Source organism: Rhipicephalus microplus, chromosome 7, assembly GCF_043290135.1.
Source record: "Rhipicephalus microplus isolate Deutch F79 chromosome 7, USDA_Rmic, whole genome shotgun sequence".
Classification (NCBI taxonomy): domain Eukaryota; kingdom Metazoa; phylum Arthropoda; class Arachnida; order Ixodida; family Ixodidae; genus Rhipicephalus; species Rhipicephalus microplus.
Window position 1 is genome coordinate 127,326,106 of NC_134706.1, and position 72,089 is coordinate 127,398,194.

The 72,089-nt window shown below is 45.7% G+C and overlaps 1 protein-coding gene across 3 annotated transcripts; it reads right to left on the reverse strand.

Moving 5' to 3' along the window:
* Window positions 1–8,397: 8,397 nt before the first annotated feature.
* Window positions 8,398–59,919, reverse strand: LOC119179450 (17-beta-hydroxysteroid dehydrogenase type 6-like). Of its 3 annotated transcripts, none has more exons than XM_075869685.1 (5): window positions 59,282–59,919; window positions 16,808–17,044; window positions 16,007–16,270; window positions 11,567–11,699; window positions 8,398–10,474 (listed from the first exon to the last, which is right to left on the reverse strand). In XM_075869685.1, the coding sequence occupies exons 1-5, from the start codon at window positions 59,481–59,483 to the stop codon at window positions 10,120–10,122; spliced, it is 1,191 nt and encodes a 396-aa protein (XP_075725800.1). In that variant the 5' UTR covers window positions 59,484–59,919; the 3' UTR covers window positions 8,398–10,119. The 3 variants fall into 3 exon arrangements, with proteins under 3 accessions (XP_075725800.1, XP_075725802.1, XP_075725801.1); XM_075869687.1 differs by lacking the exon at window positions 59,282–59,919 and adding an exon at window positions 17,282–17,402; XM_075869686.1 differs by lacking the exon at window positions 59,282–59,919 and adding an exon at window positions 17,236–17,286.
* Between the last annotated feature and the right edge of the window lie 12,170 nt (window positions 59,920–72,089).

Sequence of the window (72,089 nt, forward strand, 5' to 3'; positions counted from 1 at the left end):
GGGCAACCATCATTTTCTCCATTTTTTCCTCAACCTCACATTGCCTACACTTCGCATCAGCCTCTTCGCCTTCCGCTTCTACATTTAGGTCCACTTTCAAACCAACCCCACATCCTGAACGAACCCTTTACAGTCTTTTTAACCATGTCTTTCCGACACCACTTGTCCCTATGACTTGTCTCACACAATAATCACAAAACTCGACTCTGCCCAACGAGAAAGAGAAAGTCTAAGCTCGACTACAAAAAATTACGTGTTCAATGTACGTGCACCTCCCCCACGGGGTGGCAAAAGAAAAAAAAGCAACAAAAAACAAAAAACTGAACACACACACACACGCACAAACTAATAAATACCTGGTGACTGACCCCCGATAAAGCTGTACAATAAAATAAGTGCTACAGGGATTTTAACTGCTGCCTTATAGGTATAAAGACAAGCTCAAAACATGCAAAACAACTTATCTGCGCAGTCGATCGGGAGCGCTCAAAAACACGTCCATCCACCGTGACAGTCAGAACTGAGCTCAGAAGCGCGTCAGCCTTGCAGCGCCACGCTGGCAGTGTGCACATGGTGAACTACTGGCCGGCTTTTTAGCGACCGGATCGAATAAGCCTGCTTTGTAGCTGTTCTCGCCCTAATTTTGTACCCCAATGCAACACCCTGGTTCCGCGAGCACCCACGAGCAGCGGCACATGCACCAGCGGCCATGCACTACGAGTGTCCTGTTTCAATCCGTGAGTACTGTACACACACGCACACAGAAACACTCACATAGTTCAACGCTCTTACCCGCAGTGTGGTCGGTGGCTTTGGCACACACGTCGGCCATCCGGGGGATTTCCTGGTCCTGTCGATTGCGCTGCAACTAAAACGAGAATATAATCACACTAGAAAATAGTCGTTGAAGGCGTCCGTTGGCCCTCGCAAGACTATTAGTTCGTCGAAGTTTCCGTCTGGAAGCAGACGATCTGCGTACAGAAGCTGTGGCGGCTGCAGCGTGGTTGAAAGTGAAATTCTCAAATGGACGTCACACACTAGAGGGCGCCACTCCTGCATCTCGAGGCCAATAGCCATACATCATAGTGAGGTCAGATTCTTAGATAGCACGAAATCTTGACTTTTACGTTGTTGGAGTGTACACATGGGGTGTTTCAGGGATTTCTTTTCTTCGCTGTTCAAGATGTCAGCTGACCTGCCATTTTCTTGCTCCAGTCTGCTCACATGCGTGTGAAGGTTGAAATCTTCCTTTTTCGTTGTTGTTTTTCGATAAAAACTCAGTTGCGCGTCAACGCTGTGGTTTGTCCTTTCTTCTCTTGTGTCCACGCAGTCGCGCGCTGAGTTAAATTATGTTCAAGTTCTCAGTAGCCATGTTCTTTCTAACGCTTTTCCACTACGTGGTAAAACGATTTCCCCTCTTACTAACGACCGGGAACTGGCCACTGATCGGAAGAGAAAGGTGCATCACATCAGCATACTGTCCACTGAAAGATGCGTGGCTAATGTACTTAGACGTACGTGGCTTCGTTAATCTTCGATGTTCGGAAAAATATTGCGGCAGGCGCCGGCTGCTCGTGAAAGAGAGCCGGGGAGGAGGCAGTTCTCGGTACTTGAGTGAAAGAGAAAAAGCTAGGTGATTTGAGACAATCCGGGCAGCTACCACGCCGAGCTTGTCCTGTATGCAGAGAGCCGAGTAAGAGGGACGAAAAGCCCGCGCTTCTGCCATGAGCCGAGATTTGCACGTTAGTTTTGGCGCTAGAGTTGAGAGATTCTTGCATGGTGTGTGACACGCTATGATATTCGACACTTCTTTATCTACGCCAATGAAAGAGGTAGACCCAGCCAAGAAGGCGACGCTAAGAGCTCAAAATCAATCAGCTTCACTGCTGCTTAACCAACGCGGCTAGCGTAAACTTTCTTTTTTCGGGAAAGGACAGCCAGTCGACAAGTTTCGCGTTATACTATCACTGATCGTACTCCTGGTTACCACCGAGTGGCTCGCTAAATGTTGCTCATTTCTTCGTGTTGAGAACAGAAGACTCAAAATTGCTTATAGATTGCACAAATCCAGTTTATAAAATGTACAGCCACGCCTGTGTAGAGCATTAAAACTGCGCATTAAAGCTTGAAGCACTTTCAGGCTCTGAAGTGGTGTATCAGAAGCATGCGCTGACTAGTTGTCAGGATGACCACATCAGAGCCCAATACTGCCTCTAGGTTTAGTGCCGCAGAGCGAAAACCGACAGCTCGCGTGCTCTACGACGGGGCCGCGGCTGTAAACTCGAAAAAACTTTTACGTTGCATGAATGCAAAGTTATAAGACTGGTTTCCTTAAAATTTTTCACATTTTTTTGTAAACGTATTTGATTGATGTATAACCAGTGGAAAAAAATGCCTATTTCTATCAACAGGTTGAGCACCTAACTAAGCCATGTTCTTTGTTATTCGCGGGAAAATATTTTTGTGTCACTCAAATAGCGCTACTTTTGCCACAGACCGAAACGTAATACTACATGCGGCCTTGTCAGGCTCAGATTTTTTTGTTCTTGTCTGCAGGCTTCGCAAAAAATATATATATTTGTTACAAATTTTTTAGTTTATGGCTGCAAATACATTTCTCGTTCAGAACCACCTAAAGTTCTACAAAAAATTGTGTAACTCGCAATGAAGGTGATAATGTGTGTAACAACTGAACAAGCCCTATTGCCCCTTTTTAAGGCAAGGTATGTACTGAATTAATTTTGGCGATGCTTTCCTTTACAACCTGTCCGCTATGTGTGATAAAATTTGTTTCTTCACAGCGCTTCGGGAAGCAGTGAAAATGGGCAAGGACATGTTGTGTACCAACTGTGTACGCTGCACAAACCTAACGGCACTAGCTTTCTTTGTACCCTAAAAATTTGGTCAATCTTCCTGAAGAGATGCAACACTTCTCCCATGTAGCGTTAAAACCACACATCTAAGCATCCACCTTGTGTATCGTTGTACATTGTGAGGGCCGAGCTACAAGATTATGCGGATATCAATTGGCGTTTTGGAAGTCATCATGCACTGCCGTTCAGGTCATAGAGTTTCTCAAAATTAACTAGAGGGCACTCTGGCGCTGCTATCGTTCAGTGGCCATGGGAATGATGGGTAGTACACACATTTGCCTAGTCTTCGTACTTGCGGGTGGCGAATCGTACTTGTGGCTTTGTTTACTACTGTGTTTCGCTTTTGTTTTCAAAGAAAGATTGAACCCTTTTCAACTTTGTGAGCCGATTTGGAAAGTAAGTCTAAAAAATTAAATGGCGAAGTGCAACCGCTGAATATTTGCTAATACTTGTTTTGTAAGGTAACAGCTCCAAGCCACACCAATACACATGGAGCCAAAAGCAGGCCAGAAGTTTGAATATAAGACAAATGTCTGTACTACCCATCATTCCCATGCTTGCTGAAGCGCCGTGCGTTGCAGCTCCCATAGACACTAGCGCCAGAGTTCCCTCTAGTAAATATTGTAAGAAACTCTATGGTTCAGGTAAAACTCGTGGCTTCGGCCGCTTTTTAGTTTCTTTGTGGATTTTTCTTGAGTCTGACCAACCAGGTGCGTAATGCCAATTGCTGAAAGAAGATAAAATATGAAACCTAGGCTTGCATGACTCGCATATTAGGCATGTTTGCTCCTTTGAGCTGGTTCACCGAAGATGTTATGTGAAAAGTGATTCTATCATCACTTTTCACATATTGATTCTATCACTTGGCAGCTGGGTTGGTGGCAACGCAGCCTTCCGCTGACTGCATTCTCTCTTGCGTGCGCAGGTATCTACGGATCCGGCGCGAAATCACCGCGAATCCGCCGCAGCAATGTAAAGCGGTAATAGAAGTGTGTGCTCCTAGCACGAAGGAATAAACGGACTGGCTGTATCATCACAGTGCCACGTGCCACCTCTGACCAACGCCACCTGTCCATCTAGAACACAACCTTCTTCTGGAAGCTATATAAGCTGGGCTCATCGCGGAATCCTTCACTTGGCTGCTGGGTTGGCGGCAACGCAGCATTCCGCTGACTGCATTCTCTCTTGCGTGCGCAGGTTGGTTGAATTTCCATTACTGAAAGCAGTTTCACTTTTCTTTTTTGCCGCATCCATTGCTGCCAAACCAAAATGCCCTCTTGTGCTGAGTTAGCTAGAGACTTGGAATCATTACGCAAAGAAGTTGGAGAGTAGCGTAACAGTGTTGCCATGTTTAATGACATTTTTGAAACAATGAAGTCTAAGCAGGAAAGCCTGATTAAAGAAAATAAAGATCTGTCTCGAACAAACGAGCAGCTAACAAAACAGGTTGCTGAATTGCAGCAATATTCGCGCATAAACAATGTTGAAACTAAAGGTGTTCCGGAGACAAAAGGCGAAAGCTGTGAAGCGATTCTGCAACAGATCGCAAATAAGATTGGTTGTCCTGTGAGCCCTGCTGAGATAGATATGGTGCATAGGGTCCCCGCTAAAAGTGGCTCGAATAATAATGCGCGTTTTTGTTCAGGACAAAAAAAGGTTGAATTTGCTTCAAAGGCCAGAAAAGCGCGTCTGACAACCCGGTCTATTGCCATGATGAATCAGAATAAGCCCATATTTGTCAACGATCCCCTAACACCAGAAAACAAGCAGCTCTTTTCTCAGGCATCGGCACTTAAGAAAGAAAAGCAGTGGCAGTTCCTGTGGGTTGACAACTGTCGCATCAAAGCAAGAAAGTCCACGGACAGCCGAGTGTACCGCATCTCTGGTGTTAGTGGTCTGGCCGTTTTTTCCAAATAGAATTTGAGCATTTAAGCATGATCATTCTGAACCATCATGGCGACACACACTGTCCTCGAACTGAAGCAACTTCTTAGTTCGTTTGTTTCTCATATTTCAATCATGCACTTTAACACCCGAAGCTTACCAAAAAACCTAATGATATGGTTAATATCCTTTCTTTAACCGATCATCACTTTTCGCTCATATGTCTATCAGAAACATAGCTATCTGCAGCTCATGATAACATGTTTTCCATTCCGGGCTATCGTACTGAATTTTTTCATCGCCTCGGTGACTATCAAGGTGGATCAGCCATGTTTATTTCTAACGCATTGTGATATAAATGACGTACTGATATCGCGTTTTCTCTGTCGAAATGTGAATCAGTCTGGCTCAAAATTGACCATGATTTCCTTCCGTCTAACAAAAGAACTATTATTAATTCAATTTATCGGTCCCCATCATCATCTTACGGTGACTTTTGTGTTGAGCTTGATAATATACTAAGCTCGTTTGTTTGCGAAAATTATAACGTGATCATTTTAGGCGACATTAACATTGACATTACAAATATTAACGACGGTTCTTGTGCTCAATACGCTAACTGCTTCATGGGTCATAGGTTGACATCTCTGCTGGATTCTCCGGCACGATGTGCTCCTTCTGGTCGGAACACGCTTATTGATCATATACTCAGTAACGTTATGTTAGTTCAGGAGGCCGGTGTGGTCAATTTTGATCTAACAGATAATTATCCAGTTTTTCTGTTATTAAAAAACAAAGTAATTGTAAAATGAAATGGTCAATGGGTGTCGTTTCGATTCTGCGAAATTCGTTGATTTGGTATCCCGCTTTGACTGGGGGAAACTATCGCAGGAACCTTGTGTTAATAAAGCGTTTAGTACCTTGACCGAGAAACTAACAGGTATCATAAACTCGTGTACATCTGTATCCACCATATCGCGTTGTACTCAGCCCCTAGAAACCCGTGGATTACTAGAGGACTGCTGCGTAGCATAAATAAAAAAGATAACCTTTACAAAAAAGTAAAACTTCAGCCGTTCAACCTATCCCTCAGGACCCGCTTTGAACTCTATTCACAAAATCTTACTGTCCTACTCAAAAAAGCCAAACGAACCTACTATCAAAATAAAGTGCTCGAAAACGGTAATGCCAGTAGGAAAAACTGGAACGTAATTAAAGAATTCTTACATCTTGATCAGCCGGATGCACTTGAGACCGAATTTTCGGATGGCACCAGCGTTCTAACTTGCCCTGTCACCATCGCCAATTCTTTTAATGAATCATTTTTCAGCAACTCAGTATCGACTGTCACTAACTTACCTTCGTTGTCTCGCTTGCCTCACTCTTTTTTCTTAAAACCCACGTCACCTGCTGAGGTTCGTTGCACTATTACAAGTTTGAAGACGACAAGATGTGGCCTGGATTCAATTTATCCAGCTAAAATTAAACTTGTTGCTCTTTAGTTATCTTCTGTTCTCTCTGAGCTTATTAACACCGCATTTCGTTCAGGCATTTTTCCTAGAATCCTCAAACAAGGAAAAGTAATACCTGTATTCCAAAAGGGAGACCGAAAAGTTTTTTTTAATTATCGCCCTATAACAATCCTCCCATTCTTTAGTAAGGTAATTGAGACGCTCATTGTAAATCGCCTAATGGACTACCTCACAAAATTTAACCTTTTGTCACATAAGCAGTTTGGTTTTCGTGCTAAGTTTTCTACCGAATTAGCACTGATTAAACTAGCAGATAGCATAAAACAGTCCATCGATAAGGGGCTCTGGGCAGGGGCGTTATTTATAGATTTAACTAAAGCCTTCGACAATACGAACCACTCTATTTTGTATGCTAAACTTAATTCCTTGGGAATTTGTGGGCCAACTTTAGCCCTTTTACAAAGCTACTTCGCTAACAGAACCCAGGTTGTCAATTATGGCGGTGTTTTATCCTCACCAATAATAACTAACCAGGGAGTCCCACAAGGCTCAATTCTGGGACCTCTCATGTTTCTTATCTACATTAACGACTTACCATCATCACTTAACTCATCTGACTGCATCCTTTATGCTGACGATACCACGATATTTTCTAGTGACAAAGATCTTGACAATCTACTAGCAAAATTAAACACTGATGTCGCGAAACTTGTTTCATGGTGCAAAAATAACTTGTTGAAAATCAACCCTGTTAAAACAACGTTTTTTTGGGACGAGTGAAATAACATAAAAGTTAAGATTCACCTGAAATATACATTGATAACTGAGTCATCACCCCATCAAAGCTCACTACTTTTCCGAGTGTCACATTAGACCCTCAACTCAAATATAACATTTACGTGAATTCTGTCGTCAAGAAGACTGCTTTTGGCATCCGCATACTCATTCGCACAAGGCATTGTTTTCAGCAACACATTCTAAAATCGCTTTACTATGCTTTCATTAACAGTCACCTAATCTACCGCAATTCATCCTGGGCTAATACCTACGCCACACACCTTACATCTCTCATTCACCTTCAGAAAAGAGCAGTCCAAATAATCACACATAGTTCCTACACAGCATCAGCAGCACCCCTCTTTAGCACTCTCGAAATTCTACCAATCATTTCCACCTTTCAACTCAAACTTGGAATTTTATTATTCAGAAGTAGAGTTGGTGACATTCCCACTGACATACTTCCCCTCACACATCTCCACAATACTAATAGCAGACGGTTTTCTGAAATTAGTAACCTTCTGCTTCCAAAAGTAAGTACTAACTACGGCAAAATGACAGCCTTGTTTTCTGCAATTTCTTTCTGGAACTCACTACCATCAATTATTAAATCAAGCCCTCATTACATTGTTTCCGGTGGCATCTAAAACAGTTCTTACTAACAACATGCGACACCTGAATATATGTGTGTATATATATACAAATATTTAGGCCCGTGTGCTCAGATTTGGGTGCACGTTAAAGAACCCCAGGTGGTCAAAATTTCCGGAGTCCTCCACTACGGCGTCTCTCATAATCATATGGTGGTTTCGGGACGTTAAACCCCACATATCTATCTATATAAATATATGTGTGTGTGTGTGTGTTTAAATACAGTTGTATGCATTTATGTGTATGTGTATAGGTTCTGAAGTGACACTGTATTAGTTAGTGATATGTATGTGTTATGTTATAGTCATTTAATCCAATTAGTTATCTCCTGTTTTATTACTTACATGTAAATATTTTGAACTACCATAAGTTTCAATAATGATTTTGATTACGTTCATTTTGTTTTATTCGCTTGCTGTTTTCTCCTTAGTTGCCAATCTTTGTTCTATATTTTTATACATGAATTCACAGGAGGTCCCCCTGACAGTTTTTACTTTGGGACCTCGTTCTGTATTATATCAAAATTTACTTGCACTGTATTGTACTGAATAAAGAGCTTTATCATGGTTCTGAAATTATGTTTACTACAAATACATCAGGACAACTGGAAACTTGAAAATTTGAATGGGACACTACCTACAAACTATTCATTTTGTACACACCATGTTAGCCACGCTTGGTTATCGAAATAAATTTGCTCTCATTGAAACCTTTTGAAAGCACGCCACAAAACCACATAATACAGGAAGATTTACGGAAGTGTTTATTATCGTATTCCCAATTCCTTGGTCTGATCCAGAAAAATATAAGGCACATATTACAGTAATAAAAGGAGACCTAATGCAATGCTGCTCTTCAGCGAAGCTTTGCACGGTACTGGTTGTCGAGTTGTAGAAAAGACACAGCCGATCACTGGAGTAAATCAGCCTACAAAAAAAGAGAAATCAGCTACAAAAGTAGTACCAACCATGTTTAGTGTCCTCGAGCTGTATCTTCTCATAAACATTCTTTATAATATAATCAAATCAGCATGTGTTTTTTATGTATATTTACACTTTGTCGATACAGGTTATTCGAGGTATGGAGAAAAGCAATCAGTCAATAGTGTAGTAATTACTCATCCTCTCCCCAGCTATTGTTCAATGTATAATAAAGAAGCACCAGGTTTGAAGCACTGAAATTCTAGCTAGAAACAGTTATGCCTGCTTCATTCAGATGCTAAATTTTGACTGAAAGAACCAGAGCAATATATATAATAAGCAACAGTGGCACAAAACTGTACAAAGAATGCTGGTGAAGAACAGTAACATTGCCCATTCATTGAATAGAGCATACCGAAAAACATCTTCACAACTAAACTTCACGAGGTAAAATGTAGTTGTGTATGTCAGTGCTACCATGTGGTCCTTTTTACATTAGTTGCAATTCAATGGGATATGCAGTGTTAAGTTGATGAGATATATTCAACAATGTTGGATGAAAGCCTTATGAGGTTGCACTGTAAATCCTATAGTACAAACAACCAACAGCACCCCATGCTTAGTACTATTACTCTCTGCACTATCACATTGTACACACCTAAAACACCATACCCGGCATTAAACCCCAATAGCCTACCCTGTCCGTCTCGACGTAACCCGCCATTCGCAGTGTCGCCTGCATATTCACTGCATGCGTTAGCTGACATTGAGCTAATACTGGATGTGTAGAATACAGAAATTATACACAAGGTTCATTATTAAACGACCCTTATTAATCACTGTTGTGAAAGGCATTACTTTATTCTACGATTCAGATGACTTCAATTCAACATAACACTTACAATGTTGCGTGTGGCGAGGATCGAATCATATTACTCTCATCTTCTTTCACATACCAGGAACTTCTATTGCACAAGATGCATGAACACAATTTGTCAGAGGCTGTTTTAAATGCAAAATATTCAACAGGATAACTTGTTAAACATGAGGCTCTAAATCGTCTTACGACGTTGATGCACTGGCACATTCCATACACAAGACTGGCAATAAGTATTCTCGATTGCATATTGAATGGGTTGCAAGGATACAAATAGTTTGTAACTTATCTACTGAAAAACTACCTAAGGGTTTCTTTTTTTTTTTGCTGACCGCAATTGTTACTAGAAGGTTCGCAATCATTGGCGAAAGGGGTCCAAGAGATTGAAACGCCAGATGCCTCAAAGGCTGATGGCAAGGATTCAGTGGCAGCACATGCTTCCTTAAGATAATAGTTCACTTATGCTGAATCGCAGGAACTTATTGCCACTTGTGGCAATTAAAAAGTAGAGACACCTTTTGCGCTTCTCTGTTGATGAAAAGAACGCTTGTCGAAAGGTGGTTTTCGCGCACCTGCCAACCGTAGGCCCTGGTCTCATTACGTAACAATCTGAGCTTGCACAAAAAAATATTAATGCGACAGTTGCATGCATAATATGGCCCAAATCAGCCTCGAGCGATGCCTCTGTTGCCTGGCAGTGTGGACGCTGGCGGCTGCGTGTCCCGTATGAGGAAGGCGTCCTGTACGACAGGCGGCGCGATCTCCAGCAGGCGGAACTGAAATGCTCTCAGCAGGCCGTCAGGGCGGTACGCGAAACGTGGCCTCTGCGCCAATACAGCAGTCTCCATGGCGTCCACCACTTCGTGGATTTCGGTGCGCGATTTGAGCAGTTCTCGCCGCAGATACTGGCGGCTCAGCTCGTAGTAACGCTGGCCGTAGTCACGCCGGACTTCTTCGCTCGTCTCCTGCCACAGCTTGTCCATGGCCGGCAGAAGTATACCGTCAGCTGTCAGGTTTGTCCTGGGATCAAAGGAAGATAAAAAATAGATTTCTATCACGTGAAAGTGTGCTCTAAAGACAAACCAGGAAGAGGAAAACCATGAGGGTCATAAAAAATATATATATGCCAACAGACCTGCACGGAACGCCCAGCACTGTCGCAGTGAAAGCTAGAACAGCGGCATTTCAGGGCCTTTTTATCAGTAAATGTCAAATTCTTGTCCTGATGGTAACGTACTCACCACGATCATAGTGACCCGAAATTGGCTGTTGTTAACGTTTCAATTCCCTTGCCTTCAGAAAATGCCAGTGCGGTATGTTGGCAAAACTCTAAATGTAAAACCTGATTGCCCTGCGACATTGCTTGAATACGCGATGCACAAGCAGAACAGACACGAGATCGCAATATTAGTGCATATGAGCATGGCTGGAAGTGAGCGGCAACTCGGAAACGCCGTATATATGGTCAACTGGGTTTAAGATGTCAGTGTTCTGCATATTATGAAGAGTTCCAGATAAGTAACTTCTAAATCTTCACAGTTATCACTTTCAGTACGTTCTCATAATGTGCACGACTTGGTTATGTCTAGCATTGGAACTCGTTGTTTTCATTAAGTCTGTGCAAGGAGATCGTCAGAGTGTCAATTAAATTATTATAAATATTCTTCTGTTATTATTGCGCCTTAAGAAAAAGTGCTTTGTATATTGAGAGCCTAAATAATCCTGACGTCAGACATGATTTTGGCGCAGTTCTAATGCAGCATTTCAATGGCGATCCAGTCATGTCTGTGTTTATGCAGTCCGAAACTTTCATAGTGGTTCAAATAGCGGCCAGATTCACGGTGGTTTGTCACAAACATGGCGCGTAACTGACAGTCTTCTCCAGAATGCACTACAGGGAATGTACAAGACAGGAGTGACAATGAAGATGTTGACGTGCGACTTTTTACGTTATTTATTGTCTAGAAGACCCTTTTCAGCAAACGAATGTGCAGTCTGACAGTGTGGTATTTCTTAATCCTCACCCCCTCATAATTTATTATTTTCGTCTCAGTGCTTGATATTTCTACTCATTGTCTATAGAAGGAACATGAAAATTGCATTCATACTTACGCATACATATTGGGCTCGATGGACACAACGCGGACGCCAAACTTCTTCATCTCCCTTCGAAGGCCATCAGCAAAGAACCGTGCCGCGCACTTGGACATGGAGTAGGCCACCGAGAAGGGAATGGAGAAGTATCCTGCGTACGCCAAAGAATAATAAATAATCTATCAAGGTGCCCGACAGTTATGAATACTAGTTAAAACATGTCAGCCTGGCCCCCTTAAGTCGTTTTTAAAATGGAGCATTCGGAAACATTCAATGACCCCAATGAAAGAGGTGAGAGTGGCTCTCGAATCTGTTATTAGTTAAACTTGGGCAATCTTGTGACGTGACTATGCTAATTGTTCATGGCCCACTAGCGTAGCGAGCCCACCTAATTGATTTCATAAGTGTGTTTCTTGTGCAAACTGTTACGAATGCTATGACTCGAATTCTAGCTTGCGGCATATTATTATCCACCGCAACGAAAACCAGCCGGTCACGAAGCCAGGGAAGCAGTCGAGGACGTTAATTGTACTCTCTAACGTGTACTGTATTAATTACAATAAAGTGAGCTATGACGGCGAGTATTGGACACTTATTTTGTCAGATGGCGTCCCGTAGCCAGTGAACTTTTACCGAGTGGTTCAATAAGCGCTCGAACGCCACTTGAAGGCACCAACTCTACCGGAATGAGAACCTCGCTATGAATGAATGAAGGAATACAACTTGTTGCTTTGGTTCCACACAACCATAATGAGAATCAGTGGCTTCTGAAACCAAGGTAGTTGTAGGTAGATGTTCAAATTGTACCGGAACAATTGTTGCATAGATGTGAAGAAAGTAGAGAGAGCGAAGAGACAACGTCCTCAAGACTTTTTTTTTATGGAGAGTACGAGTTCTTTTCTGTGTTGTTGCATGAGAGTACGGAAGCCAACGTCACAGCCTCGGCAGTACATTTCTCGTGGAGTCACGCGCGCTAACAACAGCCAAGAGAGCTATGGCGGCACCCAGAACGCTTTGAGTGAAAAGGTCTATACATTCCTTCCTTCTTCACCAGCTCGTTTTTGTTTTGGTGCTTCTTTTTTTTGGGCGGGGTTGTAAACAAAAAATGACCCCACCTCGCCGGAGGGAATCGCATAGTGATCCATAACGGCGTTCCGCGCGTGAAAACCAGCGTTAAAAGAATAATGTTAAGAATAAATGCGGTATGCGTTTTCAGCTCTAGTAGCTAGCATGCACGGTTAAAAAAATTGCCCGCAGCTTCCCTCGGGGGAACACTGAGGAGGATGCGGAGCATATAATTGGTTAACGGGGTGTTAAAGTGCGACTTACTTGGGTCGATGGCTAAATTGGTTAACGTGGTTGTGAAATGGGGTGTTAAATTGCGACTTACTTGGGTCTCTGGCTAAATTGGTTAACGTGGTTGTAGGAGGGTTGTTAAATGAGTGAACACGTACGACACGTATGCGAAAGGGCGGTGTTTATTTATTGCGACGAACTTTGAGCACGATGGCTTTTTGGTCGGTAAAGTGAAGAGTGAGTGGATCGGGTTGCAGCAATCGTAGGTCGAAATTTGCAAAGACGTGGTCGATGCAGGTTCCGCGAATGGTGTTCGGCTGGTGGTGTTTGCAGTCGTCGTGCGTTGCGCGTTTCAGCGAGTGTCGCGACGCCATGTATTCGACTATCCAATCGTCCTTGATGACGTCGACGTTGATGTCGCCAACTAGCATGAACGGTCGATGTTGCGGTTGTTGTTTTCTGTAATCTTGCACGGCCTCGTCGACGTACTTTTGTACGGCGGCACGAGAGAGGTTTGGCGCGAGGTAGATCGTCATGACGTCGACGCCACAGACGGTAGCAACGCAGTGCTCGCCGTTGGCGCGTTGTTGAACGCCGGGCTGTAGTCGGAGGTCAATGAAGTAGTCGTCGTCGTTGTCGACGTCACGCATGCACTGTCAGCTGTCGAATGTTCGAGAAGGGGGAGAAGCGCAACGGCGCATGCGCGCGCGTCAGCTGCCGATGTTCTCGAAGCGCGACGGCGCATGCGCGCGCGTCAGCTGCCGATGTTCACGAAGCGTGACGGCGCATGCGCGCTACATTATACAGCTAGCGAATGTTCGTGAAGAGGAGAAGCGCACGCGGTGTGTAGAGGAGGAAGGGTGCACAGATGGTGGAGGAGTGAAGCGCGCGCGGTGTGTAGAGGAGGAAGGGATGCACAGATGGTGGAAGAAGGAGGGGGAAGCTTGCGGACGGCGCCGCACTACAAGCCTCGAGTATTAGATGCTCCGCATCTAAAACACTATGAAGTGAACGGAACAAACAGCGTTCTCGGATCGGCGCTTCACAGCGGCGTCCCGAGCACACATTGCCGGATGTTCTTGGGAGACGCCCAGCCAGCGAACCACTTTGCTTCCTCCGTGCAGCGAACGGCCGAGAGTGAGGCGCCAGTGGACGGGAATGTGGTGCGCAGGGAAGAGAGAGAGCGGAAAGCGAGATAACAGTGAAGCACTTCACCTACACTCTCTACCACCACATGCATCGGTTACTAGAGGCGATGAAACTCGCGCGCGCGCCCGCAGCTGCGGCTATCAAAGAGAGAATGAGAGGGCAGAGATACCGCATGCCGGCGCGCGGACACCGCCGTGGACTCCGCGAACACCCGATGCCTGACATAGCCCGACTGGGAAATGCATTCGCATTAAAGAAAAACAGACGTAAAAATTTTTTCCTGTAAAGCAGCGCTATCTCTTACGGCCCTTAGCCTAACCCACTACACTCGTTTTGTATACATTTTCCAGGCTCTTGTGCCTTGATGTGTAACTTTGGTTAACTTTGCGTTCCGCGCGTTGCCAAAGTCACGTAGAGCCCGACGTGGGGGGAGATTTCCTCCATCAGATGCTGCAACAAACCCGACATATTGGATCTCAAAGAGGCAATTGCTATTCACACCAATTTTACGAAGTGTGTAACTTCAATTTTAACTTCTAACATACCGCTTTGACCGTTTTCTTATATATAACGCCTAGCTGAACCCAATCGACCCATTTTCTGCACGTTTTATTTTTCATCGGAGTTTTCGAACAACTCGCACTAACGCAGGACAACGTGGTTTCGAAGACAGCTAAGAATTGCACTCGATGATCGTGTCACAAAAAAAGTTTGGGACAAATATAAACTAATAATTCTCCAGAAACACCCGTTTTTGTTTTTTTTAGATGAGATGCAGCTCTTTGACCAGCCTGTGTAACACTGTCCGCCCGTGTATCCGTGCCAACGCGCCCCACCACATTTCCCATGTCGCAGTTGTTGGAACGATGCCAGGCAGGTCAAGTCGCAGCAGCTCGTTGACAACAGTCTCTCCTTCACCCGCAGCAGCTGCCGGCTCCTCCCAACAAGCCTAGGTGGTGTTGCTCCTCCGCGCGCTCGCAACGCACTTCTTTTTCACTTCACCCTCTCCACAGCCCACAATGCTCAACCGCACGCAGAGTGTAAACACCCTTGAGGCTAGATTATCTGCTATGAAACTTACATGAAACCTATTTCACCTCCAGTGTCTTTGCGTTTTAAAGAAACGTTTACTCGAGCAAAGGCTACACGAAGTTTCACTTCAAACCATCGTTCCAGCAACCGCGTCAACGCCCGTTTCAGCCGGGTCAAAGCCGTGCGCACCGCCGCAGCTTCTCATTCCATCATGGTTCCGTTGGGGTAGATGGCGCATAATTTTTTCAGCTGCTTTACGCAAACAGAGTCTTTTCAGATCCCAAGAAGTGCCTTTGCCAAAACGTCGGCTTTAATAAACTCATATTGTTAGATCATTTGTTGCTTTGTAATGCAAGTGATTTCTGAATGTGAACCACCATGAAAGAGCGACATTGGCGTGATATTGCGCCATAAAACGTACGTGACAACGAGACAGGCAACATGAATACTGTATTCAGCCACTGTATACATGAAATACGATTAGATTTGCTTTACTTCACTTATCAATTACTTTCTCAACGATCACATGTTGGGGAGTATTGCAAAAGAGGGCATATTTTATACATTCGAACTGTTCCCAATACAGGCCCCGTGCATTGCAGCTACGCGAACTGAACAGTGCAGCTACGTGAACTGCTTGCTCGCAAGTGATGCCTTACACACTAAGAAAAGCATGTGAGTGTCGCCAAGACATCATGTCTTGGCCCGACCTCCGCGCCTTCATCATGCACTGAGGTCGAGCATGAGGAAGCAGCAATCTGCCAGAAATACTTCCCAAGATATATTCAATCAATGCGACGTTGCGATACCCCTTATTATGTTGACACGTATGATGTCGAAATTAAGCTACAATAACTGTGGCAATGATCTGACGAACTCAATAAAGTTATCAGTGAAGTCCTAAACGATGTGAAATCCCGTCGTGTGTTTGTAGGGATTTCCCAAACAGCAGCTACAAGCGCGTACGCTGGCCATACTCACCCCATAGACTGGTTGTGATGACAACGCGTCCTCCCTTGGCCCTGCGCACCATGGGAAGGAAGGCGCGCACAGTTCGTGCCACGCCCACCGCGTTCACCTCGAGCATGCGACGCATCGGCTCTAGCGAGCCCCACTCCAGCTCAGTGGCCCAGATGACGCCCGCGTTAGCCACCAAGGCCCACAGCTGGGGGACCTCGGCGACACTGCCGTCCTGGTCACCGTTGGGAACATCTCCATTCTGGTCACCTTCTTTCTGCGTCCGTCCTGCATATATTGCCACGTGGTTGTGATAATGAAGAAAGGTGGACGCAGCTAATGAAGATGAAAAGATATGTACCCTGTAAATGAGGGAACACTCAAAGTGCAGAGAAAGCGGCAAGCACAGACGTCGGTCATCGGTAATCTGATAAGTGGTAAGGAGGCTGGGCATTAACACGTGTGCCGCCGATCAAAGACTCCAGCCTTATCAGTGTGGCCGGGTTAGTTACAGAGCTCTACTATTCGCGTTGGCTGCTGCTCATTCTAAAAAAAGACCCACATCAAGAATAACAGACAGAAATAATCGCATCATGGCGCACGCAACAGCAAAGATGTGGTCATATTTGGGCCACCTCGTGTTTTTTAGCTTTTTTTTCTTGTGCGATACAGAAGTGTTTTACTTCTGGACCCCATGGAAGTATTGTGCCATATGTTGCTTGTGTGCAAATATTGTGTGCATATGTGGCCACCGCTTGTATCGTTCAGCCAATATACATAATGATCGATCCCGCAATGGCTTAGCTGGGATCGTGCGTAGCTCACCTTCACTGGCCAGAATCTTCTTGACCTGCTGCACGGCGTCTTGCACCTGCCTGTCACTGGTGACGTCCATGGGGGCTATCACGTGCATGCTTCCTTTCCCTTCTTCCGCTGGTGTGGCGGACAGCGCTTGGAGCTTGGTGGCGCCGAGACTGTCCGGCAGGAGGCAGCCGGCGAACACACGCATTCCGCGGGCGTGCAACCGCATAGCCAACTCCAAGCCAAAGCCGCTGTCGCAGCCTGCGTGCAGAAAGCAAGACAAAGGTATTACGTCGCTCAATGGAACGTCATGAAAGCTAAAGCGGTGCGAAATCGTGGGACAGGGAATGTCACTGGAGTCACGGTAACAAAAGTTAATCTATCGTCGTCAAGATAACAAAGTTGGCACAGAAACAATACGGTGATTCGGCCCATAGTTGGAACATACTCACATTAACTGGTTCGCACTAGCACAGGGATGCGACGAAGAATACGTACAGTGGCGGTCAAAGTTTTGCGGACCACAGGAGCAAGTGTGAAACAGCACCACTGCGCCTTCTGACGGCCGCCTGCGAAACTCAAAAGCCACCTAACGCGGCGCAAACCGAGGACTGCGAGTACAAATTACGTGTTTTCGTCACGATATCGTCACTCGATGCATCCGCGACGATAGCATGAATGACACCTTGAGCTTATTCTTGCGTTCCGGCGAATGCGCAGTTGAACGGAGCGAACGAGCATGCCGGTAGGTAAAAAAGGGCGCGCAGGCGCAGTGCGCGTTTTCGAGCTTCGCAGGCAGCCGTGAGAAAGCGCGTCGATGCTGTTTGATAGAGGGACTTTAGTTTGACAACAGCTCCCGTGGTCCACAATATTTTGATCGCCACTGTACACATGGAAGAGCGCAAGCACCAAACGGTGGCCTTACGCAACTTTGTTAAGATGAAATAGGCAAAAACATGTTGCCTCGAGGTAGGCAAGTCTACCTGTCGAAACAATGGCGTACACTAAGTTTCCGCAGATTGCGGTTGCCCGCTATTTCCGTCATTTAACGGGAGCCGGCCATAGGTAAGCGTATGAGGCATGCGCCGTGGCCTATACGCAAAACTTTGCGCACGCTATTTTAAAACTCGTTCTTATCTCGACAACAGTGCCTCACGGTTGGTGGCGTGTGTGAAGCTTGCTGGAAACTGTACATGAGGCAGTAATACAACACGTGCGCAGGCTAATACGTGCTTTTTCGGAACTCTTGTAAGTGGACATGTTTTTGTTGCGCACGTGTTTTCTTTTTTATCATATGATAGAGATTCTTAGCACTTTTTTAAGTATCACGTCGGTACAGCCCATCCACTTTATTTCGCATCATTTACTTTCGGCTAACACTTTCTAGCAAAGGAAAAAAACTGGTGGAGGTGAAATGCGAAAAGCACCCCTCTATTTAAAATTATGTGCTCATTGAACACCAGTGAGTAGATATTAATCCTGATCTCACTATTGTGGCCTCACTCAAAATCACATTTTGGTTTTTTCGCGAAACATTACTTAACTGTTTAGAATTAATGAAAAAAACACTGTTTCCTAACTGATGCACTATACCGTGTAAACAATTTTCTGCGCTTTGGAACCATATTAAGGTATCCGCTATATTACATATCCACAATATCAAGGTTCCCGCTCACAAAAAAAAGTTTTCAGGCATTGTATAAAAATTTCTCTTTGTATACTGCAACTACGTTTATATCGAGGAAAGCGGAAAGTTTGAAAGATATCTGAAAGACCACGTGAATGATGCCAGGAAGATCAAAAAGACATCCAACGCACTCACGAAACTCGTGCCTCATACAATCACAACATTAACTGGCTAAAGCAACCCTATTCGCAAATGAAAAAAACTGGTGTTTGTTGCTTCAATATCTGTAATCTCTTTTTATGCAGATTTCGAAAAAAAAAACGCTGAACAGAAGAGGAGGCATTCTACCACCAGCTACGTCAGGCGTCTCAACAGCGTTCTAAAACGGACACAAGCCCGCGTCTCTGGGCCGCTTTATTGTAATCGAAGTTACCATACAATAGCTGAAACGTCATTTTTTATTGTTTAGATCTTTATAGTTTTGGTTAGTGCTCATTTATTTCGTCTTTTCTTTATTAAGGTATCCTACCTATTTGAATGAAACCAGCTGTTTGCGAGTCAACATTTTGCACTACCTACAGTTCTACAGCGGCTTCTGAGGTGGCGAACTATTTTCTTCCTAAGCAGCACAGAGTGTATGGCACAGCAGTTGTTGACAGTCACTTGTTGCAAGAGCTGTAGAAGTCTTTGTTTTGACTGACGCTGCTATTTTTCTTTCACAAATGGGCCTATCTTATGTGCTACTTAACCCTTCGTAAGTATTGGTAGTCCTTCATAGAGTTCCAATGAGGTGGTGTTTATGCCACAATATCTTCAAAGCAGCTGACGCACGCTGTCAGTTGCTTTGCGTGTTACGTTTGTCCAAGTGAATTCTCGCTGCCTCTTTGCTAGAAATGTTAAGATCATCGACTTATTGCTGTTTTATTACGCCCAATTAGAAAACTGACGCAGCAATTACATAAACGAAAAATGTGGAAATCAGAATGGCAAGCAACTAATCGTTATGTCATCGTATTTGTTTCTTACGACACGTTGAGTTGTTCGTGCCCTAACGCATTTACATAACAACTGCATTCACAAATGAGCGAGTTAGTTCTGATTATTATCTCACTTATGTATCATTTGCAAAGCAGTCTAACCTTATTAATCACTCCGTGGTAACAAGTGAAACATGATGCTGCTAAGTTTGAGGAAGCGGGTTCTATTCCCTGTCAGTGCGTCCCCTAATGGCAAGGCAAAAATACAAAGAAAAAGACTCCGTTAACATCGAGCTGTGTGCACTTCAAACAAGAAGTGTTCAACCTTAATCCTGAGGCTCCGACTAAAATATACCACGTTGTCATATTCAAAAGTGGACTCGCAACACCGCGTGAAATAATTATTTGAATGTTCGTTCATTCACTATTGTGATCAAACATGTGTGGACACTTCCGTTGCACACCTGCTACCAACGTCAACGTCGTTATACATCGACATTTGTTGCTGCCACGTTCAATGCTTCGCTCTTTGCGTATTTGGTCAGATTTTCCAATTTTTAATAATTTATCTATTACCCTCACAATGCCGATTCATGACCCAAACAGGGTGGGCCATCGAATGAAAATAAAACACAGACACGAGAAACAATAATCAAACAACATCGCCTAATTCCCTGTATTCCAATTGGCTAACCACCTTGCGCATTACATTAGTAGTGTCAAAACAAGCGCGGACGAAATATCCTTTCGCAATGTCTGCAAGGCGCCAACAAAAAAAAAAAGCAGTAACAACCAGATGTCCTTGACATTCATCGCGTCTTCCTCGAATTATCGACGTCAAGCGGGCAAGCAGTAAAGCCTCGACGTCGACATTCAAGTGAAAACCGAGGCCACCGACAGTGTGGCGCTTGCCAAGAGTGAAAGGAGGCAGCGAGCGACCCTGGACTGTCGATTTCCCTTCCTATTCGCGACGTGCTTGCAAGGCAGGCGGTGGCTCCTAAGAATTTCTGAAGTGCTGCGCTACAAATACATGGCGTCGATAAAATGCCTGAATCATATGTAAGTTACGCTAACAGCATCACCGTAATGACGCTAGTACTATCACAGACCACCAAAATTTTCCACGCGGAAAGCATGACCGCCATATTTGCAGAGTATAAACTGAAAAAAAAAATTTAATGTGCCGGTCCTTGAAACGAGTAACACCATAAATACACCTTGGACGTACTGGACAAGTTCAAAACTAAGAAAAACAAAATCAAGTGATTTAACTGGTGATAACTGCGATATGATAACAATTCATGTTGCAATAACACAACACCATATTAAGCAAATTGGTTCGATATGAAGATTGTGCGTCATGCACATAACCAGAGAAAAAATGGAAGCCATCGAGAAACTGGAGTGTACAGAAACTTGTTTTCCCGCCGCGGTTGTCTAGTGGCTAAGGTACTCGGCTGCTAACCCGCAGGTCGCGGGATCAAATCCCGGCTTCGACGGCTGTATTTCCGATGGAGGCGGAAATGCTGTAGGCCCGTGTGCTCAGATTTGGGTGCACGTTGAAGAACCCCAGGTGGTCGAAATTTCCGGAGCCCTACACTAAGGCGTCTCTCATAATCATATGGAGGTTTTGGGACGTTAAACCCCACATATCAATCAATCATATACTGTCCTTCATGTGTTTCGGCGTTTTTCTTACAGACGTAGGGGTGTTTCGGTCGATCAACGTGTAAAACGAAGTGCGTAGGCAAACTAGCACCATGCAACATTTTTGCTTGTTAATTCACTCATACGAAATACGGCTACAGGAAGCCACAAGCACGCAATATGCAATGTTGGAACAGTGCCCCCTGTTTATATAGAGATAAACATAATTATAAGGCCACGGCAGTAGTCATAAAAAGCAGCTGTGATCAAAGTAGCAAGTTTCTGCGTGCCAAGTCAGCGCTGCCAGCTGTATAGTGAGCGCTTGTCTGTGACGTAGGTATTTTTTTTTTTGAAACGAGACACACCGAAAGAGAAGTTCAAGTTCATTAAGTGACAATGAATCGTTCGGTCGGGAAGAAGCATGATGAACAAGCGAAAAGATTGAACGCCGACCAAAAGTTTAAGCTTTAGAACCCCAAATATGCGAATTTCGGCTTCACAGCCGGAACGTACTATTTTAGTGTGTTAAGCATCCTCATTATGCTTGGGGTTTATTTTTCACGCAAACAGAAGGTTAGGTCACGTGTTCCTGAAAAAGAAGCTCCACGAGACTTCAATGACGACCAATAGCAGAATCTCTCATGTATAATGCTTGGTTTCTATACACATGTTCTCAGGGCCAGTTGTGCGTGATTGGAAGCGTGGGAACAGAAATTACGCCACCCCCCCCCCCCTCAAAATAAAAAAAGCGGAGGACCAGGTACAGTGTTCATGGATCTAAGCACGACACGTAAACTTTTAGTCTAGTGACTGGTGTGCACTTGGGCAGAACAGAACCACGTCATATCGTCATGAACACGGCCTCTCAAGGAAATTTAGGCTATCCACGCAACATGTAGAACCGACAGCGTCAGTGTAGTGCCTCCATTCAGCCCTTTAAAGACCAGAGATGATTTGAGAGTGTCGATTCACTTTTTGTTCAAGTGGCTGAACGTGATAGACTTGTTTTGAAGCTGATTTTTCACCGATAAAGTTAGAACAAGTATTGAGAACTGCTCAGCTATAGACAACCCAGTGAATAATTCCACGCCAGCCGCCAGAAATGAGCAAGAAATATATCTTACCTCAATCATCTACAAAAAAGCAAACATGTCTTGAAACCCACATGAGAGGACGTGATAAAAACGAAGATAGCACTTTTTAGGCAAGACCCTCTACGCCGAAGTCAGTTATCTGTAATCCGTTCGTGTGCACTGAGAATCAGTAAGGAAGGCAGTGATGTCCTGACGTCACCGCATATTTTTGCGCTATCGCGGAATCGCTAGTCCCGGTGAAGTAAGTCTCTCGCGAAAACGCTCGGCTTGAACTTTCACTTGAACTGTCTTTATAGCATCGTGGGGACTACACTGACGTTCGCTCATGCCTCCAAGGACTTGCACAAAAACATGAAGGTAAACGAACCTCGGTGCTAGCAGGCAGATCTAACATAAGTTGTGTGTGTATGTGCCAAGCCATAATTTGATTTAAATATGATGAATCTAGTGCAGCTGCCTGCATGCGTTGATATTCGATGATAATTACGCTTTATTGACATCATATGGGCAGTATCCCCTTCATCTTCTAAAGTTGATGCCAAGTCTACACTTTTACTCAGCCGGACCAGACCAATCACTGCTTGGATGCGGGTTACGGCCATACGTGCTATATTCTGATGTTGCAAACGAAGGACTGTTCACTTCAACAATATTGCCCCCTGAGAACTAGAGACAAAAGTCAAGCAACTATGGGTAGCACGTCATCACCTCATTTTCATTTCTGCGTCCGTTGTTATGCTCTCCTGCAGACTAAACCAATCGGGGTCAGGAGAGAGGGGTGCTACGTAGAAGCTTCGATTCCCTCCAAAGAGGAATCCTGCACACGATTACGGGTTCGACGATGGCAGCCATTTACCAATTGATAACGTTAGCAATCAGAAAGACACATATACTAAGCGTGAGCCAGCATATTAGCCGTAATTGAGCCAACGGGAAGAAGCGTTAGCCAATGACAGTGCCGCCAGTATGCATTAACACTCTACAATGTCAAGACATCGTCGTCTGTGGTTTTTAAATCGCAGGGGTGCATCCTACTGGTCAACGTTCTAGCATGACAAATTTGCTTAACTTTGTAAATGCGAGAAGGAAGTTAAGGAAGATAGACAGAGCCAATACCGAGGAGGTTGCAACAGTGCAGTTTCATCAAGTATGGAGCTAAATAATTGTGCCTGCACCATTTGTTGCACGTAAGAACTTCCAAGACAATTCACCTTTGTGATGTACCTTAGTCAGACCGTTTGTCTTGCTTTTGTGCAATGCTCACACTTACTTTACACTATTAGGCTGCGGCAAACCGATTATTTTTTAACTGAGCTGAAATATCAGGACGCGAATGTATGCAAAAGTTAGAAGTATACTACAGATGTAAAGTCCATCCTGTCGCTTCAATCTAGGGCGCTGTATACGTTTGTCGGAAATGTTTGTCACCCAATTCCTCTTTGCTATACCCCTCAATCAGGTAAAGAACTTTGTTTTTGGTATACCTCTGCGAGAGACTCCTGTACGCAGAGACATGCTCTGCGTCAAACTATTGAAGTCATGGCTGCAGAGAACCTGCAGAGAAAGCCAATTTTCTGCGGACGATCAGTTGCCCTACGGACCCCGGTGGGATGTACTTGGCACCTTCATTACTATAGCTGGTTGTTCCTATAAAATTTCAATGTTAGTTGATTCAATGCTGCTGTATTGCGTTTGAGCCACAGGCACGTCTGCCAGACCAGAGGCCAGTACCTCGGCAACGCAAGGAGAAGACCACGTACCCCAATTCTCAATTATTATTCTGACCATATTTAGATTCGAAGTAGCTCTTTGACACACGTGTGTAACACCGTACATACGTGTGTCAGTACGAACGCACCGCAACGAGTTACCTTCACCGCAGGTCTGTGAGCGGTGCCAAGTAGGTCACGCCACAGCTGCGCATTGACGTCACGCTACCCACGCAGTGTGCGCTAAGGTATCTCTCTCCTCTCCGGCCACGCACTGGCCACAGTGCCCGCAGCTTTCGCCACGTTAATTCGCCCACAACACCTACCGCTACCACCGCTAAACAACCCACCACGATAAGGGGAACGTGCATCCATCTATTCTTTGACAACTTCGCCGTCGAATGTCTGCAGGAGCCTCTCAGTGTGCACTTCACCGATCACAAGGTCATGGTAGTCAAGGCGAAACACGCGCCATCTCCTGTCTAGCATCCGTGTCTACTTTAAAGTAACGACGAGTACGACGGTTTGCCAAACACTTTAATGATACTTACACCAAATCCAAGCCGCCTCTCGTGTCTTTGCGTTTCAACCAAACCTTCACTTGAGTAAAGGTTACAGTGAGTTTCGCTTCAAACCATTCTTCCAGCACCAGCGTCGACGCCCGTTTCAAACTGTTCATCACCATGCGCCGCATCACTGCTGCGTCGCATCCCATCAGTGCTCCCTTCGAGGAGATGGTCCAATTTTTTTATTCATAATTGGCTGAAGAAATGCAGCAGAACCACGTTTACCAGGCTGAAAGCGTGTATATATATATATATATATATATATATATATATATATATATATATATATATATATATTGTGGGTGCGTTTCGAAAAATTGCTGCGTTGTGGAAGCTCTAAACAAGCGTCACGTATTTTACTGCGACACGTGAAGAGCCAGAAATACAGATGCTAGCAAACGTGCAACGCTGGCTATTCTAAGGTCCCTAAACTTGTTTCATCTAGGCACCTTAGGTTGTCCACCTGCGCAGAGCCTCCTGGCTGCGCATATACTTTACGCCATTTTTTAAATTCTTGGCCGAGTGTGCAGAGTCACAATACGTTTATATCCACACTGCAGCGAGGCCCTTTTGCGCAGCGCTCTCTGCTAATGTTTTCTTTCTCCTTATTATTGCATTTATAATAGTGCGCGCTTATGTACCCTCTTCCGCTGAAGGCAAAACATTCCGCAGTAACTTCAGATGAAAACGGAAGCTGTCTCACAATGTTCATGCGCCTAAGAACAGGAAAATGTGACAGCGCGTGAGTCTGTCTGCCAAACGCTAAATTTGTTGACTATTGTGTGTCTGTGTGTGTATAGGAAGGAAAGTGGGGGGGGGGGGGGCGAATTCCAAATGTTATCTTGCGCCGCGGGACATTGGTCAACCAAGCCGCAGCTATCAAACACAAAAACGGGGGGAAAAAAAGCCGAGCCCGGCAGAAAGTGGGCCAGCGAAGATATTTGGGGCATTTTCTCCGGCGTATACCACCGTGTGCGCAGCGTTTCAAGTATTTGTTTCTGGCTTTTGCAAACGTTTTCCTACATTCCAGCACGCTATCTCTGACTAGGACTTCTCTCGGCCCGAAAGAACAACAACAGCACAGTTTGATACGTTCGTTACGATCTGAAAACAAACCTTCACGCAAAAGGCAACAGCGCGGAGCGCGTACGGGACACACAAGCGATGAAATGACTCTGTGCTGCTTAGATTGTAAAAGAAGAAAAAAATGCAAGTTCCATCACAAGGAAACACACTCCCTTTCCCACCAGCCGCTTCAACGTTACCGCTTTTTTTTTAACGTTTACTTTAGCTTATACGTACACCACGGCTCGTTTGTGGCAATCAAGCGTGACCTTGAATCGAAGAGACGGATGTCAAAGCGCCTGCACGGCAGATAAAAAGCCGTGCGTTCGCAGAATTTATATTTCTGACTGTTTGGGTGCTTGCGCAAGGCGCCAGTTTCAAGTCCCAGCCGTAAATAAACGGACACGGATGTCGTAGAGAAAGCAGCTGTCGCTTCGCTGGAGCGAATAACCGCCGTCGCAGCGGCGCCTGATTTACACTGTGGGCTGTCAAGCGTGCAGTGTCTGCGAAGGGGTCTTGTCAGCTGGTTATTCGCGTAATATACCGAGTATGTTTAGAGTATTATGCACGTTTCTTCTAGCGCGCGTCACACCGCCTGGTCGCCACTGGCGACAAAGGAATTTCTATTTGCTGGTCAATAACGACTGAGCGAAAAAAAAAAACAGACTAAAATAACGTTTTGGTCGGGCGCTTTAACGCATGCCAACAGGCGTCACCACTAAAAACGTATTATTAGACCTTGCGCAATAACGATTATTCTATGCCATAGATCGCTTTTAATTAAACAACGTGCTATATTTTGCAAATAGCAAACAGCCACGTTCCGCTCAGTCATCTAAAATTTCTAGTTGTAAACTTTCCATGACCCTCGAAGGTTTCAATTAAAATGTCGTATTTTTATAACACGTTCGCACGTACTTATCCCGTATATAAATAGCAGATGCGAGACCGTAAGGGTTATGAAATCTTTAGCAAAGTTTAAGAAAAAAATTCTGCCATGTTTTAAAGAATCAAGAACTCAAAGTATTGCGTAAAGGAATCCGGGGGACATGCCAAGACCAGGATGTGTAATTGTGACACTTCGTAGTGGTGGACTCCGGCTGAGGTTTTGACCTCCTCGGGATTCTTATCTAGCAACTAAATTTCACTCACCTTTTTTTTACATCTCACTGAGATCGAAATTCCCTAAAGAAAATACACTTGCATTGTGATGCAGTGGCAGTAACACAGATGGCAATGAGAACCCACCACGCTCTAGCCAGTACCATGCATGCAGGCACGTAGACAACGGGGGGGGGGGGGGGGGGAGGCAGCTCTACCTTCCTCGAAATTCGTCCAGTAGGCCAATAATGCCAGAGTATACAGACACAAGTGCAAGTAGCGGCATGCGCATTGAAACAAATGAAGGGCAAACAATATTCTAAGAACTAACCAAGAACATATACTCAAGAGCGTTTATTGAGAAAGCATGGCAACGCTCGCCGAGAACTTCAGCGTCCCGTCCGTAAATCAACACTTCAACAGAAACACCACTCGCTCATATTTCTCAGGCATCAGCGAAAACATAACCCGTACAGAAAAGAAGACATCCGAGTGACTCAAAAGCCTATACAATCACATGCTCTCTGCAACTTGCCAAAGACCGTCCACTGTGGGAGACAGCAAAAGACACTTATACACGGAGAGATTGGAAAAAGGAACTTTACTACGGTGTGCAATGGCTTCGATGACCCATTAACTTTTTTGTGCTCACTCGCGGCTATGCGAAGCCAACGACCGCTGCATTTGTTCAAGCCTGGCGCCCGCGTTGTAGAAAGAGCACCCAGCGCGAACTATATGTGTACGGTTGGCACACCCGCCTGTCGAATGGGTGTTTATGTGGCTCTCCAGTTATTAGACTACAGCGCGCCGACGGAAGTGCCATAGTTGGTGAACTCGCTCATCACTCTCGGGAGAGTACGTAGACGATTACCATTGTTATTTACGTCGTTGTATGTGTCGTACCGCGTTGTTCTCGTTTACGTTTCCGCTAAAAAATAGCAACGTTCTTCGTATATGTGGTGCTAGAAACTTATAGGGGTGTCTAATTGCTGTTATGGGGTGGGGTGCTCAACAACTACAGAAACCTCGCTCACAACACAGTTTTACTCCTTTACTACGGAGCCTTATCTGAGAAAGAGTGACGGAAGCAATTGATCACCGACGTGCGTTGGCACAAATGAGCCGCTCCAGCATTGTGCGAGTCAATGCGTCGCTTCTTGTACTGAAGCTTTCGTTCTGTCGTATCGGCGCTCGTTGAATGCACAAAATCATGTTGACACTGGTTAACGACGAATGTTATCGTAGCCTATGCATGTTTCTCTTCGGCTCGACAGCCGAGCAAGGGCACTTCGCCCGCACGTACGGTATTAATTACTTACAGAAGCAGCAATGTGGCAATCGTTGACTTCAGAAGGAATAAGCAGTGATTTTAGAGGTCATTTATAACCAAAAGTGAAAAAAATAGGATGTTCACCACGAGCTCCACGTCACATTTGAGCCTGGTTACGCTGGTCTTCGCGAAGCTCCTATCATAATCATTGACTTGGCGATTCACTACACCTAGACAGCAGCACCAACGGTTCGTTCTCCTTCGCCGTAGGAGGGGATCATTCTTGTCACTGTTCCCACGACGTCATCTACTGATACTTTTCAACAGTCCGACTGACCGTACTACATCACCAAACATGTCTCCTATGGTCGGGCGAACCACGCTATCCCAAGAGCTACAGACTTCCCTAATTCACGCGTCACTTACTGGTCCTCCGTGCCTCCATCGCCACATGCTTGTGCCCATGGCCGGGAAGCCATGGAAGCTTCTGCATGATACGTGTTAGCGTAGCACAGCGAAATCTGTAGGATAAAGGGCCGCATCCTTTTCGTAGGTTCGTCTGCGGAACCAGAAAGTGCTACTTCGATTTCTTGGATTCTCTCGATCTTGCGTGGGGTTCGAGCTCGAGAAATAGGAGGATACACCCGCTGCCTAGAGTTTGTTGGGACCAGGTCCGGCTGGTCTCGACTGGTAGCTGGCCTTTGTCACTTGACGCATTATTTGTATAGTGAGGAAATGCACTCTTGCAAAAGGACTGGCGGAGGTGTATTTACATCTCATGAGAATAGAAAAGAAGAGCGTAGTGTACAACAGTCTTCTGGTTATATAATCAGCCGTCGGACAACCCTGAGGCACCCGGTGTCTCCAGCTCCCGTCAATCGGATGGCTCGACGACCCAATGGCGAGAATGAGAGTCTGACAAGGCGATAGGTGAGGAAAGAGTGTGGTTGGCCTCCAGGGGTGCAGGTGCTCACCCGGAACGACTTCTCCGTGGCTTTGAACACACATTACTCGTCACACTAACTGAACATTTGAGCGACGTCTCAGCTGTCCGAAACACTCGACGGGCCTTTGAAACAATTAGTTGAACGTGCACTCTCTTTCGAGTGTCACCCAAAAGCACAGCCCTCCTGAAAAAAAAACATCTATAAGCACCTGCAATGTCATTCGGCCGGCTACGCCGAAATTACGAAACAAGGTGGGTAGAACGTCATGATTCAGTAGCATTGTTTGTACAAGTGATTTCGAGCCCTCCCTAGAAATGCTCATAGACACCTTGCATGACAAAGCAACAACGTCCACCAGTTATTGGCTAAACCAGATAATCTGTTCGCCTAAGCTGCTTATATACCTCGCTGTTTGTCAAACATTCCTGGACCTCACACATCACCTGTCTGTATATCTGCATATCCCATATAATCACACGAGTGTCATCTTGGAGCAGGTTGACTTGGTGCTCACTAAGCTGGAATAGACGGGAACTAACGCGGTGTCGAAATTCCACAAAATATTTCTCTGTGTCAAGACAGAGCGGTGGAGTTCACAGTGAAGTGCGAAACTACCATATGATTATGAGAGGCGCCGCCGTGGAGGGCTCCAGAAATTTCGATCACCTGAGGTTCTTTAACGTGCACCCAAATCTCAGCACATGGGCCTACAGCATTTTCGCCTCCATCGAAAATGCAGCCATCACAGCTGGGATTCGATCCCGCAACCTGCGGTTCAGTAGCAGAGTACCTTAGTCACGAGACCACCATGGTTGGGCAGGAAACAAGATAAATTTAAAGGCTCCTTTTCTTTATTAGACACAACATTAACGAGAACAAACAAATAATGAGGCCAAGGAGAGTATAGGACACGTTTTTAGCAGTAATTGTTACACTTAAGTAAGGCCTTCGTGCCGTGAAGGTATTGCAATGAACAAATAAAAAAACACTGCGGGAGATTTGTCGAAGGCGCGCAGGAGCACAAACAGCAAATTAAGTTCCAGTGTGGAAGTAAACATAACAATAGCCGAGCCTCTTCATTCCACGCAGTAACTGCGTGCCGAGAGAAAATTGAAAAAAAAAGCAGGAAACCTACCTCCATCGGGAGAGTGAATACCAGCGACATATATGGCACGTGCGTGTCTGATGTACTTCATTCATTCATTCATTTATTGATTGATTCATTTATTCATTCGTTTTTTTGTTTCCCTTCTTTCTTTTTGTTTTTTTCTTGATTTCTTTTTCCTCTATTTTTTTTACAGCGAAAGCTGTTATGAGATCACAACACGGGTCACACGCGGTGCCGTGATTGTCCGTCGCCACCACTACCGCCAGTGTCCGTAACAAATATCGCACGACATAAGAAAAAACTCAAATAAAAATGGCATAGACATGTGGTGACATAGTGAGCCTTGAACTCTGGTCCCCTGCACGCCAGCCCAGTATTCTACCACTCAGCCACGCCGATGCTTGGTACTCGTTCGGAAACTTGCCTAAGGCAGGCTTGATGTCGGGAAAGGAATCGCGTTAAAATGAGTCATAAAACCTCGTAGAACACCAAAGGAACAACCAAGCGTCACGCATCGAATCGCGTAACGAGTGGGTCGTGCAATGCTCCAACACATTAAAAAAGGTTGTTCTTCAGTCGCTGTCCATCGCACCTATTCTACGCAACATGCATCCTACTTTCCACAAAAGTCGACGCAAGGCAAGAGCCAACGCTATTCAACAAAAGTACAAGCAAGTCCCGGACGCCCGCTAGACTGACGCGGCCAAGTATCCGCATAGAAACGCGTACGCTGTCAGCGTCGTGGATTCTCAAGGCCGAGAATTAGCGTCGGCCACTGCCAACGCACTCAATTCAGATGCAGCAGACGAATCGGCAATCGCTCTCGCAACCACCACATGTACCGATGCCGTGGTCATCTTCACCAACTCGCAAGCTGCCTGCAGGAATTTTGCTAAGGGCCGTATCTCAGCCAATGCCATCAATATTTTGAAACGGCGAAGAACTCCACTCCCAAACACTTGTATATTATGGGTGCCAGAACACGAGGGTCTGTAGGGAAATGAAGCGACCCACGCCGCTGCCTGCGAGCACGTCAGCCGGGCTGCCCCCTGCCCACAGGGCATTCGACCCGTCGTTGAAGAGACGGAGGTTGTTCAAAACACCTACTCGTCGTTACTCCAGCATTACAGGCTGGAGCGACGAGTGTACCCTCCACCACACCCAAAACTGACGAAAGAGGAAAGCGTGATACTGAGACGCCTGCAAAGCAACACATACACACATGGGGCCCTAATGCACCGTCTCTACTCAACGAGATATAACTCTATGTGCCCGCTCTGCAGCATACCGGACACCCTGGCACACTCGATTTTTTCATGCCAGTGTATTACCAGACGTAATCTGCAACAACACACGACTGATAATGAAGCAGGACAGACGAACGAAAACTTGACCTAACGTGAGAGGCGAAGCTCACCCTCGAGGACCTGGAAGAGCAACAACTCGTCGCCAGGGCCAAGAGGGCAGTAGAAGCCAGAGGGTTCCTGGACTAAGGAGTCCTCCCTCCTCGGGGTGACACCGGGCATTGCTCGGGGCACTGATTCGTAAATAGGCGTTCATTTCTCTCTCTCTCTCTCTCTCTCTCTCTCTCATCGCCTATTACTTGTGGCACATACCCACTTCAGGTGACATTCTTTTTTTGTCGTCAGCTACTGAATGCAACACAAAATTCGCATAAAATTTGTTGCCAGTGTTTAGCGGACACCACACTTGTCCAAAGAATGACGAAGGATAGCAGAGTGAATGCCAGCCTACCACACAGTAATTATGATTCTTTACGGCCTATTGAGTACCCAGCAAGTGTGCTTCTAGCATTTACCCAAAGACTGAAAAGGCTCTGAAAGGCTTTTCATGCTTTCGCTGTGACTCTGCTGCACGTTCCATGCAGACCTGGCAATTTTTTTTTACTTTTCTATCTTTCTTTCTTCATTTCTTTCTTTCTACCGTATCGCGCAGTGTTCCTTCCCAAATGGTTTCCTCGAAGCCAGGAACGATGTTCAATGACGTGCTAAGCAGTGCGACACTACTGACGCTACGGGCAATGGCAAAGGTGTCGACTTCATATCGCAACAACAATGTGGCATTACGAATAACTTCGATAAAAAGTCTCGATAATAACCTCGACAAAGGGTCAGATTTTTGTGCATGTAAAATAGGTCTCTCCGAAGTGTCCGATAATTTCTACTGCAAATACAGTTGCGAAGTACCAATTACACCATAATTCATCTTTTTGCGAGATAGCGACGTGCCCATTAGGCAATCATACGTACACCTATACGCAGCTGCACTATTTGTTAGTGGTGTGGCTAACGATGGTGATTAATTATGGCTGAGCGCTCTGCTGTACGTGGTTGTTTGAACTACCAACTCTGCGCAATTCACATGGTGTGACGCCTGCTGCGATTCTACGCTTTTGTTACACAACATTATTTCTTATATAGCGACTACTTCCCCTACATGACTCTTAGATAAATTATTTAGCGGAAGCGCTCTCAAGCAATATTGTGGCCTTGTGTTACAACGCCTGAATGCGACACAGAATGCCTCAGCTTGATTGCGACTCGTACGGCCGATTTTTTTCATTATTTTCATTCATCACAATTTTCGTTCAGGGGACACGGAATTCATATAGTAGAAAGGCTGCTTAACACTATCGCCTTTAAATTAAGGAATACTCTCTCTGGACATTTTAGGAGAAATCAAAGTTGATGATAATAATGAACAAACTTTATTTTATTTGCAGAAATATCCCCCTCCATTTTAGGACGAGGAGAGGGGTAGCAAGCCTAAACGAGAGCCATAATCCTGTGGGCCTTGGCGGCGTATTCGGCCTGTCGTATTAAGCGGGCTTGTAATTCCTCGAAGCTGCAGAGCGCGGTCTTCCATCTACACCCGTCTGAGAAATCGCCTTTCATCTGGGCTTCCGGGCTGGCCCATAAAATGCGGCTCAAGTGCGCCCTGTTATTACAAAATTGACACTTCTCCGATTGACATTCCGGCGCGCAGTGGTTAATCGTTACCGGAATATAGGGAACGCATGGGTCTGATGTAGGCGCCACGCCACCACCCGTCCTCTGTTCAATGACGAGCGTGCGGGAGCATAAACATTCCTGTATAGCCTTTCATACTATGTGATATCTCTCAAGGTGGTCATCCGCTCAAACAGGCTGACTCTTACAAATACCTTGGAGTAATTTTTGACAAACACCGTCAATGGGAAGAACACATCAATAGCGTACGCTCTGGATTAACGTCTGGTTGTTACGGTTTAACATTAGCCCGTGAGTACTTTGACATACCAATGTTGCGACTTATGTATTTCACTTTTACTGAAAGCCACTTGAGATATTGTATCGATTTGTGGGAATGGGTGTATAAAACCTTATTCGTTCCGGTTATTAAGCTCTAAAAACGCGCAATCCCAATTATGTCTTATTCCAGGTATTACAATCATACAGCTCCAATGTTTAGCCAATATGGCATATTACTATTTGAAATCTTGTGACAGCTGAGTTTATTAATGTGCATTTATAAATCGTGAGATACAATCATCCATTCAGCTCATCCATACTTGTTTTCGTGCTCACGCTATACTAGAAGTGTAACTGCAGGTAATTTTAATCTCGCGCTATGTAACATTGTATACGCAGAACGTACGCTACAGTTCACGAGAATAAAGACCTGGAGCACACTCCCCACGGTAGTCATTATTTCTGTGAATTTCCGTAAAGCACAGAAACATTATTTTCTTTCTTTGTTACAAACCGAGTTAATTATAGAAGCTTTGTTAGTATTTTACAAGGTTCTGAATTATATACATATATGATTACTGCTCTTTTTGTGCAATTACTTATATGCAATACTGTTGTGTAATTAGGTAACATATGATCATATTTCTCTCGTTGTTCTCATAAAGTGCGTATTTTTCAGGTGATCGACAGTCATTTTTTTGCCTACTAACTCAAATATAATATGTTTTTGTATTTCACAGCTTCTTTATGTATGGCATCGCATCTTTTCATAGTATCTGTATGTAGCCCGTATACTCTGCTGTTAAAGGTACTCTATTGTACGATGTTGGTTGGTTGATATGATTACTTACTATTGATATGATGAAATATTCTTGATTTTTTGTGTATTCAAAATATTACCATATTATTTTTTTTATTTTTCTCTGCTATTCTAGATATCCCTATAGGTATTCTTTTATCAGACCTTCAACTAGCCTTTTCCTATAGGTCTGACAAGTGTTTTTAAACCTGTAAATAGATTATGACAAATTCATTCAATGAACATTCATTATTTCATTCATTCATTCCCTAAAATCGCCCATCTCCCTCTCAGCTCGACCAGGGTCATCCAGATGCTCGTTCCGTGAGTCATCGAGCTGTGTGGTGTGCAGGGTGTTGCCACTGGGGTTTGCGGCACCGGAGATCCGGGATCAAGATGTCGAGGCAGGAGGAGGTTGAAGTTCGTAGAGAGGGTTCATTTACATTATTTACATGGCACGGGCTCTCTGGCCCGAAGCTCTACATTGAGAGCTCTACATTTAAAAAGGCTGTCTCTTGAACAAGCTCCGTGAACCATACTAGGCAGCCCATGAGAGCTGATTAAATACAGTCTCATCTCCCCAAATCCCTAGATCGGGAAACAGGTTCATACGACACACTCTACTAACATGTCCCGCAGCACACACGAGTGTCATTATGCTGGCCCCGCCCCCAACAAACACACATACACAAACCAAACACGTGAATGGTGCCGGCGATGATGCGTCCTCTGGCGAATCTTGCTTCCAGCGAGCGCGGTGAAACGTGCTTGTCATCTCGCCGCTCGCGCCGACCACCCAAGCTTTGTCGAACGGCGATCGTGGTTTAAGCGCCTCCGAGGGGCCATGCCTGGACATCTGGTACTGATTTGAGCGACGGTGGCTCATCAGTCACAGACGCACAACGTGGTGGTCCGATGTCCGCAATCGGCGGAAGCTCGGCATTGTGGCATTCACCGGGGCACGAAGACGCCACGTGTCGCATCTCTGCGTGAACCCGAAGGACAGCGGTGCTCCGTAGAGTAATTTCAGCCATGCAGCGCCCAGCACATGGAAACAGCAGGGCGTCTTGGCGCCGCTCCTCATCTGCACAAAATAAGGCGGCTGCCTTTCTTCCGTTTTGGAGGTCGCGGCAAAAGGGTGGCCTGCCAAACGCAACACGGGTCATTGCCGACTAAGGAGGTGTAAGCGCGTGTTCTCACATTTTGAAATGCGAAGCACTTCTTAGCGAACTTCGGCGACTTTGAGCATATCTATTTATTTATCTATCTAGCCGCTTACGTTTGGGTGCTCTCATGGTCACCCCCTTAACGTGGCGCGAACCAAAATTGGCATGAGAGGGTAAGATGGTTTGACGAATATGACGCGCTGGTCAAGACATGAATACTGTCACAACACCGTCACGTACGTCGTCAAACACTTCGCGCCAGACACTGGCACATATCCACGGGCGGGTATGTGCCGCTGGTATGCGGGTATGTGCCACAGGTGATTCACACTTAGTATCTACCCAGGACCGACGAGAACACGCGGTTTTAACGCGCATGCGTCAAGAACTACCTGACATCTGTAGCGTCGACCCGACGAATGCAAAGAATAAATGTCAGGGTCTCAGCTGGAATTGAACCCAAGCATTCTGTCTGGCAATGAAGCATTTTGCCACAGAGCTGCGCCAGGTCTCGGAACTACTTTTCAAATAGATTTTGACCTTTATGAAACATAAATAGTGGCTGAAGTGCTGCCTACGCAATTTTATAAACATTACATATCCACTCCTTCAGTACAGCCGTCACGTCGGGTTAACGTCGTTTGTGGTTAGTTGCCATGCGCTGAAGTATTTATGTAGTAGTGTCCAGGGCCAGCATCCTCGCCAGCATCAGCGCTTTATATCAGCTTCTGGTGTTGCTAATTTGCATGTTCCTGTTGGCATCGTTGCGCAATTGCAAGCTGGTTTATAAACATCTGCAGCTCTTCAAAATATGTCTGTGCGTGCAACGTTTGTATATATATTTAGTGTCAATTCATGACGTGTCACTCAATAACAAAATTGCTACACAGTCACCTTACCTCCGCATGTTTCGCATAACATCGATTCCCAGGTACACGGGATATGCCGAATTTTTTTTTTGATGTCGCAACCTCATACAGTTTTAGAATGTTAAAATTACAAGCGTACGTACCCTTAATCACAATTCTCTCAACTGGATGCAACGATGAATTCTTTAAGACGATTCTTCTGTCCCCCGGGGTAGGTTATGCGCGTTAGTCAGTAAACTTCGAGGCCAAACCCCCTAGCGTTATGCTCTACATATAAACCCGAGCATAATGCTCTCTCTCTCTCTCTCTCTCTCTCTCTCTCTCTCTCTCTCTCTCTCTCTCTCTCTCTCTCTCCCTCCCTCTCTCTCTCTCTCTCGATATATATATATATGCTTCAGAAACAACGGACGAACGTGCCAAAATGTTTATTACTTCCTACGTTTCGGCAGGACGGCCTGCCTTCGTCAGGGAATACTGATGTCCCGGAATACTGACTAAGGCAAGCCTTCCTGCCGAAACGTAGGAAGTAATAAACACTTTCGCAAGTTATTCCGTCGTTTTTCAAAGCATACAAAGCACTGGACCCGCGAAAAAAATTCTTATTATATATATATATATATATATATATATATATATATATATATATATATATATATATATATATATATATATATATATATATATATATATATATATATATAAGGATATTTCTCTCTTCCCTTTGTGCGTTTGCCTTTCCTGTCTGCATGCTACGTTCCCACCTCATGTCCATTTCTTCTTTTTGATTTCAACTATGATACCCTTAACTCCGATTTGTGCCCTGACGCACTTTGGTCTCTTCTTGTCTCTTAAAGTTACACCAATCATTTCACTTTCTATCGCTCGTTGCGTCATCCTCCATTTAGGTTGATCCCTTTTTGAAAGCCTCCAATTTTCATTTTCGTAGGTAAGTACTGGCAAAATGCAGCTGGTATATACCTTTATCTTGAGGGTTAGTGGCATATTACCATTCAATATTTGAGAATTTAATGCTTGCCGAACGTGATCCACCCCATCCCTATTCTTCGAGTTATTTGACTTTCAATGTTCAGCTCCGCAGCTCTATGTCCTAAATAAACTTATTCCTGAACAACTTTCAGCGTCTCTCCACCTATTGCGAAGTCCTGTCTTTTGCTGGCAGTGTTGTACATTACTTTAATTTTGTGCTTAATAATTTTCTGACCTACTTTTCTGCCTTCCGTGTCCAGTTCAGTATTCATGAGCTGTAATTTGTCTCCTGAGTTACTCATCAAGGCAATGTGATCAGTGAATCGCGGGTTACTAAGATACTTTCCATTAACTTCATTTCCCAACTCCTCCGAATCTGTGGTCCTAAAATTCTCCTCTAAACAGGCTGTGAATAGCATTGGAGAGGTCGTGTCTCCCTGTCTTACACCCGTCTTTGTTGAGATTCTTTCGGTTTCTTTATGGAGAACTATGGTGGCTGTGGGTCCTCTGTAGATTTCTTCCAGTATGTTTATGTAGCGTTCGTCGATGCCCTAATTCCTAATTTCGTAGTGACAACATCACTGCAGATGTCTCGACTGAGTCACACGCCTTCTTGTAATCTATGAAAGCCATGTATCGGGGTTGGTTGTATTCCGGGCATTTCTCTATTACATGATTGAGAGTATGGGTATGGTTTATTATGTAGCAGGCTGTACGAAATGCTGCTTGGATTTATGGTTGACTGAACTCTAATGTCAACTTGATTCTAATGGCTAATATTTTTTTGTAAATAGTTTCTAGAGAACGACAGTAAGCTGATCGGCCTGCATTTCTTCAAGTCCTTGACGTCTTCCTTTTCACGGACTAAAATGATGTTGGTGTTTTTTGAAGATTCTGGTACACTTCCCTTCAAGAACCACTTCATATATAACGTGGCCAGTTCTTCAAACACAATTTCTCTAATCTTTCAGTAGGTCTGTTGCTACCTTATCTTCGCCAGCGGCAGCTTCTTTTTATTCCTTCTAGGTCTTTCCTTACTCCCCCTGTTATTACTGGTAGGATTTGGAATTCTTCTGGACTATTATTGTTTCTTACAATATCATTCTGGTTGTTTTGGCTTCTGCACAGGTCTCTGTAGAACACCTCTGCCACCTCGACTATCCTATGCCTACTGATTATGACATTGCCTTCCTTGTTCCTTAGTGCACACATTAGATTTTTCCCTATGCACAAGTTTTCCTTCGCAGCTTTTAGTCTTCTGCCGCTTTTTGCGGCCTTCTCAATTCTCTCCATGTTATACCTTCTGGCGTCGGCTACCGTACGTATTTTGAGTAACTTCGAAAGCTCCACTAGCTTTATTTTGTCAGTTATATTTCAGGCTGTCATGTTTTGTCACCTCTTAATAAAGGTTTTCATCTCCTGAGCCAGTTTGCCAGTGTTCTGTCGAGTGACTGTACCTCCAACCTCCATTACACACTTCCAAATGCAACATAATATTTAAATGTTATTGCTGACACTTGCTTTTCACCAATACAGTGTTTGTTTATTGTTGCTGAAACTTGTCGCCTTCAATCAATAATTCTATACAAATTACTAGATCAGAACCACTTCCCAATATCTGAATATTTTAGTGCTCGCTTCTTGAAAAAAAATAGCACAACGATAATCGTGCCAACACTATATCACAGGCGATTTTCGGAGAGAAAATCAGTAGGAGTGTAAAGTATATTTTCATGCACAGTAACATGCACAACGGTTTTTACAAAAAAAACAAATTCGTTATGTTTGACTCGTCGAGTTCCGCTTGACTCGTCGAGGCCAATGTATACTGCCTTTGAATTTTGAATAAAAACGATCAGACTGGACGCTAAAATCGGCACGTCTATTTCTTGCTGAAACAACGTGACTGAGTAATTTTCGGGCCACAGTGGATAAGTATGCATGCCTCTTTAGTGACTAAATACAAACTGTAAGTGCAGTACTAACCCATTTAATAATTTCTCCTATTGTATGGAGCGTTTCATCTAACCTTCGTCAAATATAGTTTGTTGACTGCCCGCACTTTCATAAAAAGTGGAATTACTATATAATGAACCAGTTATCATAGCCCAGATAAAATAATGAATAAAGAAATGCTGAAAAAAATGTTACAACTTTTCTATTGAATATTTTCGATGGGGTTAGCCACTCTAAATAAATCAAATGTTCTAATCAAACAATCCTTGGTAATCACCCAGTCTATCTGATTCATTCTTATCTTAGCCTAAATAAGATATACCAATAATTCAAAGGAAGTGCTACTATTTTCGTATAGAGATTTTTGCTTGAGTCTCTAATGAAGGGGTTAATAGACTAAGTTTTATTAGCCAGCTTGGACAATTCGAAGATATCTTTACGCGGTTCATGCAGCTCCGAACAATACTGGTTCTATATAAAAGTCATAGTGCATGGGCTTGGTTTTGTAACAATAGGAGTAAGTTAGCTCAACCCCGGTAGTACACTATAGCCCACAAACTTGTCCATAATCTTGCTTAAGTAATACACAAGTCGTAAACTTGACCATGGTAAAATCACAATTCAATCACGAGGCAAGTAGTAGTAGGGATTTCCGCATTATTTGAAACAATCTGCATGCGATTGCTTAACGTGCAACTATGGCCAAGTACATGGGCGTCTAAGCATTTCACGTCCATGCAGAACTGGAGAAAGTGGCAGAAAAATTTGATCCCGAACTGCTTACTTATCGGTCGAGGGCATACTTGCCAATTTAGCGTATAATGAGTGAATTTCGGTTCTTTTTTTTTGCCGACTCACTTGGAGAGTTCTCCAGGTACTTATCGCTTTTTGGGGGCTCATTTGATTTTTTTTACAAAGGAATTAAATCTGTGATCATCCCGTTCCCCAAAAGAACGCTTCTCCATCGCTAAGTGTGTTTGGCGGTGACTGCAGTTGAGCGTTGAAGTCAGACATAAGTGATCGTTTAAAAAAGTATCCAACCCTTTTTTTTCGAGCACCTGAAGGACTTCAAACAAGCGCGCTTGCATCAACCGACCTTGAACCTTCGTGCGCATGCGCGAATAGACCTCTCCTTGTTTGCAAACAGTGTGACGTCACTGCGAGCACCGCACCCACCATTCCCTCCCTCGGCGCAGGGGCTGGTTGGCAAGAGAGTTGCGGCGACGGGATATTTCTGCATAGCAGGGCTGCGTCTGTCTGCATTCCTCCGAAAGATTTTTGGGCGAATTGTTTTTCTAAAGCCACTAAAAGGAACGGTCACTGCCTTTAATACACGATTCTCTTAGGTTAACATGCGGTGATTTGCTCTACTTACATGGCAGCCATTACAAAAAAAAAGACCTTTCCTCTCCTAAAGTCAACATTCTGCGTGTTGACGGTGACGAATGTTTTGAGAATTATTAGCATGGTGTGCACGTAAACATACTGAATTTCCGTGCACTGGAGCTTTAAACTAGGCACAGCTTTGGCATCAGCATGGTACAGGTCTGCCGTGCAAGAGGTCACGGACAAGATTCTCAATCACGTCGCAATATTATGATCGAAAATGAACGTAAAAAAGAAAGAAAATGATAGCACTTTTTCTTCCCCTGCGTTAGGCTCAGGTTAACAAATCCTCGTGAAAATAAAAGAGAAAGCGTCAACGACGTTCCTGATAGCCCACTGAAAATTTGTGCGCGATCAAACTCGATAACTTAATTATATACTTAATCTTTTGCGCAGTGACATTGCTGCAGCTGTCACCTACAAAGTATTTGCATACCTACATTGCTCCTTTACGACCTGACACGCAAACAAGTTGTGCGCATAGTCACCCCATAAATATCGAGCCGCATGGATATGAAGTATATGTGAAACAAGAATTTCAAATGTTTCCATTAATGCATATCAGGTCTCTGATAATACGAGTTGGGTTTTATTGGGCTTGCGTACTTGCCGGGACGAAGCGTATATCCAGCTTTGGCAATTGCAAAAATGCTTATAGTGACACCACCGCGGTGGTCTGATGGCTAAAGTAATCGGCTGCTGACCCGGAGGTCACGGGATTAAATCCCGGCTGCGGCGGCTGCATTCCCGATGGAGGCGGAAATGTTGTAGGCCCGTGTGCTCAGATTTGGATGCACGTTGAAGAACCCTAGGTAGTCAAAATTTCCGGAGCCCTCCACTACGGCGTCTCTCACAATCATATCGTAGTTTTGGGACGTTAAACCACACATATCAATCAAATCAACATGCTTATAGTTCACGCGTAGTCGTATCTTTCAGTCCGGATACCATGCAATTTTTTTTCAGGACGCAACGCAAATGCTAAACTGTACCCACTCACAAAAAATCGCGTCACATGCCTTTTAAACTTGACTGAATGTTGAATCATGAAGTTCCATCGACAAGTGGTGGCTGCCACCAGCTTACAACGAGTGCGAATGTTTTCGCAAACAATGCGCATCGTTATTCAAACTACACACATCACCCACAATATTCCAAGTTTCACCTTCCGTAAAGATGAACCAATATTGTCGACGGCTTTAAACGCACACTACACGCCACAATCAACACTGCACATTTTCGGAGACGATGCCACTGTTCCTCGCACAGCAGGCCCCCACATGTGTTCACTTCTTCAAGACAAACAGCCAGCCAGTGACACATACTTCTGCTAATGCCGCCACTGTAACATGAACTTCGGGCTATGAAAAGAAAAAACTTGCCCGAAACACCGCATGAGTGTACCGGGCTGAGCCACCCGCGGGGCTGTTTTGCCAACCACACCTTGCATGTGCGCCAGTGACGTCACGCTGTGACGTTTCCTGTTAGAGGTCTATTTTTTCCCACTTGCCAATAGCCTCGGTTGCTAGGAAGCAGCGTTGGAGTGACGTAGTGCGCAGTGCTCTCGTCGGTTTTTCATTGCAAGAAAAATGACAGAGCGACTGGAACAGCGCCACTGCAATAAATGTTTCCAGAAACTGGGCGACAGCCAAGTGTAAACCATTAAGAAGATCAAGACGGCTTTTGGTGACGACGCGATGAGCCGCACACAGATTAGGGAGTGGTACAACCGGTTTAAAGACGGCCGCACATCGGTGGAAAGCGAGCCGCGCTCCGGTCAGCCATCAACATGCTGAAATGGCCAGGACATTGCCGAAGTGAACGCCGTGGAGATGCGGGTCGACCGCGTGACCATCCAGGAAATTGCGGAAGAGGCCGGCATCAGTACCTTATTTGCACCTTCCATTATGGCCAAAGATCTGGCCATAAAGAGGGTTGCCGCGAAATTCGCACCTGGACTGCTCACGGCGGAGCAAAAGCAACATCGTGTTGAAATCTCACAGTACATGCTGAATTTTACAAGCAGTAACCCTGATTTCATGAACCCCATTATCACTGGTGACGAGTCTTGGGTGTACGGGTACGGCCCAGAAACCAAATCCCAGCTGTCACAGTTGAAGCATTCCATGTCACCAAGACCCAAAAATACCCCCCGAGTGCGTAGCAACGTCAAAGTGATGCTGATTGCTTCGTTTGGCTCCCGCGGTGTGGTAAACCACGAGTATGCACCACAGAGTCAATCACTAAAACGAACTACAAGGATGTCCTCCGCCGCCTATGTGATGCTGCTCGTTCAATAAACCTGAGTTGTCAACATGAAACTGGCGCATTCATCACAAAATTGTTCCTGCACATTCCTCACACTTGGTTCAGACTTTTTTGGCGGAAAGTAAGACTCCTGTAGTTCCACAGGCTCTTTGCTCTCCTGATGTGGTCCTTGACTTCTGGCTGTTTCCCAAACTCAAGAGGACTTTGAAAGGAGAGTGATTTCAGGCAAGAGAGATGATTGTGGCTGCGACGACAGCTGAGCTAAACTTCATTCCGAAAGAGGCCTTCTCAGAATGCTTCCGAAAAGAGCAGCACTGTTGGGAGAAGTGTGCGAGTCCCAAGGGGACTACTTTGAGGGGAATTATGTTTCCAGCGTTCCACTTATTATGTCATTTTTTTTTTAGATGCGGAGCATCTAATACTCGAGGCTTGTAGTGCGGCGCCGTCCGCAAGCTTCCTCCTCCTTCTTCCACCATCTGTGCATCCCTTCCTCCTCTACACACCGCGCGCACTTCACTCCTCCACCATCTGTGCACCCTTCCTCCTCTACACACCGCGTGCGCTTCTCCTCTTCACGAACATTCGCTAGCTGTATAATGTAGCGCGCATGCGCCGTCATGCTTCGAGAACATCGGCAGCTGACGCGCGTGCATGCGCCGTCGCGCTTCGAGAACATCGGCAGCTGACGCGCGCGCATGCGCCGTTGCGCTTCTCCCCCTTCTCGAACATTCGACAGCTGACAGTGCATGCGCCGTCGCGCTGTATATATACTCAAGGTCGGCGCTCGCTCGCTCAGTTGCCGCTCGTCGGTTGGTTTGTACGGCGCGTCGACGTCCAAGGTCGCGGTGAAATGAATTCCAACGAATCCACAAACACAATGATCGACGTCCCTTCGACCAGCGCCGCCCTTTCGCATACGTGTGTACGTGTTCACTCATTTAACACCCCCTCCTACAACCACGTTAACCAATTTAGCCATCGACCCAAGTAAGTCGCAATTTAACACCCCATTTCACAACCACGTTAACCAATTTAGCCATCAACCCAAGTAAGTCGCACTTTAACACCCCGTTAACCAATTATATGCTCCGCATCCTCCTCAGTGTTCCCCCGAGGGAAGCTGCGGGCAATTTTTCTTCCACCAAAGGTCGGATACTTTTCTAACAGATCTCATGCGTTTTATGGTTAACCTCCTTGTCTTTCTTCATACCATCGCTCTCTTTCTCTTCCTCGTACGTTGGAAAAAAACAACAAGTAGCAGTGGTCTTGTTAGGACAAACCTGTATTCAACCGATGGGCCCTGGAGATAACGTTGAATAGTAAATATGTGTTTTTGTTCGTTGTTGCACATACTTTCGCTGTACAAAATATTTACAGGAATTTTTTCAGTTTCCGTCCTATTTGAGTCGCTATATTTATTATAATCAAAAAATGTTTACACTGTTGTCGCTGGAGCAAAACAGTGGATCTTACACGCAGCTCAACTTGGGCAGCAGGGCTTTAATAATAACCACCGAGCTACCGCATCAGCTGCGCGGCTCGACGACGACGACACACGCCGCTTGAAGAAACACCTTCGGGGTAAAACTTTTCCGGCTAGCACGAGACATCGCAGCGGCGTTGCCGCTTGCAGTTGCATCGTCACCACCGTCTTATTCTCATCAGCGATTCCCAGCCAGCCGTAGCTTTCCTCCGCAGCAGCAGCCGTCACGCAGATGTGGAGAAAGTGCGCCGCAAGCGCGCATTACTTACTTCCCAGGCGTCTCTTTCTTCCTCGTGCGCTCGGTGGAAGCATTCAGGGACGACCGATGCGCCGCGGAGAGTATCAAAATGCACGACGAGCGACGAGCAAGGTCGCGAAAGCGTGCGAGCGAGCCGCGCTATCATACGCACTCGAGCACGAAGTTTTGTCCGCCGCGTGTCAGGTACGGTGTTCTGTATGGGGAAAGTAACACGTGCATACATACGGTGATACGAGCCAACCCTTCCGTGCATAAAGGAGCGAACTTTTCCGAGGTCTCGCTTGTTTGTTTGACGCAATCGTAGCGCAAACCGGTAGATAATGAAGCCGAGGATGGTATGGCGAATGTTAACTGTACTGTTCTTTGGTGTATTGTATACTAATTGTGGTATAGACATGAAGAAACTAAAGCGGGCGAAAACACAGCTTGCCGCCGGCCGGCACCAAAGCTGCGACCTTCAGAATACGCGCTCGATCCTCTTAAAACTGACTACAACGGTGGTCGTCCTCTTTTACGCTTATCGGGTATTTTGCGTGCACGCAAACTCTGGGAGTGTTAGGCAGTGCCGCTTGCAGCCCTGACGGTTAGTGTGGAATGGTGGTTTGTTTCGCCAGGGTGTGTCACGTAAAACGGGAACACTTAAGCAGCGGACAGCTGACGAACAAGCATTTGCGTACCTGTAACCATTCACTGTGCCGGAACGACACCCCTTCTGTGAATGAAGGATTGAAGGAAGGATGGCGATTTTTCCAGAGAGTTATAGGGAATGTTAATTGTACGCTATGTACGCTTTCAAATGTGTTGTCACAATTAGGATATATATAGATATGAAAAATGTGCCTTCATTACCTGCTGCTTTTCTTTAAGATTCCACCATTTTCTGCGTCCTGTACACGTGTTTTGCACGAACGCAGAGGATTAAAAGAAACGCGATATAGAAATACCACAATTGGGGTGAGCACGACAACAATGGGCTTTGTGTAGCAGTGACCTCCGAGGGTCGGCATTGTTACACATAAGCAAGGTAAACGACTAATTAACATGTGCTGAATGGTGGGAAGGGAACACAAGCACAAACGCTGGGAAATAAATACGAGTGTGCGCTAGAATAACGGTATACGAAACACACTACCTGGATATCTATTTGTCGCCGTAACCTTTTGTCTTCACTGCCCACTTTTTGTAGTGCTATATATATATATATATATATATATATATATATATATATATATATATATATATATATATACATTAAGTATGCAGCACGTTCCCCTCCTTACAGAGCGACGTGAATATTTACCCAGAAGTGAAAAGTGTGTCGAGATTTTCGTCACACATTTATGACCATCCATTCAAGTCGGCGGCATACGTAATGATTGCCCTCTGCGTACACCTATTGAGGTTCGCAAGTCGTGCAAACACCCGGCGACATATTTCACAGCGTTGTGACCCGAAAGTCGCTGATTTGATTTCAGCCGCGGTGGTCGCATTTCAATGGAGGCGATAGGCCCGGGTAGGGTGCGATCTCTGTGCAATCACCGAAACTTCTGAGCCCTTCACTGTGGCGTTCTTCATGGCCACATTATGATTTCATTACTTTGCTGCACCGCCCAGATACAAACTTGATTGATGTGTGGGGTTCAACGTCCCAAAACCACCATATGATTATGAGAGACGCCGTAGTGGAGGGCTCCGGAAATTTCGACGACCTGAACACACGGGCCTACCCAGTACACGAGCACACCCAAATCTGAGCACACGGGCCTACAACATTTCCGCCTCCATCGGAAATGCAGTGCCACAGCCGGCATTCGATCCCGCAACTTGTAGGTCAGTAGCCGAGTACCTTAGCCACAAGACCACCACGGCGGGGCAAGATACAAACTTGAAGAGCGTGCGTTAAAGTCCAATCGGTAAGACATGTTATGAAAACAACACCAGAGCAAAGAGAATTTTAAAAAAATGGTGATGTGGAAACCATTGCCTTGGAGTGAAGCCATACGCACCAAAATGTAGCGGCTGCCATCGTACTAGGCGCAGTAAAAGCTCTCGGCGTTCGGTGATTCAAAAAGGCTAGTCCTATTGTACATGTAAGGCGCACATAAACAAGCTAAACAAAGAAAAGAAGTAAAAACAGTGTATACATTTCACAAATGAGCATTGGACATCAATTTATCGCTGTGTATTCGACTATGACTATAGTTAAAGGAACGATACCATATGACGATTGAAATAGGGTAATTCATCGCATACTATATCAACATCACTTCAGGTGAGTACAACTTTCGGTGTAACAAAGCTATTTCAGTGGCCCGTACAAACAAATGAACTTAGACACGATGTAACTTACAGCACTGCTATACTCTCACAGATCGTGGATCCTTGAAGAAAACAAAGAGAAAGGGACACACAAAAAGCACAAAGTTCGAAAAAATCGCGTATTATCTGGTAAAAAAAGAAACAAAAAAAACTTTTCTCGCATTCCTAACAAGTGTAATATAATACCCTTTTCTGGTTAGATAGTGATCAAAGGACGTCATTCTGTTAGTAATTTTCCTTAATAAAAAGACTTGAATTCTAGGCAAATGTTATCTGAGATTAAGCCATGGATACTCGTCTCTATGTGTCATTTAGACAGAAACAACTCTCGTTCACTTTATAATTAACATAGCGTTAACACAACAGATCAAGGTCATTTGATCTTTAAGTGAACTACCCCAGAAAAGAGCACGTTTCCGAGGTCATGGGCGGGCAAAATATTGTTTCGCCTTTGCTGGCAAGGTATAGACGGTTTCAATATTGCAAGCGTTGCAACCCAAAAACATCCGGTCCCCTTATTTAACAGCTTCTAACGTCGAAACCGAAAGCACGTTTTCAAGTTCTTTTCAAGCGTAAAAAAAGTCTCTTTTTCATTCGAGGAGCGGAGCTCCTTAAAGGCTCTTTCACAAGCTGCGATTGCAGCGAAAAAAAATCGTTACGTTCGCTCCAATCGCTCTGTTCGCAACCGTCGCTAAAGGCGGTTTCGTTTCACATGGACCGCGAATGGTCCGCGATTTTCGCTCTGCGACTGGAGCGGCGAGTTCTTGCCACCACTCATTGTGACAGACACAAATGTAATGTAATAATATGTGCATTACGACATCATGAAGTTACCGTGAACGGTAACGAAGGGCCCGCTTCTTTCGTCATTTAAGAACACCTCCCAGTCTGAATTCATTTTAAAATGCACAGCATCGGCCATTACCAAAACAAACACGTCGACTCTTTTGGAGGCTTGGCCGGATCAGCCCTATTTCGACGGGTACCGACCAAAAATCGCTCCCGCCGTTGCGATCAAAGCGAAAATTGCCAACATGTTGGAAGTTCGCCGAAGACTGCTGCGGCGGGAGCAAACTGTCCTTTTTTTTTTTCGCTGCGAGCGAATTCGCAGCCTGAAAATTACTACATTTTGTGTCATTTGGAACGGTCTTAAGCCGTGTGTCATGTGTCCGTTATGTATGCATGTAGTAGTAGTAGTAGTAGTAGTAGTAGTAGTAGTAGTAGTAGTAGTAGTAGTAGTAGTAGTAGTAGTAGTAGTGGTAGTAGTACGTAGCCACCTCCACGGCCGGACTAGAGGAGCGGCACACGCGCACATCAATCATAAATAAAAGATAGTTGTTTCTGATGAAGTAACCTCCAGAGACGAGTATCGGTGACTTATTTTCCAATAAAATTTGCCTTGACTTTGATGCTTAATAAAAACAATTGACCCCGTACCTGCATGTATCACTGCAATTGTCGGTAGCCGATAGTCTTGCGTCTGGAGAAGGTGAACAAAACGGGTATTTGATGTTCTGCGCGAGAAAATTGGTAATGGTACTCTCGAGGTGCTACGTTAGAGTGCCTCGATGCGTGCAGTGGAAGCGAACGAGCACATCGAGGCACGTAAGACATGAGCGCTATCTGGCAGGATGGCCTCTGATATAGCAAGCACGCGGCGTGCGCGCCTGTCTCGGAGGCGACAAGGTGTAAGAAGAACAGAAGAAGAAGGTGTTTATAGAAAAGAAGGAGGCGAGGTCGGCCTGGAAAGTGGGTTTCTAGCCTGCTACTCTTCACGGGGGTAAGAGAAAAGAAAAAGAAAGAGGAGGGTATGATGTGGGGTGATTGTGATATAGCACATTGAGTCACTGCACACAATGTCTCGTTGATTGATTGATTGATATGTGGTTTAACGTCCCAAATCCACCATACGATTATGAGAGTCGCCGTAGTGGAGCGCTCCGGAAATTTCGACCACCTGGGGTTCTTTAACGTGCACCCTAATCTGACCACACGGGCCTACAACATTTCCACTTTCATTGGAAATGCAGCCGCCGCAGCCGGGAGTCGAACCCGCGACCTGCGGGTTAGCAGCAGAGTATCTTAGCCACTAGACCAGCGCGGCGGGGCACACAATGTCTCGTTCGATGCAGGACACGCACAAAAGTCTCTACAGTAGCAGATGCTCTAAAGACGGGAATCTAACCTGTCTTGCTTATAAATGTGAGCAGGCGCTTTAGGCTGCATTGGGCGTGATCCACACTTTCCCAAGCACCCTAAAGTTTCTCTTCCGGAAAGGGTCAGCAGCCTTGGTCATCTGTGAGGCGCTTAAGAGATTGTCTTTCAACTGCGTATAAACGGCACACACACAAGATGTGATTAATAGTCTGGCGTGTTACACAAGTTGCCGTTAGAATTTTTCTATTGTACAATCTTGCATAAGTATCGTCGCATGTATATTCAACACCCAGCCGCAGTCTATGTAGAAGCGTTTCCTGGTGTCTCTTTAGTCGTAACGCAAGGCGAAAAGCACATCAAGAGTATAGCCTACCAATAAGCTCGTGGTGATAATTCGGATCATTCCGTAGTTCTTGCATAGATGCCATCATACCTTTAGCCAGCAAGGCATTGATATTATATCGAGAAAAGTGAATTCATATCGCCTCGCCACTAGTGTGCACCATTTTCGCGTCACCATCAGCTTGTTCATTCCCAGCTATGCCACAATGACTAGGAATTTACTGCAACGCAACCGTATGTCCAGATTGAAAAGCCTCATTCAACATATTCATTACACCAAACACCAGAGGACTGTATGCAGTGTCTTGTTTCATGCAGTTTCTAATTAGCTGAAGTGCCGGCTTGGAGTCGCAAAATAATGTTCATTTCGCTGGGCTCTGCTGTAAAATGTAGCACACAGCTTGTCGGACGCCGGTAAGCTCAGCGGCCGCAGATGATGTCCGGTGTGCTATATTGAAGCGTTGAGTGATTCCCATTTGAGGCACAGTGAAAGCTGCTGCTGAGGAGGTCTGCGTGACAGGGCCATGCACAAAAATGTGCACTGTATATCCTTACATATAGGCAATATACGACAAAGTGAAATGGTTAAGACCAGCAATTGGTATTTTTCTACTAGTTTGTTTTCCTGGCATCGAAAGTCGCACAATCGGCTTAGGCATCGTTCAGGGTGGTATCGCTTGTGCAGATAACATGTGGTGCATAATTTGAAGGCATCATATCTCGGTGCGACATAACAGCTTCTGAGTATGCAGCATTGGGTCGTGTGTTAGAAGTATCTGCCAGTGTATGGTCTCGATGCCTTGTCAGTTGCCTCAGATGTAGCGTAGTAGTTCGTGTTGAAGATAAACACGAGCTGGACAAGCACGTGCTTCTGCAATGGTGCCCCTCGTAGAAGTACATCGAGGTACTCCTAGGCAAATTCTTAGGGCACGCACCTGAGCTCTCTCGAGTGTACGTACAACCGATGTGCAAGCATAAGAGAAAAAAAAGGAGGATTAAAAAAAATCGCTGGAGTAGAAATCATAGCCTAGGAGTAAAGCCGTGCTTGTGGCAAGATGGCGGCTGCGGCGGCCATCTTATTAGGGGCATGATAAAGTATCACCTTTCAACGATTAATAATGGAGCGTTTCCCTCGCACGCCCAACGAGTGTAATGTGGAAACTTTTTCGGTAGACATAGTGGTCCAAGCGCGTCTTAGTGTTAATAGTTTTCCTTAGTAACCGTCCGATTGGAGGAGTAGTGATTGGGAAATTCAGTCACCCATACTCGTTTTTGTGTGTTATCTCGTCGGGAACAACTGTCTTTTAATATAGAACTAACGTAGAATTAACACTTACATATCGAAGCCACTTCATCTCTAAGTGGGCACTATCAGAAAAAAGCATGTTTCCGCCATCTTGGCAGTGGCAAAAGATTACTTCACTTCTGCTGGCAAGGCATAGCGGGAGCTTCCACTGCAGCAATTTTTTTAACCTGCTTGGAGAGAACAGGAGCGCTGTAGCGAAGGTATCCAACAAAACGTGCCTGGTGTAGCTGCAGTAAAGCTGATTTCAATGGTCCCCATGACTTTCCAGACATATGGCGAATGACCTGGACAAAGCTGTCTAGTTTTTCTTTAGCGATGAGATATGCTTCGACAAAGACAAATCACGATCGATGATAACTTCGAGGAACTTTTGATGAATTACCGAAGGTATTATGTTCCCAATCAATATGGGGTAGCAAGCCAAGGACTTTCTCGTGAGTGGTAGGGTTTCACTTCTCGTCGATGACAGTTGCAGTCCTCAGGTATTGAGGTATGCAGACGTTGTCGATATCACACGTAGTTTATTTCGTACTTTCAAACGTGTTAGACGCGTAGTCCGAATGCAAATGTCATTTGCGTACACAGATATGGAGATTTTGCCTCCTAACTTAACGAGCTTCTTAACGAGGCCAACAAGTATGATATTAAATAATGTTGGGCTCAGGACTGCAACTTGAGGCACGCCACGATGGACAGGATGCTTATTTGTGTCAGCGTAGGCAGTGTCCTTGAATATAGTTCGTTCTCGAAGATAGCTGGCTATCCATTGATGCATGCGGCCACCAATGCCATAGTCTTCAAGATCATTTAGAATGACGTCATGCAGAGCATTTTAAAATGCACCTTTGATATCAAGAAATACTGCAGCCGTTAATCGGCGGCGCCGTTTCTGATGTCCAACGGTTGTTACCAAATCATTCACACTGACAATTGATGACCTTCCCTTCCGGAAGGCAGTCATGGCATCCGGATATACTCTTCAATTCTCTATAAACCATTCCGAGCGCATCAGAGCCATTCGTTCCACGAGTTTTCCTACAGAACGAGCTAGCGCTACAGGTCTGTAGGATAGAATATCACAGGGAGACTTGCCTGGTTTCAGCTATGCCGCAATTTTGCTAGTTTTCCAGTGTGCTGGGACAGTTCCAGATGCTCAAGAAAGGTTGTAAAAAGACAATAGCAGGTCGGTTGCCCGAGGACCAAGGTAGCGCAGGGTAGCATAAGTGATTTCATCAGGAACAGGTGCACTGGAACGTTGCGAAGTGGACATATCCGCACGAAGCTCTTGAAGCGTGAAAGGATGGTCGAGACGGACGTCTTGTTGTTGCAGAGCCAGAAAGGTGCATGCAGAATTCTTTCGCGATCTGTTTCTCGCTGCATGTCCTTACGATGGCCGATGCACGGAAAGGATGAAGTTGCTGAGGAGAAGATGGTAGAGCTCGTACGACGTGCTATATCTTAGACAGTGGTTTTCATGGGTCCGGTGTGGTGCAAAATGACTTCCAGTTTTGTCGGCCAAGCTTTTCTAAGCACGTCTGAATTTTCTTTTGCACATTACGAGAGGTCATCAGGTTTATGATCGATTTCGTTCGCCTGACTTTGCGTTCAGCTCGACGACGAACTGCCCGCAGCTCTTCGTATACCACATCAACCAGCTTCCTGGAATTAGATGATGTGACAACACATGTACTGCTGTGGCAATTCTTTCTTCAATTTCTGTCGGAGAAACTATGGAGCTACAAGACTTTTCTAGCTCTTCTTGAAAAGTCTCCCAATCTCTGCGTCACCTTCGAATGCTTGCAACGATGGTATACAATTGTAGTTCTACGTAAGTAGGAAGATTACTACCGTATGTTTCAACGTCTGCGCACGAGGCGGCGGATGTTGAAAGGCACCAAAAAGTGATAGCTAAGTCGAGACAGCTGCTTTACGTTAAGCCACAGAGATATGTCTGTGATCCGTCGTTAAGAATATAAACACCGTTTTTCTTGTGAAGTCCAGAAGTTGTCTTCCCCGAGTACTTATGACGCTGCTGCCCCGAAGATGGTGGTGTGCATTGAAGTCACCTACAATGACGAGAGGTCCTTGACTGGAGTCGATGACAAGTTTTAGGTGTCCAGCGTCCAATCTCACGCTCGGTAAAATGTAACCACCAACGATCGATACCGTACGTCTTTTTAGCTTCAACGTGATCGAAACGTACTGATTGCTGCTATGCATAGGTATTTGGTAATGGGAATACGTGAGGTCACAGCGCACGAATAGTAAATCTTTGCTAGGGTTTCCATTTGTCTGGGAAGTGAATTGTTCATATTCAGACAGTCTAAATGGTGAAGCCATATTCGGCTCGCACGTCACAGCAACAGGGAATGGATATTTCAGCATTCTCTGTTTAAAATCCGTGAAGTGACCTCGCAGCCCTTGAGCATTCCCTTAAAATATAGCAGAATAACTAATCCTTTCACTCAGTCATGACGATGAGGCTGGCGCATGATTTTTATTAGTTTTAGATAGCACCAAGCACCGATTCTAGTCCCCCTAAAATTCGCACTGCAGCCTTGGCAACAAGCGTCTTGACAGCAAAAAGCAGCATTCACAAGGCACGATTCAAATGCGGAGAGCATTGTTTTATTTGCACATCCGATGACGAAGTCTGATGTTCATGCCAGTTTTCTGGTCCTTGCACTTCAGTGCACTTCACCACTTCGAGGTGGCAGAGAAGGCCATGAGGTATTGTCCGTTACGTTCTTCAAAGAAAATGTGACTCGAGGTTGAGATACCGCTTCAGATATTAGAGGATCTATTACTGAATCATCAGGCAATACAGCCTTTCGTACAGTTGCCGATGCTGATCTCCTCTTGTGGTTACGAGAGCGCCTCTGGCGTTGGTGCACCTTAGAATACGCTTCTCTGTGCGTAGAATAATCTGGTACCATCTTCCTAAGTACGGTCATTTCAGTCTGAATTTTAGGGCAACCTTTTAACCTCGACTAATGCGGACCATCGCAGTTGGGGCACTTCAGGTCAGATACCCCACATGATGACTCTTCATTATCTCCTCTGCAATGGGGACAAGTCAACCTGTTCACGCACACAGTGCAAACGTGTCCAAGTTTTCGCCATTTGCGACACTGTAATCGCCTATAGGTACGTACGGGTGGATGGAATGCCACACACAGCCCACTTTCACATGCGATGGTAATGTGTCCCCCTCAAAAAGTATCTTCACACATTTTTACCGTCCAAAACAGTGTATGTCTGTGAAATTAACAGTCGAGTTTATCGGCGTTAACAGATCTCTGTTATGAATATCCTTATCCACATCAGGAATCGCACAAGCATTGGTGCAGCCTCCATTTATAATGAAGGAGCGCACAGGTATGTACCATCTGAGTCATACTCTACAATGCGTTGAGGTTCGCTCGTTTAGAAATGTCAACAGTGAGTATATTCTTTCTGGGATTATTGCGGACGTCTTTTATTTGTCCTGTAGCTCTAGATCCTTGCAAGATACACCGTGAGAGCTTGTCTAATCAGGGAATTCAGGTTGCCAGTAACAGTGATAGAGACGTAGGCATTCGTGCACATCTGCAGAGAGGACGATGCATTGTGGTTGAGGTCACTCAGCTTGAAGTCTTGCGAAGCTTCCTCTTCAATCGGCGGCCTCAACATATCCATCGTCAGATTCCATGTCATCCCCGTCAGAGCAGCTCGATGACCTTGGCAACGCCATGTTTAGAAGCTCAAGCGCACCAGTCCTATTTGACACCTGCAGATCAACCCCCGATCTTGGAGGGAGAGGGGGCGGAGCATCCGTCCTTGCTGTCGCCATGTCACCCACCACGGAGGCGACAGTACGAGGAAATTCGCATAAAAAACCACAGACGAACAGTAACAGCAACGCAGCAGCAACCCAACAACACAGCAACAACAGAACAGCAGCAAAGCGGCGGGTAGGTGCACGACGGTGTCGTCTTAGCAAAGCGTTGGAAACAATTTCTTTTTCATAGTCAGTGCAGCGTGATAAATGCTATGGTCCTTAGAAATAATTATCCCTATGTGATCTCTAGTATAAAGAGACACACCGAACAGTATTGGCGTGTTGTGATTGCGGATTAATTGGCGATCGTATGAACGATGAAACTTGAGCAATATTGCTGGGTGCTGCGGATGGGGTTGGGTTTTGGCCGTTTCGGGTATCATTACGGTGAACGAACAGACAAACAACCAGACAGACAGACCAACATTTTTGCGTCAAAGTTGCCCAAGAAAGATTATATCCTCTTTAAAAACTGTAACAGAAGGACGCACTTTGAGCACTATCTGACCGAAAAGGTTGCCGCATTAAACTCGCTGGGTGTAACCTCCATGGTTTTCGCAAGGTTTAGCGAGGGTTGGGTCGCAGTGCCATGAACTAGCGGCGGTGAAAGGTGGGAACTAGACACGAAGCGCAGGCCGTAAGGGAGTGCGTGCGTGCCGCTCCTCTAGTCCGGCTTTGCCACCACTCGTTTAGTCTTTGGAATGCCCGGTGATTGACGGTACTTCTATATGATGAATATATTCTGAAAAGATGCGAGATTGCGGTAGTTGAAGTTTTCACTAGATGAACGGACGAATGAACAGAGGCACAGACGGACACACAGACATATGCTTGCACGGTCGCAAGGACGGATAAACGGGCGCACAGACGGGCGCATGAATAAACGGACGCATGGACGGATGCACGGATGGATGGACGGATGAATGGACGCACAGATAGACGCACGGACGGATGCACAGATGGATGAACGGTCACACAGACTGACGTAAGAACGGATGGAAGCAAAGACGGACTGACGGATGCTTCGCCCCACTCATCATAATGTACTCCATGAATATGGTGTGATTTTTCACACAAAAGGAACGTGCGTAAAGTAACAGAAAATGTCTTATAATTTTTACGTAGCTCGAAAGAACAATCATTTCAATATATTTCCAAATAAGAGAAGGAAACTGTAGAATATCGGCGAGCTAATTTTTAAAGCTCTTTGTTGTCCACCGATGCTATCACGGCACATCGGTAGACGAAACTAAATGTCATGAAGGGCCTGCGTTTGTTAATAGCAAAAGGGTCTATTGTGGCCATAGAGTTTCCTAATATACACTAGTGGGAACTCTGGCGCTAGTGTCTATGAGAGCTGCAACGCACGGCACTTCAGCGAGCATGTAAATGATGGGTAGTACACACATTTGTCTAATATTCGTGCTTCTGGCCTGCTTTTGGCTCCGTGTGTGTTCGTGTGGCTTGGAACTGTTTTTTTACGAAACAGATATTAGCAAATGTTCAGCAGTTGCGCTATTCTTTTAAATTTACCTTTCCAAATCAGGTAAAAGTGAAAGAACGCCCGCAAAAAAGAATGAATAAATAGACAAATCCATAAATAAATGAATATATAAACAAACAAATAAATATATAAACGTGGAGACGCTGCTCTGAACTTTCCGAGCTAGCTCGCCACGACTTCGTTGATCGTGCCAGCGTCTGCCAGAGCCAGCTTAATCTTTCGGGACAAAATGGAGTGGCCAATGAATGGTTGTGCAGCGCGAGCAGTCGCTATGTATTAGCAGACGTTTCCTGCGTCGGGCTGGTGAGGAAAAAGGGGGGGGGGGGAGACAGTTGGCACGAGACGCGAGCCTGAGCAGTGGGAGTGTTGACGGCGCACGCCAGAGTTTGCTACCACGTGCGACTATGAAATGCTCCGGACTTAAAAACACCGAAAATGATGGCGGAATCAATTGCAGTAGACTTCATTCGCCCGTGAAAACTGATTCAATGAGCACTGGTGAGAAAAAGTCCCACGGCACCGCGATCGCTGTCTACACCGTCTATCCAGTCACGAGCCGCCTGCTGTCGAGAGTATTACCTTGACGGAATTCATGACGACAGCATTACTCTCACGGAATCCGCTGGGGGAATGCTCTCGACAGCAGACGGCTCACCACTGTGTGCTGCAGAAGGCAAAGGTAGACGGACACCATAATCATATCTGTAGTTTTACGTCCCAAAACCACGGTACGATTATGAGAATGACCGTAAAGGCCCCGGAAACTTGGAGCATGTGGTGTTCTTAAGCGTGCATGACATCGGACAGTACAAAGGTCTCTACCGTGTCGCGTCCCTCGAGATCGACTCACGTCCTTTCGGTGAGCAGCCGAGCACCTTATAGCCACTGTTTCAGTGTGACGGACTATTCAGCGTCAAGCCTTTGCGATAATGTTGTGCGCGCCGTCCGGTTATCACCATTGACAGACGCACGCATTCTGTTCGGCAGCTTTGCGCATATATGCCTGCCTGTTCGTAGTGATAAGTGGACGGCATGCACTATACTATCGCGAAGGCTTGCCGCTGTTCGCGTTTCATTTGACACTGATAGTACCTGTGCGGGCTGCAGTTGCGTATACGTTTTCTCACGCGTGTACCACTTCATTGGATTTTCAATCTACACGCAAACAACTATTCGAGTGGTAGCGGCTCACAAGAGGCACTAAATGTACTGGCCGGATAGCTATCATGGGTTATAACAAAAAGCGCCCTGTTTTCGAAGTTTACTTTTCGTGAACTTCTGAGAGTTTTTTTCGCAGTGTGTATATTTACGGAGGAAGTTCAGCGTTTATCAGTGTTTGTTTCCTGTAAATACTCAATTCTCTGAAATTCACTGTTTAATAGTGCATTATAAGCTTTATTTCCAATAAATGTGCCTTGCATTGTTACCGATAATGCTGTTTCTCTCTCTTTTCTTTTATTCTCTCTTTCTGTTCTAATTCACTCTGGTACACATGTGTTGATTTGCCAAGCTGTAAAGTCACTTAATTGCACTTTTTTTTTGCAAGGACGCGGGAATGCAGTAACCAGTAAAGCTGATTCCCAGCATTTTGCACCAGCTTGCTTCGTCTTACGGACGATAAATAAAGCATTTATAATTATATTATTATTTTCAACATTCCGAAATCTCAAATTTACATGAAATGAAATCTGAACACGATAACATGCCACCGCACTGAGTGCATTTAGGATGTCTAGAAGGTTTGATCACATAAGCACTTGAATACAAGACGCCTACGTTTGTTCCTATTACAGCCTTAAAGCTTGTTACGCAAGCAATACTTTGCGAGGTTGCAGCCGCTAATGAACTGCGTTCCTTTGAATCGATGATTCTCAGCTTTGAAAAACCCCTTGAAACGTCGAAAATGCCCTTTTAAAATCGGAGTTCATCATATAAATTCGTTCTGTCAAAAGTGTAACTGGCGAATGTTTCTTTAACTGCCGGATTTTTTTACCGGATTTGTCTGAAAACACAGAGCCCCAGATATGACGGCTCACGCGGGAAATAAGGGCAATACAGAGCGACCGGAAAACACCGGCGCTTAAGTGTGACAAATAGTCGTTTCCGATGTTGGCTACCATATCATATCTTACAAGATTTAGTGAACAGAACCCAGTAGCACATATTCCCGTTATCATCTTGTACTCGAGACACGGCCTGCCATACCGAAACACAAGCTAAGCCAGTGTCGCCGAGAAACAGCGATAACCGAAGGCGTCTTCTTCTAGCGCTTAAGCCTTTGCACGTGACGCTTACTCGCTTCCATCCGAGTTTCGCCGCGCCTTGTTTTCCACTAAGCTGCGTCGATATCTCTTCGTGCCGCTTCGCCAGAACGTGAGCGCGTGTAGGCTTTGTCAACAGCCTGATGTTCATAATTTGAGGGTTTCTTGTCTTATTCCTTAAAGAGGATGTATTATAAATTATTGGTGATTGCCACTTATCATATTCCGACGTACTCAAGACATGTTCAACGGAGCAAAAGTGGGAGATACGAATTATATGCTATGAAAGAGTTTATATCTAATCAAGAGGGAGAAAGAAGGCTGTAGAAAGTAGATGATATATAGAATGTTAAACGTATATTTCTTGTTTCGCAGTTTGAAAATGATAGGATTAAGCAATCTATTCATTTTTGCCATGTAATTGAATAGGTCGTACGCATTGGATCTGGTCATGATACTTATCCGGGGTCGTTTCTGTCAAGTTCACAATGGAAGAAGTTCTGCAATGAATAATTAACACAATTTCCTGACTGCAATTAACGTCATGTTTTTTCTATTGTCTGTAGCAGTACTTACAATGTAACACATTTACATTGTACTGGCATCGTACTTGCTACTGTTTTTTTTTTTTTTTAAACCAGTGGTGTATGCCTGGAGCGATGAGCGGCTTCAACACTGGACGGGAACTAGGTCATCAAAAGAAACAAATACGGAGTGCTCAACCGAATCACGCTCTTGCGGATAGAGTTTTCGCGATTGAAGTTTACTAATGTTCAATTATATACTGATGCGTGCCGCAGCTGGCGATCAGCTTTGACCAACTGGGCTCCCGCATTTCCTCATAATCGAAATCACGTCAACAAGCCTGGCTTTCAATCCACAGATTCGATGCCAGCTCGCAATGCGATCGGAACTAAGCTAACGCCGCAGGCATCGAGACAACCTTAACATAACACAATTCCGCTCGGCAATGATGAAAATCTCGCTCGAAACTAGCTCAAGTTCAAGCGTCGCAACCGTTTACAAAGTGGAATGATCGCCTACTTCAGGCTACGTCGACGCTTACATGACCACAGTTTCATGCATGTCTGTCACTCTGCTTTACCCAAGAAATTATCGACAACACAATGATTTCATTTCATCAGCATTGGCATCGTGCGAGCCATTCAGGAACCGCGGTTGGTCGTCTCCAGGATGTTCAACGAAAATGACGACGGACTGAAGCGAAACTCGGCGCCAATCCCGCGCGCCTACCTGTTATGAGGACGGCCTTTCCTTTGGGATCGACGGGTTTTCCTCCGATGAAGGCGTGGATTTCGGCGGTGATCCAGCGTCCAACCAGGGACACCAACCACAGAGCACCGAGCGTCTGGGCCAGCGTCCAGAGGCCCGGCGCAATCAGCCAGGATCCCAGCACTAGTGACAAGCACACTGACGGATACAGCATGGCCAACATCGTGGTGACGTTGAGCTGTGCTCGCACCGAATACACCTGTTGCTGCTGTCAAGTGGACGCTCGCCTCTGTGACTCGTCCGACGCCCCGTGGATCTTGCACGTCTGACCCCCACTTGGTGTGCACAGGCGGTGGTGCGTCTTTTGCCGTTGTGCTAGGCCCCCCTTTCGCAACTCTCTCGTAGGCTATTGCAGTTGGTCGCTCGAGGGACCAACCGGTCGCTCCACCCGGAAGGAAAAAGAATGGAAGAGGGGGGTTCCGTTCCTGGCCGCCGATGCAGGGGCCGTTCGTGGTTCGCCTTCCTCCTCGGCGTGCCGACTGGCTAGGTCAGAAAAGACGAGAGCTATCACGCGCTGCCGCGGCCGGGTAATCTGAACTCTGTCTGGTTCGGCGGCCGTAACGCTCAGCGGCGCGCCATGCGCCTTACGGAAGGAGAGAGAAACGAAAGGGAAAGGGAAAGCGTAGCCGTGCACGAGAAAGGATGAATGTCCAGACAGTCCAGGCTGCTCGACACGGCGTCACATTCCGTCTGCGCCGCGAATGATTGAGAGAGAGGAGCCCTCGCCAGTGGATGCCGCTGAAATGCCCAGGTCTCAAGGCGCATTCGTTATGTGAAGCAGAAAAGGCTGGTTGAGAAAATAGTAAATAAATAGTGGGTGAGTGCCGTGCGTGATGCGACGCAGGTGCGACCGAGCTGTGTTGCTTAACCTAACGTTGTTCACCGGTGGAGAGAGAAGCGTGAAGCCTCGCGCAAATTCTTGCTCAGCGAGCAAGGTCATCGACAGTGGTGACGCCCAAACAACGCCGCATTCGGGCCATTTATAAAGATTCGCTCAGGTCAAAGCTGCGAAAAGAATTGAAATAGTGAAAATGAATGATATATCAACAACCGCGAAGAATGTGAGATGAATGAGTCGATGTATCGACTGTGTTATCGAGACGGGGCGTAGTGCTTAATACGCGCAGACAGTGCACCCTTGATTGTTCCGTTTTTGCACATTTTCGATAAAATCCTATCACGAAGACGCGAGTGCAGTGCGTCCAACTTGTCAGCGAAGCGACAAAGACTTAAGTGGATTCGTATTCACGTTCCATTCACATCCTCTCGACAGATAAGAGAAGGTGAGGATGCGATTTCGGAAACTCTTAGGCCAGGTGTTCTCAAACTTTCTAGACTTGGGGAAATGGAACAATTTCTTTGAGTGCCGCGGAATGTCCTAACTTGACCCCTCTTGAACATGAAGGCAATCGAAACTGCTTGAGGTTAGGTGCCAGGCCAGTGATAACATCTGTCGTCTAATGCAACCACAGCATTGGCACTGCCCGCATTGACCTTTTTTTTTTAAATGTGAAGCATTTCTTAGCAAACCTCAGCGACCTTGAGCGTATCTATCTATCTATCTATCTATCTAGCCGCTTACGTTTGGGTGCTCTCGTGGTCACCCCCTTAACTTGACATGAACCAAAATTAGCATGGGAGGGTAAGATAGTTTGAGAAATATGACGCGCTGGCCAAGACAAGAATATTGCCACAATTCCGTCACGTACGTCGTCAAACACTTCCCGTCAGACAGTGGCACATACCCACGGACGGGGATGTGCCGCTGGTATGCGGGTATGTGCCACGGGTGATTCACACTTAGTATCATCTACCCAGGAATGACGAGAGCACACATTGACAGCTGTAACACTCTAGCGCTAAGAAATACTTGACATCGGTAGCTTCGACCAGAGTAATGCAAAGAGAAAATGCCAATGTTAAGGAAAACCCGCCATAGGAAGCGTTGACCCCCCGACGAATGCTGATAATAAATTTCAGCGTCCTGACAGGAATCGAACCCAAGCATTCTGCGTGGCAGTCTAGCATTCTACCACATAGCTATACGCCAGGTCTCGGAACTACTTTTCGAATAGGCTCTAGTCTTCCTGAAACGTCAACAGTCGTTGCAGTGCTGCCTACCCAATTTTATAAACATTACATATGAACTCCTTTAATACAGCCGTCACGTCGGGTTAACGTCAATCGTGGGTTGGTGTCATGCGCTGAAGTTGATTTATGAACAGTGTCCAGGGCCAGCATCTTTGCGAGTATCAGCGCTTCATATCAGCTTCTAGTGTTGCTGAAACGCAAGTTCCAGTTGACATCGTTGCGCAAGAGCAAACAACTGGTTATATAAACATCTGCAACTCTTCAACATATGTCTGTGCGTGCAACATTTGTACATATATTTAGTGTAACTTCATGACGTATCGCTCTGTAAAAAATTGCAACACGGTCACCTTCGTTCCCCATGTTTCGCATAACGTGTATTCCCAGGTACGTGAGATCTGCCAATTTTTTTATATATCAATCCTAGAGCTCTAAGTTGTCCTTCATGGAACCCATGGGTACCGCGGTACTCAACTTGAGAAGTCATGAGGCACTTCTTTGTCGAGAGGCGTCTCACAGTTCACAAGTAAGCCATAGGCTGGAAAGATTGGTAAGGACCAATCTGTTCTCACTAAACCTCTGAGATAATACAGTTCAATATCTCCTTCAGGTGCATTATGTCTCGAGTCTCTTTTCTACGAAACTACGATGTCTTGTTTCTGCAGCCGGACTTTTACCATTGAGCGCTGGTGAAGCTGAAAGAGTGCAAGAAATCGTTAATAGCAATCCACGTTTTTGGCGAGTGAGCGGGTAGAATGGACAATAGTGGCACTGGTTACCGTAGTTATGGACTTCGGCCGCGAATGAGCATGTCGTCGTCCCATACATGAACGTGCAGAGTCAAATAAACATCTATAATACAACGCAACAATACTGAGAAATAGCTTCGAAAAGCATAGATACTTGAAGAGAGAAAAAAAAAACATAGAAAGCACTACATAGCCTCACGAAGCGAGCATCGAAGCGATGAATTTGCTCAATCGTTATTTTTTAGAGTACCTAGATTTGTGATCAGTATTAAGAAAACTATACGGAAAATGATCCTCCCCAATGTGTATTTGTACTGCCAAAACAAAACCTTATGAACCCACCAATGTGGGACTGTATACGTGTGTATATATTATTTTGTTTCCTAATTTCTTATTTCATAACAACCAAGTGGAAAGGGGTAGCCGTCGTCCTTGGTGACAACTTCTTTGTTTTTTTTTTTTGCTTCAATAAAAAGAAGGGGGGGGGGGGGGCATCAGCTTTAGATTTTCGACGGCTTTTCCGAACTGTACCTGTTTCAACTTCGTGTACACACGCACACAAGCACACGCACTAGGGCAAATCAGTATCGCGACAGTATTTCTCAAATACCTTTGAGTGTGCGTACTTCACTATCGAGCTACAGTTGCAAAATGTATTAGTATTTCATCGATGAAATAGTTTTACGATGTATCTCCTGTATCGCAACAGTACTGAGCACGAAAGTTACGTTACTTCTTTTGTCGAAAATGAGCTGAAGCGCGTTTCCAAGAGGCAGAATGTAGGCACTTTTTTACTTTTTTAGTGACAATACAAGCAAAGGCACACTGCAAGTCGGCCACTTGAGAAGGGTCGCGATGATGTCTCCTCAAGCTCAGAATTACTCATGTTGTTAAAGAATGCGACGCCGCTGCCGGCTGAATCGCGGAGGCATTTTTGTCGGCCTCTCACGACAGAAGTCGCTGTCTTTCAACTTTCAAGGTCGGCGGAGCCCGCCTACTTCTTTCAGGTGACTTGCCATTACTTCGTAACCCCCACGCAAAAACCGCCTTGAAAGAAGTGCATTGCATGCTTTGTGCGTCTTTGGTGCTGAAAGCGGTGGCGCTTCCTAAAGGAAGTCCGGTACTCGCGACATAAGTGACTAGAAGATAGCTGTCTTTGTGGCGCTTTCAGGCACCCTTCTAGCGTGTCAGCGTGGACTCCTGATTGATTTACAAGCGCGAAACCTTTTTTCTGTATGGTACCAGGCTGCCCCACCGCCGAAGGCGACGTCGCCTGTGGCGGCTTGCTGAAATGGGCGCTGGTAGCGTGGGTGGTGGCGACAGCTTTCGGCCCAGGTGACCCGTCATTGCAATAGCTTCTGAGCGGGCGCTCCGTCAGTAGCTGCTTCAATTGCCACATCTAATTTGAGAGAACTGGCAGGAGCGAATAGGGAAGGCTTAGACCCTATCAACCCCAAAATATACTAGAAAGGCATTATTTAGATTGTGCAGTTTATTCTTATTGATGCCCATTGTGCGTATAGAGTACATTATGCCTAGGTTTGAGGGCCGTCATAAAGGGCTGTCAATGTTTGTGTTTTGGATCTTTAACCAATAAACGAACGGTGTTTCGGTGGGTTATATGCATGAAAACAGCTTGATTCGTCCATATGGTGTTTCATGGCTCCAATAAATATATTGACGTTGCCATGTACAAAAACAGGAAAGCATCGCCTTATCAGCCCAAGACGGTGGCGCCCGAATGTCTTACGGAAAACAGGCTATGGTTAAATGTGGCCAGCCTGTATGGACAAGGTATCCTCTACCAGTGAGGTGTTTGCTGCATTGACCGTCAATGGTTTACATTTGCGAATATTATTCAGCAGACGCGCCTGCGATTTATTAAAACTGTGGTATCTTCTCAGTTTAACGTGGAGAGCCTGCGAAGCCTGGTGTAATGCACTTGGAAGGTAAATATTTGAGGTGTGTGGGTGAAGGTACCTGAGATTTTTTTTTTTCAATGAATCGATGAAGATTATTTTTGGAATATCCTCGTTAATGCGCACCTTACTATCGAAGCAGACGTTCTCTGTTATCTCTTCCAATTATATCTGTAAACGGCCAGCTCGATGAGACCGGAAAGGGGAGCCAGAATGAAGCATTCGAGATGCCATCTTTCATTAGAAAAGTAAACATGGACGTTACATAAAAATCACAATTTTAAGCTGAGAATGATGTAGTGTCGTAGGCTGCAGCAGAACAGACTCATCCGTAAACATCAGCAAGGATGGAGCCTCACCTCGGTAATGCCGAGATGAAATACGGGTGGCGCAAGTTCAATGCTCTTAAAATATAAGCTTCACATATTTCCATTGACGTCAGGACGTACAGCGCCGATGAGACATGGGGATCCCCACGGATCAATATGTGCAACTTTTGAAAAACTATTATCAGTACTTTGGGGTCAACAAATGCAATCACTTATTTTATCTGTGAAACAACTGCGAACTAGGCACTCTTGTCGGCCGTGAACCGACGCCGTCAAGGGCAAGCAGTTGCAGTGAACTTTAATGAGCGGACTTACGACCTTTTCATACGATGTAGCCGTCCCAAATATCTTCACATCTTCCTCCTTGTTGCTTTTGCAGGCATCCAGCAGTAGCTTTGCCGTGAACATTAGTACACGTTGATATTGATTATCCGTAAAGGTAGAGGTGATATGGGCACGCCTGTAATGTTTGAAAGCGTTTGCTCAGGCAGTGCAAGTTGTCTAACTTCTTCTATATAAAATCTTTCTTTTACAGTGAAAGCTGTTATGAGATCACAACTCAGGTCTCGCTCAACACAGTCACAGCGAAAGCTAGAAGAGCAGCCTTTCATAACCTTTTCAAAACTCTCATTGGGTAAATACTGCAAGCACACTTCCTTGATACCCACAAGGGCATTAATAATAAACTTTTGGGAAGTAGGCCACCATTCCCTATGCTAATTTTCGTCATTCTTCTGTGAAACGTGGTATCCGCTAAACACTTGCAAGGAATGTCATGTCAAATTTTCATGCGCTGGCTGACGACGTTGAGAAATAATGGCTGAAATGGGTATGCGCCACAGTTATTAGTTTAATAAAAACAAGCTTTTGTAATGGGTTCGAGTATTGGACGGCCCGTGCACTCGTTACGCTATTCGCATCCTGCGACGACTGGTTATTCTTTCACTGTTCTAAAACAGCTTTATGAGTCATATTAACGTGATTGGTTTCCCGACATTAAGCCTGCCTAAGACAAGTTTGAAGACAACTCACAAGCACCAGCATATATAGCTCAGTGGTAGAATACTGGGCTGGCTAGCAGCGGACCCGGGTCCGAGCCCCACTGTGTCTTTGGTGCTAGGTTTGCCAACAAGTCACAAGCACAGGCATAGCTCAGTGGTAGAATACTGGGCTGGCACCCAGCATACCCGCGTTGAGCCCCTACCATGTCTTTGGTGCTACGTTTTTTTTTTAATTACGCATGATATGGTTATGGACACCGACGGCGGCACCGGCGGCGCACAACTGCGCGTGACCTGAGTTGTGATCTCACAACATAATTCGCTGTAAAAAACCTAGTACCAATGGCCCAGTGGAGCTCAAACCCGGGACCGCAGGGTGCCAGCACGGTATTCTACCACTGTGCCACGCCGGTGCTTGGGACTCGTGGGCAAACTTACCTTAGGCAGGTTTGATGTCGGGAAAGCAATCGCGTTAATACAACGTATAAAGCGTTTTAAGACAGCGAAAGAACAAGCAGTGGTCGCATAATGCGAATAGCAAACAAGTGGGTCGTTCAATGCTCCAACTCATTACAAAAGATTGTTTTTGTTCAGCTATTAACTGTGGTGCATACCCACTTCAAACATAATTCCTGATGGTAATCAGCCACTGCATGAACGATTGGCACAAAATTCCACGCAATAGTTTAGCGGATATACCACGCTTCTCAGAAGAGTGACGAAAATTGGCATAGCGAATGCCGGCCTACTGCCCTGAAATTTTTATTATTAATACCATAGTGAGCATCAAGCAAGTGTGCTTGCAGCAGTTACCCAGTGAGTGCTTAGAAAAGGTCCAGAAAGGGCGCTCATCTAGCTTTCGCTGTGAATGTGCTGCGCCTTCTGCGCCGGCCTGACATTTTTTATAAGGTAAGGAACAGAATCGGCATGAAAACTTGGGAGCTTTGGTTATCAGGTCTGCCGGAAAACAAGCTTGATGCGTAGTTCGCATACTACCTCAAGGTATCAAACCATCAGCTAGTATGCGAAGTCTTGTTATTAGGCTAAAGGATTGTTAAAGGTTCCCGTGTTACGTGACGCCATTTGAAAAAAAAAAGAGAAAAGAGAGTTCTACAACAGCCTCATAAATGAACAAAGATAAACCAATGAGTAAAACAAACGAAACAAAAAGTAAACCTAACATTAATGAACTGAAGTAAACCAATATCCTTCAAGTTGATGAAAGAACTGGTTTGAAAGAAGGCGATAAGCAGCATGAGCAGTGAGCTTCAAATAAAGTTGTAAAAATAATAAAACTTCAACCATATTCACCAGTTCAACCAGTTCAGCCTAAAATTTTATTATTAATGCCATAGTGGCCATAAAGCAAGTGTACTTGCAGCAGTTACCCGATGAGTGTTTAGAAAATGCTCTAGAAGGCCGATCTTCTAGCTTTCGCTGTGACTGCGCTCGCAGGCCTTTGCAACAGGCATGTGAGACTTTAATATTTCCATCTGTTTTTTCGATATGTACAAGATTGTTTTTCAGTGACACTCTCCCATAACGCTCGAGTATATCTTACTGAGTCATATGAATCCAAATGCTATGTTTATTAGACTGCTATAAATGAAGAATCAAAACTGGAACCACAATTGACGTTAATTTTACATGAAGTCCATATCATATAATTACTTCGTTACAAAGATAGACATAGCACAGCAACCACAATTGAAGAGGGACCACCATAAAGCCTGCATAAGGTCTTTTTTCAAAACTTTTTCAAAACTGGGTGTGACTCTGTGATTGAATACTTGACTGCCACGCAGAAATAGCTCTCGATTTCTGCTGGGATGACGATTTTTATCAGTAGATTTGTTCGGTGCAATGCTTTTAATGTAGCTTTCTCTTAACTCATTGGCATTCCAATTACCACTGTCTGTCATCGTCTTTCCTGAGTATATACAAACTGTCAAACACCTGTCGTGCCTACCCGCATACCGTGGCCTATGGGATAAGGGTATGTACCACTCCTGTATGGAAAAAAGGGATCGACGCGGTGCGTGACAAGATTTTCACGACATTCGTGGTATGATCACGAATGACGTGAAGCCATAGTCGTCAACCCTCTTACCCTCTCCTACCGATTTTGGTCGATACGAACTTGAAGAGGCCCTGAAACACTTTTTCAGGTAACCATGGAATGAACTCTCTGGAAAAGCTCATTGCCACACGAACAAAACGGCGCAAAGATTTTGCAAATCCATCCAGTGCGAGTGGAGCTACAAAGATTATTTGCATGCTGCGACTGCATTCTCTCTTCTCTCGTCCCGACGAAAGTGCTGAAAGCTAAGCAGCGAGGGAAAGCAGGCGCAAAGAAAAACGTGACGCGCGCTTCGGGACCTTGAGCACTTTTTTTCCTCAGATGCGCGGAGTTTTCAGTGTGATCGTGCGTACACACGTGGACAACTTGTGGCCTCCCGCTGCAATCTTTGTAATGACCGAGCGCACCATGTTCAAATCAGCCCATCATGGCTGATAGGTGGGCTTACTACGAGTTATTTTCGGCTTATCCTGTCATTTGTCGATAGAAGAGAAAGGAATTTTCAGCTGGCTTTGATAATTTATTTTGAATTCCATGCCGCATGCCACATTTCATTACATGCCTTTCCATTCCATTCCATGCCGCATTCATGGCCGATCCCCCGTAGTGGGTTGAGCCAATTCTCTTGGGTCCAACCAACCCAAGGGCAACTCCTGGCTGTCGGTCTTGTTTTGCTCGTGACATTACTGGTGAAAGTGCTGGCAACGTGTACTTCGGCTGTGTCAGTCATCTTGGAAAAAGTTACATCTCCCAGAGCAAAAAGCAGCCGCCACCTGCGTGGGTTACCCCCTGTGTCTGGTCCCTAATTGGCATCGACACCCAGAAAGATGGCAACTCCGATGACAAGCCAGGCGGTCCAAACCAAGCGATACCCATGGTTCTCTCCTCGCGCATGTTTTTCATGCGCCACAGACGCCAAAGCCGTTCCGTGGAGACATCTTCGAGGATGTTTATCATTGACTCGACCACTTTGATCGGGTTGCCAGTATCAACGAAAGTTCTCAAGCTGCGGCGACTTTACTTCTACTTGGAAAGTTGGAAGATTCTACGAAGACGTGGTACGAGAACCATGAGGGCTCCATTGCAACCTGGCAAGAGTTTAGTCGACAGCTCCGTGACGCCTCTCGCAACACCGTGAGGAAGGAGAGGGCAGAACAAGCCTTATCTTGCAGAAACTAGCGGCCGAACAAACGTGTATCCATGTTAGTCGAGGACATATGTGGCTGTCCCTGCGCCTCGCTCTCTCCTTCCGTTCTGTCTATTTCTATACCTTTTAGTCGTACCCTTTTAACCCTTCCTTACCCCCACCCCTCGTGAGCTACTGTTGAGGTGTCCTCCCCCTGAGAGACAGTTACGGGACTCACTTTTATCTTCTTTTCATTTAATAATCACTTACTACTATGCTTCGGCTCTTCAGGTGCGCGAACCCTGCCATGCCAGAGGAAAAGAAGGTGCGGCATTTGATGCGCGGAGTAAAAGAACAGCTTTTCGCTGAACTTGGGCGCAATCCATCGACGACACTGCAACCACGACGAAGCGTACTCTGCAGCAGCGGTCGTCACAATACAAACGTAACATCCCGGCCATCGAATGCTCTATCGGCTCTGACAGCGGGAGACATGCCCTAGTACACTTCTTTCGAAGTATCGTTCAGGACGAATTGCCACAGCTTCAGGCGATGGGATACCATCCACCTGTGCCAGCCTAGTGGATATAATCAGACAAGAAGTCCGGCAGGCCGTCACATCCCTGGCGCCAATCGCAACACCAATTCCCGAGGCCCCAGTCCTGACATACGCACAGCGTTGCGATCCCCTGTGCCACCGGCTACAGATCATGTTATGCGGCCAAGGTGCCAGGCTATGCAACCATTCCAGGACACTGCTTCGAGTCCACCTCTCAGCTGAAGGTTTCCGAGCACACCCTCCAATCTGCCGTCTGCCTCAAGACAAAGCGGTAGCAAGGCAAGAACATGGTTCACCTCGGATAACCGTCCGCTCTGCTATCACTTCGACGAAGCGGGTAACGTGTAACGGAGCTGTCAATAGCGCCAACTAGGTCTCCGCGGCTTCCACCCTGATGCCACATGGAAACGCTACGGTGAGCGCCCCCACAAAATCAAAGCCTATCTCACGGGCCAGCGAACTCCTCCGACTATTCAGCACCACCAGTCGAGACCACCTTCACCTCACTGGTCTACGTCACGTAGTTTACCCTTGTTTTCTTCCGCTCTTTCAGGAGCCCGTCACCAAGTCTCCGCAGGGGAAACTAGTGCCACATGATATGCTTGGTTGAGATCCAGGAGTGAAAGAAGACAACGACGATCTGTCTGAGCTGCTGCTTGGCTAGTCGACTCAACGAACCCATTAAACCAAGTTTGTCTTAAGAAACGTGACAAGACTGGTGAAGGTGCTGGGTACAACGTCTCACGATCCACCCGATGCCCAAGACCCCACCCAGCAGCCGGAACACAAGCCCTGCACCCGTGGACACTCCTGTTCACAGAGTAAGCCGCCGCCAACGAGGCCTACCACCTGAGACATCAACGACTGACGCAGCGACTATGACTTCGACACAACATCCCGTGCAAGCTCCAACACCTTCCACGCCGATCTACTGCACCGTCCAGAACCCGCTCATGCCTAGCCCCTTTCATGGAGAGCAGTATGAAGATGTTGACGACTGGCTAAGTGAGTTCGAACGTGTCGCAGCGATATATTGCTGGGATGATGCCGCGAAGCTCCGGAACGTGTACACTTGCCTAAAGGGCGGTGCCAAGACGTGGTTTTTGAACAGGGATGATGTTCTGACATCTTGGCGCGAGTTCCAGCGTCGCCTTCTGGAGACCTACAGGAGTCCCGACCGCCGCGAACGGGCGGAGCGTGCACTACAATCATGCATCCAGATGCCAAACGAGACCGTCTCGATGTACGTTGAGGACATGACATGGCTTTTCAAGCGAGCGGATCCTGCTATGGCAGAAAAAAAAAGTTGCGCCACCTCGAGCGTGGTGTTAAGGAACAACGTTTTGCTAGTTTGGTGCGTAGTCCCCCAAGAGTGTTGCTGAGTTCCTTTCTGAAGCAGCAACAATGGAGCAAGTACTGCACCAACGGTCTGCCTTGTTTGACCGTCAAGTGAATGCTGCCTCAACTCCCGAAATTTTCGCCACCCCTGGGAGCAAGAGCCCCGAATGGATTCGCGAGATCATCCGATCTGTCGTCCAGGAAGAAATGGAAAAGATGTACGGGACAAGGCAAATCGATGTTGGTTCTATCACCAGTGTCATCCGTGACGAGGTCCAACAGGTGTTGCACGCCCATCGTTTTCCGCCGATGTCGGTTGATCCGGAAACGGCTCCTGTGTCTACTGACAGTCGCCGTCGTACGTACGCGGAAGCCTTGCGATCTGCCCCGCCTCGTTCTGGTCAAGGAGTCCCGACCCAGCCAGTGCCGCACGTTCCGAGCCAGACAGTGCCACACGTCCCGATCCAGACAGGGCCACACGTTCCGCTTCAGACAGTGTCCTTCGTCCCGATCCAGACAATAATGCCATCAGTCGCGATTCAGTCGGCACACGCTGGTTTGGACATTGATGGTCGCCGTGCACCGACGCGCAAGTCTGATCTCTGGCGTACGCCGGACAGACGACCCCTCTGCTATCATTGCGGTGAGGCTGGTCACATTTACCGCGAATGCCCATACCGGTAACTTGGCCTGCGTGGATTTTCCGTCAATTCACCTCGTCCCCAAATTGGTCAAAGGCCGAGGGATATCGAAGAGTATCTCGCGCAACAGCGTGCACCCTTTACACGACGGCAATCGCGGTCACCATCTCCGAGGAGACCCGCAGCCACTGGGTCACGTTTTGAGGTGACGGCACGGGAACGCCCTCCAAGCCCTCGTCGGGAAAACTGAAGGCAGCGGCCTTCGGGCGCAAGGTCACTCGGACTCAAAGTGCGGAAGACCTCCCATCGACGCTTGCACGCAACACGGAAGACATTCAATCAGAGAATAATCGCAGTACCGAGGAAACACCGAAATCCACATCTGAACCCAGTGACCGCGTGTCACTTGACATACCTGTGCTGATTGACGGTTTTCAGGTCAGTGCATTGATAGACACTGGTGCAGACTATTCGATTATCAGCGGGAGGCTAGCAAAAGATCTCAGGAAAGTGATTACGCCGTGGAATGAAACGCGAATTCAAACTGCTGGAGGAGACGTTGTAACACCACTGGGTCGCTGTACGGCAAGAGTGAAAATTCGTGCGTCAACGTTTGTGCTCAGCTGCCTCGTTCTGCGCGACTGTTCACGTCAGCTGATTATCGGCATGGACTTGCTACGGGAATACGGTGCCATCACAAATCTTCGTGAGCGCATTGTGACCTTCTCGACTCAAGGGGCAACAGATCGAGACGCTGATAACTGCCGTAGACCTGCGCTGCGTGTTGCTGACGACAGTGTGACGCTGCCGCCTCGAGCGACTGTTCCCATCGAAGTCATTTGTGAAGACCTCCGGGACGGTGACGTGGTGGCTGAAAGCAACCTAACACTTCTGCTACTCCAAGGTGTATGTGCCGCACGAAGTGTTGTGCGTGTC

Excerpts from the sequence above, each read along its gene's own strand:
- LOC119179450 (XM_075869685.1), bottom strand. The coding sequence starts at position 59,483 with ATGTTGGCCATGCTGTATCCGTCAGTGTGCTTGTCACTAGTGCTGGGA. Across the intron at positions 17,045-59,281 it reads AAAGGCCGTCCTCATAACAG|GCTGCGACAGCGGCTTTGGC; the intron begins GTAGGCGCGCGG and ends TTCTGCACGCAG. Across the intron at positions 16,271-16,807 it reads GAAGATTCTGGCCAGTGAAG|GACGGACGCAGAAAGAAGGT; the intron begins GTGAGCTACGCA and ends CAATATATGCAG.